The sequence below is a fragment of the Lampetra fluviatilis genome, chromosome 39, assembly GCF_964198595.1.
Source record: "Lampetra fluviatilis chromosome 39, kcLamFluv1.1, whole genome shotgun sequence".
In the NCBI taxonomy this organism is placed as follows: Eukaryota; Metazoa; Chordata; class Hyperoartia; order Petromyzontiformes; family Petromyzontidae; genus Lampetra; species Lampetra fluviatilis.
The window spans coordinates 11479356-11551444 of NC_136313.1; the positions used below are offsets into that span (position 1 = coordinate 11479356).

The 72089-nt window shown below is 46.0% G+C and overlaps 2 protein-coding genes and 1 non-coding gene across 15 annotated transcripts; 1 reads left to right on the plus strand and 2 right to left on the minus strand.

Annotated features, from left to right (window-relative positions):
- Positions 1–2447: 2447 nt before the first annotated feature.
- On the plus strand, positions 2448–32363 carry LOC144946001 (E3 SUMO-protein ligase PIAS2-like). 13 transcript variants are annotated; one of them, XM_078874727.1, is made up of 15 exons: positions 2448–2509; positions 15876–16016; positions 16679–16838; positions 17443–17601; positions 17978–18062; positions 18700–18841; positions 20818–20952; positions 21979–22084; positions 23795–23868; positions 24632–24792; positions 24921–25060; positions 25243–25480; positions 26432–26544; positions 28102–28139; positions 29699–32363. In XM_078874727.1, the coding sequence occupies exons 1-15, from the start codon at positions 2486–2488 to the stop codon at positions 29861–29863; spliced, it is 1881 nt and encodes a 626-aa protein (XP_078730853.1). In that variant the 5' UTR covers positions 2448–2485; the 3' UTR covers positions 29864–32363. The 13 variants fall into 13 exon arrangements, 12 of the variants coding, with proteins under 12 accessions (XP_078730853.1, XP_078730848.1, XP_078730850.1 ...); XM_078874722.1 differs by having other exon boundaries at positions 2468–2509; positions 15840–16016; XM_078874724.1 differs by having other exon boundaries at positions 2468–2509; positions 15840–16016; positions 17446–17601.
- On the minus strand, positions 32277–51491 carry EEF2 (eukaryotic translation elongation factor 2). Its single transcript, XM_078874721.1, has 16 exons — positions 51347–51491; positions 48103–48317; positions 47058–47239; positions 45626–45837; positions 44504–44682; positions 43846–43951; positions 42446–42559; positions 41106–41244; positions 39885–40080; positions 37346–37484; positions 36532–36651; positions 36226–36333; positions 35429–35782; positions 33948–34130; positions 32886–33018; positions 32277–32711 (listed from the first exon to the last, which is right to left on the minus strand). Exons 1-16 carry the CDS (start codon positions 51347–51349, stop codon positions 32518–32520), a joined length of 2577 nt encoding a protein of 858 aa, XP_078730847.1. The 5' UTR covers positions 51350–51491; the 3' UTR covers positions 32277–32517.
- Positions 42654–42719, minus strand: LOC144946090 (small nucleolar RNA SNORD37). Its single transcript, XR_013639781.1, has one exon. It is a non-coding gene; the product is annotated as a small nucleolar RNA SNORD37 (small nucleolar RNA).
- Positions 51492–72089: the final 20598 nt, after the last annotated feature.

The window sequence follows — 72089 nt, forward strand, 5'->3', positions numbered from 1 at the left end:
GGGGGCCCTAAGCAAAATTTGGTTGGAGGCCCCTTTGATGTATGATTGTTTTCACCCACTAGCTAGCAGTGACTCTAGAGGGCCCTCTGCTGGCCACGGGGCCCTTTGCAATTGCAAGGGTTGCTTAGTGGCTGGGCCGGCTCTGCTTGTAGGTATATTGGGCTTACGAAAAATGTCTTTGTTGTTATAACTACCTGCAAGAATTAGTTTTTTAAAAGTAATTAATTTATGTTGAAACACTGCGCAAAAATCTTTTTGTTTTTTTCGGTAAAGTCACGTGATCTGGACCGGTCTGTAAAAGATGTGGCTCCAGACATACAGTACCCTGGCGTCTACAAACTAAGTTGCCTCTGTGGTAGCAGTTACATTGGATAAACCAAACGACATGTCTCGGACCGCATCCGTGAACATAAAGCAGACTTGAAACACGGTAGGACAAACACCTCAGCCGTGGCAGATCACTTTTACAATTCAGTGGGCTCACATGATATTGACTTCTCCAAGACAGAGGTTCTCTGCAAGCCATCTGGCTACCATGAGAGATTCGTTCATGAGGCGATCCACATATACAAACACAGAGACAATTTCAACCGAGAAGATGGATTCTGGCTCAGCAATCATTGGAAGGATGTAATAAACCATTTCGGATCTTAACTGATTGTGTTCACGTTTACGGTGACTTTCAGACCGCGTTCCACTCACTGGCATTGACTATATATCTTGTATTCTCCGCAGGGAATGGATTCTTTGCTCCGCTGCAAATTTCCAATCACTACTCTCCCATTGACATATTTCGTTGCTTCCTCTTAGTATCTTTCACGCGACGGTCAATGGTACAGTGTATAGCGGATTGTATAATAATAAAAAGTATTAAATTGTAATGTTTAATACAATGTACAAAGTAATATATAGTATCGTAATTGTATAGTGAATATACAGTAGTGTGATATACATTAGGGTGGGTAGAATAATACATAGTGTAATATTACAATGTATAAGGTATAGGGTGGTGTATATAATTTAATGTTGGGTTTGTCTATGGTCGTATATAGTACGGTGTAGACTCGTGTGATGTAAGAGAATAAAGTTTAGCTGGAAGCATATTATATTTTTGCGACATAGAATTGTAATGTATTACTTACTGTTAGTAGCTCAGCTTATTGGAGAGTATATTTAGTATACTGATGATACTATGTAGTTTATACTTTAGTTGTTTACGTGGTGTTTTAGTTACTGCAGCTACATACTATTAACACTCCTTCCCTTTATTAATGTTACCCCTATCCCCTCCCTTTGATGCTGCTAATCCTGCATAATGCACGGGCATAATGACTTTAAACCCCCCGCCAAACCTCCAACGCATTTCACAAGGAGTACTAATCGCATATCTGCATTTTCCATAAATATGCTAAATTCCTCTTGATATGCAAATTATTTTGTCAAGGCCCCCTTCCCCCCTCCATCCCAGCTTAAATAGTCGCTCCAAGCCTGGAGTGTGTCATTCAGACTCTGTCTTCTCGACAGACCTGTTCTTCACCTGAGGACGGCTGCTTGCGTTGTGGCCGAAACGTCGTGAAAATTATTTTATTATGTTTTATTTTTATTATTTTATTATTTCCATTCTACGTGACTTTACCGAAAGAACCAAGAAGATGAATCCCTGCAGTCACGAAAGCTTTAAATCGAAACTGCACAAAAATGTTATGGACGGTCATTTTGGTGTCACCCCCTCTGATGGTGTCACCCGGTGTGGTCTGCCCCACCCCATCCCCCGCACCCCCCCCCCACCCCCCGCACCCCCCTAGTGATGCCACTGGTGAGTGGTAAAGGTCTGGTGAGATTGGTGAGGGGTCAGGTGATTTTGGTGAGCGGTAAGGGGCCGTCCATAAATGACGTCACGCACCTAGGGGGGGGGTCAGACATTTGTGACGATATGTGACGAAGTGGGGTTTGAGAAATCTGACGTCACATCAAATGCGCAACTTTAAATAAATATAGACAACACGTTCTACTGAATAAATGTTTTCTCCTACAACATCAGAGTGCAGCGCCACATTAAATACGCACTACAATGACAATAGTTTAAATCGATTTGAAGCATGTTTTATTTTGGGGGGGGGGGCAGAGCTTTGTGACGTTATATTTGAGGGGGGGTCTGACTTTTTGTGACGAAGGGGGGGGGTGTCAAAAATCGTCCAAAATCGCGTGACATCATTTATGGACGGCCCCTAAAGGTCTGGTGAGGGGTCAGGTGAGTTTGATGAGTGGAAAGGTCTGTTGAGATTGGTAAGGGGCGAGGCGTGTCTGGCGAGTGGTAAAGGTCAAGTGAGTTTGGTGATTGGTGAGAGTCGGGCTTAATTCCCCGCCCCTCACTCCAACGACGGAGGGAAAAACTCCCTTTGCTCTGGCAAGGCCGGTTGGCGGCGCGCGATTGGTGGAGGCGCGCGTCACGTGGTGCGAGATCGAGGGCGGAGGAGGGAAGAAGATGGCCGACACGGCGGAGCTCAAGGTACCGTCGGCGTCTCCTCGGCGCCGCGAAACCCCTCCTGGAGCCCCCCCCCCACCCCGGGCGTGTCGCGTTATCCTCGCGGACTCCTTGTCTTGTTTTCATCTCTCCGAGACGCGCGCGACAAAGAGAAAAAAAAGCAATGTTTGGCGGCTCTGTCGCTGTGAGGCAGCAGGTGTTGGCCGAGGCCTCGCTCTTGTCGCTGTGTGGAAGGAGCAGGCTGTGCCGGGCCGAGTAGGCCGCGAACCTGCGTTTTAATTTTTTTTTTAGCGCGGCGAAGAGTTAAAACTTGCCGATTTGTTAACTTGCTGAGGTGACAACACTGCGGGTGGTGGTGATGGCAAACGCGGTTCATGGTGGTGCTGTATAATCTGGGCCCTATTATAGCCCAGCCGGCCGTCCAACCGTGTCAGTGGGCTGTCGTCTTGTCCGATTAGTCCATGGGCCCAGACCAAAAAGAAAATCACTTATTGGTACCACCTGAGGTGGCAAAGTCTCGTAATTATTTTTGTAATCCTCCATGTGTTTGGACATATTCTGATAAGATAACCTTTGCGGAGTGGCAGCTTAGTTGTAGCTACCATGACTTTTATACCCGATGAGAGGCGTCCGGAACGATGAAATGGGCATTACTGAAAAACTACCTAGACCAGGGGTCCTCAAACTTTTTAAACAGGGGGCCAGTTCACTGTCCCTCAGACCGTTGGAGGGCCGGACTATAGTTAAAAAAAACTATGAACAAATTCCTATGCACACTGCATATATCTTATTTTGAAGTGAAGAAACAAAACGGGAACAAATACAATATTTAAAATGAAGAACAAGTAAAGTTAAATCAACAAACTTGCCAGTATTTCAATGGGAACTGTGGGCCTTCTTTTGGCTAATGAGATGGTCAATGTCCGGTTCCATATTTGTCACTGCTAGTCGTAACAAGTGATGCAAGTGTGCATCCGTTAGTCTAGATCTGGTTGGAGATTTCAAATGTTTCATTCTGGAAAAAGTCTGTTCATAGACATAAGTGCTGCCAAAGATGGTTGCCATTTTGAGTGCATGGTTCCTGAGATGAGGATATGTCTCAGAGGGGAGAGATGCATAGAAATTATGAAGGCTGCTTGACTTGAATGCGTCTTTCAGAGTCACAATTCTGCAGTTCAGCCAGTTCCATTTGGTAAATTGTATCCACATTTTCAATGTCAATAGAAAATGGGTTACGGAAAAGCTGTATGTCCTGTTCATGGAGATGAAGCTCTTTAAATCTAAATTGGAACTCCTTTTGCAAGTTTTCCAGTGAATCCACACATGTTTTGTTTGGGAATGCAACCAATGGTTTTTCCGCTAACAGATTTTGAGTTGTGGGGAGATGGCAGAAGTTTTCCTCCTTCACTTGTTTGATGAGGAGGCCTAATTTTACTTCAAATGCGTTGACATGTGATTGCATATCACAGATGAGCTTCCCCTTTCCTTGAAGTTGCACATTGAAACTGTTGAGTAGCTCTTACATCTGTCAGAAAGGCAAGGTGCCATTTCCATTCTGCATCATTGAGCTCTGGTACTTCTTTGTTTTTTGAAAGCAGAAAAGCTGTAATCTGTGGAAGTAAGTCATAGAAACGTTTCAAAACTCTCCCTCGACTCAGCCAACGGACTTCTGTGTGGTACAGAACATCTTCATAGTCAACATTTAGCTCAGACAGAACTTTCTGAAATTGTTTGTGGTTTAGTGCATGAGCTCTAATGAATTTAACACAAGATACCACAATTTTCATAACAGTCCCACTTCAGTGATTTACTACACAGCGCTTGTTGGTGGATGAGGCAGTGTATGGCTATTGGATGAGAATGGTTATGTTTGTCCATCTCTTGGTTAATGCGAGCAATTACTCCTTTCTTAGACCCCACCATGCTAGGAGCACCATCAGTTGTCACACTGGCTAGTTTAGCCCAGTTCAGCTCCAAACCATTCACAGTTTGGCAAACCTTTTCATAGATATTCTCTCCTGTAGTTGTTCCTTTGATGCTTTGCAGTGCAGCAAGCTCTTCTGTGACTTCGAAATAGTCATTCGTCCCACGAATAAAAATTAGAAGTTGTGCAGAATCACGAACATCATTGCTTTCGTCGAGTGCCAAGGAAAAATAGGAAAGTTTTTTTGTGGAGTTTTGCAAATGCTGATGCAAATTGTCTCCCATTTCTTCAATCCTCCGTGTAATTGTAGGTCCTGAAAGACTCACTGTACTAAATAAATCGGCCTTCTCTGGACACATCTCTTTGGCAACAGAAAGAAGGCATTCTTTAACAAATTCTCCCTCCACGAATGGTCTGCCAGTGCACGCTATTAGCTTGGCAACTTGAAAACTTGCTCGCAGTGATGAAATATTTAGCTGCTTCTGCTTCACAAAAGTATTTTGCTGAGTTAATGTATTTTTCAGTTTTAATATTTTATATTTTCTCACTTCTCCGACCAAACAATCATATTTATCTTTATGTTGAGTTTCATAGTGTCGACGTAAATTGTATTCTTTGAACACAGACACTATATTCTGGCATATCAGACACACAGCTCTTTCCTTGTACTGCATGAAAAAGTAATCATAAGTCCACTGTTCTTTGAATATCCTACACTCCGAGTCAATTTTTCTCTTTCTTGACATCATTGTTTCCTAGGGAGTAAAAATTGCTATTAGTAAAATACCAATATATATACAGTGCTACAAAAACAATATAACAACAATAACTTTGCCCACACAGAGACATACAGACTGCACTGCCCATCAATGCAGTCTGATTGGGGGAACTCCGCTTTTACCCCAGGCTCACACTAGTGCGGGTGCCATTAAAAAGTTAATTACACCTGCAGTTTTGTTCACAGATCGCAGTGCGATCTGCGAACTCGCATAGGAATCTGATCGTATGGGGGAGAAGACCCATGCGATCCGATTCCACTGCAGGAAAAAAGAAGGCACATGTGCCTTTTTTCTTCCGAATCTAATGCAAGTTCAGCCATACAAGCATATGGCTGAACTCGCACTGCTCAGAGATCGCAACAGTATGAACCGGGGCTTACACAACATACAACATATAACCTCATGCAACTGAATAGCAATCAGAATATAAATGCACTTACTGTCATTTAAATTGGGTTTCCTACTCCTCGGCTGTCTGTCACTGACCAGCACGGGAAAACAGCAGGCAGCCCCTCCAGAGATCACTCTGTTATTACCCCTCTATCATTTACTCAGCGATGCGTGTGCTGGGGATCTACATCCCCAGCACACAGGAATATCACTGGGAGTGGAGCCGAGGGGCAAGTGAGGGAGCTGAGGGAGGGAGAGCCAGTCAAGCGCAGCCAGGGGAGGGCTGGCAGCCTTAGGCCTGGGGGGCAAGTCCAGTCAATTGGCCCATTGAACCATTCACCAGCACAGCCCAATGAGTGCCCACCGCCGCAGCTCAATCAGTGCTCACCGCCGCAGCTCAATCAGTTCTCACCAGCGCAGTCAAATCAGTGCTCGCCACCGCAGCCCAATCAGTGCCCACCACCGCAGTCCAATGAGTGCTCACCAGCGCAGCCCAATTAGTGCTCACCAGCGCAGCCCAATTAGTGCTCACAAGCGCAGCCCAATTAGTGACCATGGGCCGGATAAATGTCCTTGTCGGGCCGCATGTGGCCTGCGAGCCGTAGTTTGAGGACCCCTGACCTAGACAAAAGCTAGTTCGGTCACAAACTGCTCTTTATTGGTTTAAATACACAAATGTAAAACACAGGATAATAAGAATACCATAGTGAGGTACTACTTGAATATTATAAACATTGACATTCGCATATACTTAGTCAATGATACATGTAATCCCATATATCTTTAGTGATGGGTATATGTGAAGAAGGTTACATTATTGTTATCAAGCTCTGTGTGTACAAGGGTAACCAAGTCCAGAATCACCACACTGCATCATGTATACTACGACTACTAGAATCACCACCCTGTGTCATTCATCAAACTGCTCGTCTATCTCGTCATCTGACTCCCCGAATTCAAAGTCAGATTCTGGTGTGGGTGGGGAGCGCATCCAGTAAATGGCCAGCTTGCTATCATCGTCTGTCCATCCATATTCAGTAGGGCTTGGAACCACAGGGTTAGCCTACAGACAGCACTTTCAGATTGCTGCCTGATAGTTGGCTCGTTGAACATGTATGAAGAGACAGTCTCTACATGGTGGCAGCTGGCTGGACTCGACTTCTCCCCTTTTGGTGCAGAATAGCTGGTAGCGCAGTTTGTTGACCTCACCAGTGCTGCTATGAGCAACATACATGTGTAAGGTGAACTGCTCAGTTTTATGGAACAGCTCATCACCTACATTCCATGACTGCCCCAGTCGACTAAAAGTCTCTTGGCAGGAAGTGTCTCACCATCTTCAGGGCATTCAGCTTTCCTCGACCGGCGAATGCATTGACAGTGTCGCAGCCTGTGAAGGCGTGTCAGCCAATTAGGCTGTCACAGATGCTGTCTCCAAGTGACATTGCCAGTTTTCTGATATCGACAAACCGTGCGCGGTTCTATGTCCCACACTTCTGGTAGATAGGACATGTGATGTCCTGGAAGCCAAGACAAAGCACCATGACATCGGTGTCATCAGCCATGATGATAACTGCCTTTGAGCCTACATTTGCTGCATGCAATGCACGCAGGAGCAGATGGGTGTCAGCATCTTCATGTGTGGAGTGCAGCTCTGTTACTTCCTCACACTCATCTTCTGTCAACTTGTAGCAGGTTTCCTCAGGTCATGTACAACACCTTGCCATGCAGCATCTCTTTGTATCGTGGGAGTTTGCACTCTTCCACTAGAAACTTAATGAGACTGGTCTTGTTGGAGGGACTGCACAGGAATTTTCTCTATTGCTGAACGTGGTGTCCCCCTGCAAGGTTCTTGTACTGGAGAGTGGTGTCTGCTCCCTGGTTCAGTCGTTCAGCATCTTTGATCGAAGTCTGTCAGTAGACATCAAAAACAACATCAATCCTCTCACTCTGTGCCCCCTCGTGGAGGACCTGGGTCAAGGCTGACTCTGCCGCCTGTGCAAAGGTTTTGTTGTTGCAATTCATTTTTTGGGCCAGGCTCATCCCAACAATGATGGAAGTAGATGGGGTTGGGATGTCTTCGGCAGGAGACACATTATTTTCAAGCTCTCTGGCAAGTGCAGCATTGTTTGTTTTTCGTAGGGACCCATCAGCATTTGCCATTGCCCATGGCAGTGGGCCCAGTGGGTGGGCAAGGACATCCTTCATATTCACCTTCCTGCTTTCAGCCACCAGGATCATGTGGCTTTGGCTATAACATCTTGAGCACCGACACTTTTCAGGGTCTGCAGCTCCCTTTTGAGAGACTGATTTTCTTTGGAAAGTTCCCTCATGGACAGGTTATCTGGATAGTGGAGTTTTCCTTTCCCACCAGGGAAGATGTGCAAGGCTCCAGCAAACGCATTCTCCAGCATTTGCCTTATGTCAGGCATGTCCAAACTCCGGCCCGCGGGCCAATCACGGCCCGCGGTCAGAGTTCATACAGCCCGCAGCTTCGGTCTTATAATGTGTTATTTATGGCTCGCTAGCTCTGTCAGAATAAATAAATCATTACACTTTAAAGATGTTATTCCTCTTTCTGCCACACGGTCGCAGCACCATTCTAATGCTCTCTGGCTGAATGCGCTGAATGTTAATCTTCAAGGGAAAGATGCAGTGGTGAGTCAGCTATATGCTCACAACAAGGCCTTTGGAACCAAACTGCAACTTTTCCAAAGACACTTGTCCCAAACAGAGCCCTGCACCGCGCACTTCCCAGCTTTAAAAGAGGTCATTGACAGTTTCTCACAGGACAACATCGGTGCGCAAATGAAGAGTTATGCAACAGCTATCGCATTTCTTTCTGTGTAATTTAACAAACGCTTTCGGGACTTTGCAGTTATTGAAAAGGACATGTTGCTTTTCTCTTCTCCCATCTCAGTGGACCCTGATGATGCTCCTCCACAGCTGCATCTGGAGCTCATTGAGCTGCAGTTTGACGATGAGTGCCGCGGGAAACACCAGCAGTGTTCTCTTGTTGACTTTTACCGGCAGCTGGACAAAAGCAGGTTTACAGAAATGCGGTCATTCGCTAAGAAAATGCTGATGTTATTCGGCTCTACATATTTGTGTGAGCAAACATTCTCAGTCATGAACTTAAATAAGAAACGATTTCGGTCAAGGATGAGTGACTCCAAATTGCGTGGCATTTTATGCATCTCAACCACTGCCCTCAAGCCTGACCTGGTCTCTTTACTGAAATCTAGATCTCAGTATCACCCTTCTCATTAGTGTCAGAAAGTTATCTGTTCCTTGATCAATCTGAAATTGAGTGTTTTTAACGGTAACATCTGTCACTATTAACAGTGAAAAGCCTAAAGCACACTAATGCACTTGGACTTATAGCACTTGTTTTTATTAAACTCTTGAATAAGATTTGGTTATAACTGTTGATGTTATGTATCTGTAGATGTGACACAAACTCTTGCTTTCTGAAAGATCTTGTAAAAGACAAAATTAACTTGTTTTAAAGTTTAATGATAACAGACCACTTTGCATTACTTATAACTCATGTTTAAAATGTTCATGAGGCAAATTCATTTAACTCATGGAAATTTAAGGTATTCTATACAGTTTGTTTAATGTTATCTGACTGAATGAAAGGCAGAATTGTGTATTTAGAGTTGTTCACGTCTGCCTGAGCGGCTTATATATGGTTTCATTGTCATTTGAAAAATAAAGGTAATTGTGACCATGATAATTGTTTTATAACGGTGTATTTTCACGTAACTTTTGTGGTAAAAATGTCGGAAGGAGCTATTGGCCCCCGGGCATCTGCACTTGATCAAATTTGGCCCTCTTTGCAAAAAGTTTGGACACCCCTGCCTTATGTGCTTCTTGGTTGATTCCTTGACTTGGACAATGCCTCGGGAGTTCATTGAAGCAACCAGTCTAGAAGTGAGATCAGTCATTGTCATCACTTGATTGCCAAACAGCTCCATCCTGATCAAGAGGAACAGCTATTGTATGACTGATTCACAGCAGCTTCGTACTGGGCTGCAGCATCATTATCTTCATTGCTGGCAACCTCTTCTTTGGAAACCCCTCTCTTTGGGGTACAGTCTATAGCATGACCTGTGGTAGTGCCCTTCAGCTGCTACAAGGTCTATACTCACAATGGCAAGGATTCTGCTGTCCGTTGTATTTGTGGATACACTGCTGATCTTTGCATCAGCTCTCAGTTCTCGACACTGTACCAGTACTTCTCTCGTATTCTTTCCCTTGGCATATTTGTTGGTTTTCTGACAAAATATGCACTCTGCGTCATAAGTTCTAGACATACTTGGGGCATGTCGAGCTGTTCTCTTCGATTATTTCTCTTCAGCAGAGCCACTGCCACTTTTGCTTTTCTTTTGCAAGGATGTCATCAAGAACTTTCTTCATAGTGAAGATACTGCGACACTTTCTGTGGTAGTAAATATCTGGAATCTGTCCCTCAGGAATGTCTTTTGCCAATTCCAAAACTGGTGCATGATTTCATATCTGAGCTGCCCTGAGCAGAGTTCTCCAGGAGTCAACACTTTGTGGTGACATCAGCTTATCTGTATCATCAGAACAGTGGAAGATGCCCTCCAACCATTGATAGTGGGTTGTTACCTGCTTGTTCAGTGGTGGCCATATTCAGTCAGTTTTCACCTGCACCATACTGTACAATCAGAAATCATTACTTTGATGCAAAAAATGAATTAATCTGTCAGTACTTTGGTTACACATTGACGGCAGCAGAGAGTTACAACCCAAAAGCAAAACTAACATTGATGAAGGGTAAAATTAATCTTAACTAATCTTTACTAAATTAAGGGGAGGTACTACAGGCGAATAGCCAAAAATAATTTCTGTCCTTTTATCAGAATGAGAAAAAATTGCCAGATGAATATACACAAAAACATAATTATTTTTTTGTATTGTGACTTTCCCCCCATTAATTTATGCATATTATGTGTAATCTCATTAAATATGCACAAATTTACATATTAGGTAAAAACACGATATTGACTTAGTAGATTAAGTCAGAACTTTTGTTTTTTTTTAACGTGATCAATAACTAATTGCTTGGTATCTACAGACGCTTTTGTCAAAATATTATTCTTTCAGTTAATTATGTTAAAATACACTTGACACGTGTAAAAAACAATATTTTCGCCAATTTTTTTAGATGATACCACATAAAATGAAAATGACAAAAGATATAAAAAATCCCTCTTAACATTTATAGCTATTCCAAGTAGGAAGTAGTATGTATAATTATGTGGCTTTACCTATTATGACACATGAGTTTTCAAACTCGGCATGCATTAAGTCATTTTAAGAAAATGAAAAATTCCAGTTCTGGCATTATGATGGTAGTCGCAATAAGATTTTAGAGTTATACTTGTGTTCTTCCGCTTTTTCCCATGACAGCAAAGTAAATAGCCATATATGACTAAGATAGATATCTGCTCCAGAGTACAAGCTTTTCAATGATATGCAATTCAACTAGGTTATTTCTTAAAATGCGGAGACAAATCGCGATGAAAGATGCTAAAAAACTATAAAAAAATTATAAAATATAAATAGTTAGTTTTTATGATTTTACAAAGATATTGGTAATAATTGTGTGCATGTTATCAAAGTTTACAATTTATAGAAGCAAAATATAAAAATATATAAAAATTTACAAACTAAACATTTTATATTTTTGCCTATAGTATGTGGCCTTAACTAATCATCTTAACAGATACATTAACAATACATTGAGGGTAAAGTTAGCAATTTAGATATCTTTACTGAACAGAAATAATACAGAACCACCAGTACTTGCCTCACCTGCCAGTAAATGATCACCATCTCAAACAAGCTGCTAGAAACAGAAGGAAAACAGATAGTGCCAATCTATTCCAGATTTAACTAAATCACTGAAATTGAAGAACAAGCGTGAATAAATGCAAGAATATGTATGAAATATATGCCTTGGGGCCAAACATCCATTTTGGAAATTATTGTCTTAATTAACAGCAGAGGTGTTGGAATGTTTTATTTGTAACGTCCGGGCAAATAGGCACGTGTTTGCGATAGGTGCAAAAACAGGTTTCCTGCGAGAAAATTTTTATAGCTGCTCATTTGGAAAGGTTATGTATTATTTTACTTCTGGTAGTGTAACAAATAAAATGGCACCATTGAAGTTTTGCCACCTTAGGTGGTACCGATATCTGGTCTGGCCCAAGGACTAAATGTCTAAGGGGAGAATTGAAACGGGATATATTTAAGCAACGAAACAGGAGGATTTCTCCACAAATCTGGCTGGCCGCCTGATGATGCTAGTTGTTATTACTGGCGAAACGTCATCCTCAGATTGTAAATGTGGATTTGCTCTCAAACACCGGTGTACTGTACTAGTAACGAATTGGCAGGTTCTGTTCACGTGACAAACCTTATTAATTGGCTGTGTCGGGTGGTGGCGGGTTTAACGACACATTTATATTTATGTGATCTAACCCAAAAATCCTATATTATGGAGGAAATTCGGTACATACTGCGCTCTTTTAAGACATCTAGTGCACGTCTTCCAGCTGTCAGTGCGTGTCTTAAAATGTATTATATGTTGATAAGGCATGGCTTTGAGATGCTTTATAAATGCAATTTATATTGTATGGTAGGTATATATTGTTTCTGTGCACTGGTGTTTGCACTGGTCATATGGAATCGTGCTCGGTGAGAACTCTTGAAATGTATGTGTGCTGTGTATGTGCACCTTTTATACGGTATCTATATCCTGTGTGTATGTACTGTTTATATGGTATGTGTGCTGTGTAAGTGTACTCTAATAATGTTGTTGCCTATCGATGTGCTGTGGATGTGGAGTTTTAAAATGGTGTGTACTGTACGGGAAAACCTTAACCAACGTGGTTTTATTTTTTTTACTTAACTTTCGTGACTGCACGAATTCATATTTTTTGGTTCTTTCGGTAAAGTCACGTAGATAGAAAAATAATAATAAAAAGAAAGTAAATAAAAAGAAAAAATATTAATAACCATTGCTACAGTCTACATTATAGACTGCCAGTACACTCACCAAGCTTAATAACCAGGCCAGTCTACATTATAGCCTGCCAGTACACTCAGATTAAGAACCAGGCTACAGTCTACATTAGTGTTTTTTTTCTATCTACGTGACTTTACCGAAATAACCAAAGAATATCAACGTGGTTTTATCAAACGCGTGTTTCGGCTCGGCAATGTTTGACGCTGATAAGATTCTCATCTGCGCACCGTCAGTTGTGAATTAATAGATTGTGAGTGATTTATTTACCGTTTATGGTTTTTGTGTGCTAATGTAACATATTCAACAAACCAATGCAGAAGATCCCTGGTTTTGATCTTTCACGAAGCTCATGGTCCACGCTAAACCGCATACGCACAAATCATGGCAGATATGGTTACCGATGCACAAATAGAAAATAAAAACTCTCCCGTGTAAGTGTACACTCTGGTCATCCAGATCAGACCATACAACATATAACGACGCAATGCCCAATCCACGCATACAAAGGAGTCATGACAGCAATGATACACTCTGCTGCACTTGACGCGATTATCTGGCTTGACCATTTGAATATTAAATGGTAGTTGTTGCATCTTCATCAGCAGCCACACGACAAAAGAAGATACTTGACACGCACATGGGCAACAACGCACATTATCAACACTGCCGCACGCATCGAGCCAGGCTGAGCTATCCGGACAGACGCCAAACTCGGGCGTTGATTGGTTTATCGAGATATGGACGAATGGGGAGTGAGGTTCGGGGATTCAGTATCAGGGGCGAGCGTCGGGCTGGCAATTCATTGTCGGGGGTAAACGTTGGGCTTTGAGTGTGCGGTGCGGGAAGAGGAAGGAGACGGGGGTTCAGTGTTGAGGTGATATTGCAAGTGTACACACAAGAAATGGATAGCGACTCGGCATACTTTATTACAATAATGGGGGAAAATCGTGGAGCGCGAGTAAAACAAAGAGGGAGGGGGTGATAATGTCGGACCCAGGTACGCAACCCTATTTCCCTAAAACGTTTTTGTTGAACGTGATTATGCCCAACACAGCATTTTCCAGGATCGTAACCCCCGCGTTTGTTGAGGTTTACCTATATCAGAATGTAGAGGCCGACCGAAACTGAATTTCTGGTTTCGGCCGAAAACGAAACCAGACCGAAAGCTAAAAATTGGCTTTCGGCTGAAACCGAAAGTTAAAAATTGACTTCCGGCTGAAACCGAAAGTTAAAAATAGACTTTAGGCCGAAACAGAAAGTAAACCGAAAGTTCACTTTTTGGCTTCGGCCGAAACAGAAACTATGCCGAAAGAAGCCATTTTCCAACTTTCAGCGCCGAAACCGAAACCGAATTTCGGTCAGCCTCTAATTGTCAGACTTCGAATCTCGGTATCAACACGCGTGTAGACTGAAGCAAACATAACACATAAGCCAAGGCGGACAGGCGGCTGGGAACAGACAACAGAGGCACTTTTTTGTCGTCCCGCCAAAGAGACTCTACCCACGGATGGAGATGCAGTCTGTTGACCGGTCGTATATACATTAGCAGACCATGGTTGCGGCTGTAACCTCGCTCCCAAGCTGCTGCTGCTGACGTGTGTTTGCAGCCTATCGCATAGGATTGCTTAGCGCCGACTGACTGGCCGATAGGCAGAGTGATAGACGTAGCACTAGCGTTATATTCTAAAAATAGATCTTCGGTTGACGAATCACGACCGAAAGTCAATATCAGATTCGGCCAAAACCAGACCGAAAGTTAAAAATTTACTTTCGGCCGAAACCGAAAGTATGCCGAAAGAGGCCATTTGCCAACTTTCGGAGCCGAAACCGAAACCTAATTTCGGTCGGCCTCTATCAGAATGAGAATCTTTATTTTAGACTGGAGGTGTATGTGTTGTGTAAATCTACAAACACTTTGCACTTCTATCGTTTTTTGTTGTTGTAACTTTCTGACATGCCCCTATTGGACATCTGTGAAAAAGAACTTAATAGCTCATCGGATTTCTCGAAGATAAATAAATATTCAGATTTTGAAACATTGTAGAATATTTATAATGTGCTATGTATGTACTTTTAAATGGCATCTTTGTGATGTTAGTGTACTATGGTGTAAGTACTGAGATATGTGTTGTACGCTGTATTTTCTGTATATAAGGTGTTGTGTTTGTGCGGTAGGTTCCACGTATGTGTTTCGTGTGTAGTGTGTGTACAGTACGTATACTTGTGTCGGTGGTGTATTTCTACATTGTACCCATACCACATACACAGGCCAAATGTGGAATTCGTAGAATGTTGTGAAAAATATGTTAGAATTTGGCGTTCGTGGCTGAGGGTCATCCAATTCATGTCTGATAAGTGTGTGAACAAATCGTGTATGTGCATGTTATGAAGAGCTGTTGAGTGTACTGTGCATGACATGTACTATGTATATGTGCTGTGTACGTGTAGTTTTGCATGCTGTGCATATGTTTACGTTTCTGTATATGTACTGCTGTGATGCATCTAAATGTATGACGGTCTGTTTAGATTATCTCTTTTGCAAGTGTGGACTATATATTTAGTGGTGTTGACACAGTTTCTATTTTGTTTAAATATTAAATGTGGCATCATTTTCACATATTGGATTTTGGCTACAATAGCACACAGGAACCTATTTTTAGTAATTGTCACAGACTATTTAACGTCCACTTTCTCGCAAAGTGGCTCAATTTGTTATGGTACTGCCCTACAAAAAAATACTACATTCTCAGTGTTGTACAGTAGGCTGATATCGTGTACATATATTCAATTGGTGCGAGACAAGAAGGTATTTAAGAATTAGGAAACATTTAAAGCTCAGTGTATTCTTGTACACACTAGTGACAAACTCATTGAATAAGAGTGGAGAGGAGGAGCAATAAGTTAATAGAATGGAAAGCAAAGGTTGGATCGTTTTATGGTTGGGGTTTAGGGAAATATAGACATTGGACATTTGAATTTACGCATCATTTTGCATGCACATCTAATGGCATACATGCACACACCTCAACACCACACCTGACACATACACTGACACACGGCCGTCGGGCACCTCTGCCCCGTCTGTCGCACCATACCTCGCATGCCCCCCCCCATGCCCCTTCCCCCCCATGCCCCCCCACACTCCCACCCACCGACCTCTCCTTCTCCTTCCGACACCACACGCCGGCGTATTGGGGCCGGCAGCACATGGTGATGAGCTTCAGGGTGTCGGAGCTGCAGGTTCTGCTGGGCTACATAGGGCGGAGCCGCACAGGGCGCAAGCACGAGCTCATGACGACTGCCCTCCAGGTGCTCAAGTCTGGCTGCAGCGCCGCTGTGCAGATCAAGATTCGGGAGCTCTACCAAGTAATCATTCGCAAGGCACGGCCGCACCTGCCCGATCACTGCCTTGCCTTGCACTCTCCCATTCGTAGCCAGTGTCCTGGTACCCGTGTTAGAAATAAGGCTTTTTCTGCACATTTCTAGCAAATTTATAAATAAAGTGAAAGTTATTTTCTCTATACTTAGAAAGGGTCTAAATAATATCTTAAGATGCAGTACAAGAGGGGACAAAGCATCTGATCAAGGATATAGTTTTACTTATGTTGTCCTTCCCCGCACCTCCGATTAGCTCGGTTGGCTACATGGTGCGAAAGAAGTTCATCATACATACAAGGCAGACCACTGAAGCAGGTTTTGATTGAGAGTCCTTATGAAAAATTAAACCACATGATGCTGCATATGAACATGTAAACCAGAGTATTTGTAAAGTGTCAGTCCCTCCCATATTGTCTTTTGTATACGTGTGCTCTTGAGACATTTGTTATTTTATGGGCATGATATAAATGTAAGTTGTTGTTTGTTTATGTATTGTGTTTATTTGGTAGATGGTGCCTGCCAAAGTAATCTGCCAACGTGTCTGTTTTGTGTCGCAATGTTAGTAATTGTTTTTGGGTGCGAGGTGGGGAGGGGGGGCACCTGTGTGCTGTTCAGAAGCTATGGAAGGGCTACGGACTGGGCTCATGTCCGTGTTTGGCACTCAGCAGCGCCGATACCCCGGCAAAGCGATGTCGCCGTCGGAGTTTGCTACGGTGGTAGACTCCTCACCGCCACCACGACCGCAGACGCTATCGTCGCCCACAGCGCTGCTCTACCACCATTCGGCAAGCTCCTCACAGCCGCCCGCTGCTAAAATTCCTCCCGGTAAGCTCGGATTGCTGGACACGACAACACTCGGTGCGGTGTTCGCAGTGGTGTATGCCTCCGCTCATGACAACTGCATGTGCTGTGTTACTCGGAAGTTTTTGTAATGTCAATGTGTAATAGGTGGATGTTTAAAAAAGGATTGGCTCTTGAAGCTATGATTGTTACATTGTATAGTCATTGTCAAATATGTTTTTATTCCACAAATCCAACTATGGCATGTAAGTTATGTTCATGTTTTTGGTTAGAACACGTTCCTTCGGAGTGGGCAGGTAGAAACTTGGTTGGACAGCGCATTCGTGCACGACAGAAAGCTCGCGGTCACGTGACGCACTTCAACCAATCCGGGAGCGTACATGTTTGGGAGGGGCTATGCACGACAGACAAATAATCCCTGGTGGGCAGTGTGGAACTTTTGTTCCTACCTGTAATATTTATCATGTGATATGTGGTTATGTGGGTTGATCGAAAGTATTCACATAATTGTTGGATGATCGTGTGAAAATGCAGCGTGAATCTTGACCGTTTCTGCATTGTATAGAAAAATCTGCGCTTGAGTACGTATGTTGATCCGCGTGCGTGTTTGTGTGCTTGTGTGTACTAGCAGCCTCGGGGCCCATCCCTCTGCTGTCGGTGCGTGCCAAGCAGGATGCTGACATGAGTCACCGATCACCCCCGCGCCTTCCTGCGCCGCCCGACGTGCGGCTTACCAAACTGCCCTTTTACGATGTACTCGACGAAATCATGAAACCGACTGGCCTGGGTAAGCCGTCTTCAATGCCCTCCAGTGTTAGTGGATGCAGCCTGCACAGCCACCTAAGAGTGTGCGTTGCTCTGCGCCATATGCAGTTTTAAACGTTTAGTGATTGTTTGCTTTCAGCGGTTGGATTGACTATGGCTGATGATGACCGTGATGGTTTGTGACTTTTTGCTGGACGTGAGGTATAGCAGTAGTTCAATAGCAGCATGATATCACTCTTCAGAGAGAGTTGCTGTCTTACTTGGTTAAAATATGTTGTGAAATGCTCTGCTCTAAATGGCAGCAGAGGGTGCAAATCTTGCTGTTGGTGTAATTGCTTGTACACAACACAATGTCACGTCTGTCAGAGCTTTAGTTTGATGCATATGTTTCCCCACAGTTGCCACCAGCACGCAGCGCATGCAAGAGGCGTACTTTGTGTTCCCTCTCACGCCACAACAAGTCTCTCAGATATCCTCATCCAGGTACGTGGAATTGGGCGTCGGCAAGGGATAGCGCTATGCCACCCCATGGAAACCGCTTTTTCAATTCAAAGGTTGCTGAAGAATGGTCTCGACCAATTGTCAATATCTCTGACAGTGGTGAGCGGTCATCAGGTTTAAAAATGATTGTAAATGTGGTGGCTTGGCTCTCCAACACACTGGCTAGTGCTGTACTAGTAACGAATTGGCATGTTCTGTTTACGTGACAAACCTTACTAATTGGCTGTCGGGTGGTGGCGGGTTTAATGACACATTTATATATTTACATGATCTAACCCAACAAAACCTCTATTATGGAGGTTTAAATACGCCTGCAGTTTGTAGGCAGCTATACAAACAGGTGAGTAATGAGTTCCGTCTAGGGTAAAGCGTTTTGTTTGACAGGGCCGGCAAGGACATACACTTCACGTGGAAAGACGGAGTGACAAAAGTAACATGAGTGGATCAACAGACAAATGTAATAACACGAGACTAGAGAATAGCATTGAGCATAGAAGTATCCATGGAAAAGGCAAAGCAAGGCAGCAGAGCAATAAAGAGAGGTAGATGGGATTATCAATGACGCAAAGGGCTTTGGTTTAGATTCACCGTCGATGGGCGCGTGTGCTTTGTGGGGCAGGGAGCTGCTGCCAGGTTCACGCTACGACTACTCGGTACAGCTGCAGCTGAGGTTCTGCCTCTCGGAGACGAGCTGCCCACAGGAGGACCACTTCCCCCTTAACGTGTGCGTCAAGGTCAACGGGAAGCCCTGCCCGCTGCCGGTAAGCGCTGCAGATCGCCGAACCCTTTCAGGTCAAAAGTGGTTTCCCGCTCGGTGAACATTAAAAGGTGTTTTTTTTATTTATTCTTGAGCCAGTGATGGAAATTCTGCATTTGTATGGAAGTGAGTAATTCCAATCGACACTGGTAATTGGCTTTCCCCCACTGGGTACTTGTGTAAAGGTGTTATTGGGCCAATATACGCCATTCCCCCATGCGATAGCCGGCAATACCAGCCTCATGCCAATAGGGGGTAACAGAGGGGGTAACAGAGGGGCTGAGCCCCAGTGCTGAGAGTCTATGCTTCATAGGGTCCAACGGTTACCCTATGGAACAGTATGTAAAAGGGGCAGACACCAGGAGGGGGGCTGGGGGATGACATCCTCGGATCCTTCTCGAAAGTTCGAGAAGGAAGGTGTGGCCGGGGCAGAGCGAGCCACGGCTCTGTATAAATGCCGGACCTCTGGACGGTCCCGTCAGTCGTCGTCCAGCTGAAGACAGGAAGCCTGAAGACTGAAGAACCCGAGGGCAGAGCCGTACCCCTGGCAAGGGTCGGCTCCAGCTTGTATACCAGTGAAGACTCAAGCTTCACTCACGGAGGACTTGTATATTAGCCAGTGAGAGGCGTAGTAGTCTGGAGAGTAACCTCCATAGTGTATTGGGTGTGAGGGGCTGTTACCTCTCCTGTGTTAAGTGATAATTGTTAAATAAAAACTGTGTTGCCTCAGAGAAGCCTTCTTCTAGTTATTCAACCCACTACACTTGCACTCAAATATCCTCTTTTTATAAACAGGGTGCATTTTAATAATAGGGTTTTTCCCCTTTTTTCTGGCAACAAAACTTAAACCTTTTTACAAGTGTAATAAAGGTCGTTGAGGCGACTTTTGGAATCCGGTCTTTTATTCACTTTGCATTACAGCTTTCCTTCACGCTGCTGATAGGCAGCGTGAGAGGGATAGAGAGAGAGACGCACCGCCACGTAGCAACCCGGAGCCCCGCTCACGCGTGGCCCCCTCCTCCGTTCGTTCCCGTTCTGACCACGTGTCGTTCGTCTCCACCCCTATTTAATACCCGGGTCACGTGGTATGTTTCCACCAATCCTGGTTAGCCTCCATGGAATATTCCAGACTCCCTCGTAGGCTCCTGGGACCACGCCCCTGACTCATCTCCCCATTGGCTGTGGCCAAAGCCAGCAGAACCAATCCTCTACTTACAGCTGTCACCTTTCCATTACGTCAGGGCCACGCCCCTAGGCTTCCCCCCATTGGCTATGACGAGTTGTGATACGTCAGTGAGCCGGATATATCCTCACATTACACAAGGATTAATGTCTGCATTAACCGCAATACTTGCAGTCAAAATGCAAACAAAAAACACACTGATAATATATGCATTATCCTTGAAACTGATTGGTCCACACCAAGGGACGGCTTTCTTTTGAGCCACGACCCAATTGGTGCTCGACCAGAGGACGCCAAAAGGTGTACAGCTGAAAGACAATGCACTATCAAAGTAATGAACGCTTGTGTTGCGATCAAAACGTCGTAGTTTTTTGTTATTTTCTTTGAACCTATCTTACGTGACTTTACGGAAAGGCCCAAATAATATTAATTCCTGCAGTCACGAAAGCTTTAAGTCAAGATTTAATAAGAATCACTGTTCATCAAAGACTTGTTACACATTTACAAATGTAATTGTTACACACTTACAAATGTACGTTCTGGGTAAATGCAATTATCCAAGTCGTCGTTTTCCACCAATTGGTCCATTTCTTGCACTGAAAGTATACAAAATAAGTAGTCTCCTCCACGATATGAATCTAGTCCGAAGCCTTCGTAACCCAGTGATGAGTACCAGCAGTGGATGGTTCCCCTTGCTAAAGGGACGTAATGTCTTATGCAGTAGCTTTGTGTTTGGCTTTGGGTGTGCGTTGTGGTGTTCTATGCTTGCCAATATATCCGTGACTGTGCCACCTCAGGGCTGCTTGCCACCCCAGAAGAACGGCGTGGAGCCCAAGAGGCCAAGCCGCGCGGTCAACATGACGTCGCTCGTGCGGCTCACACCCTCCGTGCCCAACCACATCACCGTGTCCTGGTCTACGGACTTCGGCAGGGTTGGTGCCTGGCACACACCGCACAGTCCACGTCACGGCACTTGCAAATAACCTTTTACAGCCGGTTCATGCCCACCAACCCGCTCTGACGAGAGCGTGATGAAGTATGGTCAAGTGGGGAGGCATTTTATCCAGCATTGGATTGACAAAAGGGCTGTACACTGTTGTTCATGAGTGCAAATTTACATGTAACCTTGTAACATTTTCGTGATTACCATTTTTTTGGGAACTTTTTCAATGGATACACATGCTGGCGCATTGATTTGGCATGAAAACAGAATCATGTATTTACCCTTAAGTTGTAGGGGACTTTCCAGAACAGTAACACAAATGTATAAGCACGCGTGAATTTACCCAACCTCAGTCTAACTCTCCTATTTGCTGCTAGGAGTCAGGCTCAACAAAACATTGTAACCAGTCAGTTTAACACGTAGGCTTTCACGACCAATATTCATAATACAGGTTTTTTGGGTTAGATAGCGTAAATATATAAATGTGTCGTTAAACCCGCCACCACCCGACAGCCAATTAGTAAGGTTTGTCACGTAAACAGAACATGCCAATTCGTTACTAGTACAGCACACCGGTGTGTTGGAGAGCAAAGCCACAACATTGGTGGTGGCGGGTTTAACGACGCATTTATATATATCCGCGATCTAACCCAAAAAAGCCTGTATTATGGATTGTAACTGCTATTAACCACACGCCCAAATTCTGAAAAATAATCTGCAAATGATCATTAGGAATACATGTGACAACAGCACCCTCGACTGGCAAACTTGGTGGGACCCTCCTGAAAAAGTAGTCTTGAGAGTCGGCAAGACTTTCCTGGGTAAACAACCGTAAATCATTTTTTTTTACATTTACGTACCCAGTGTGGTCGTTTAGCTATTTATAGTAATGAGACATTTAATAAGCTGGGGAAACATTTGCAGGAGCTGCTCCCACTGCGGACGTACGACCAATTTCTCCTCGCGCATTCTCTTTACGCCCCTCCTCCTCTTCTTGTCCTTGCACTACCAACAGAGCTACTCGCTGGCCGTGCACCTGGTGAAGCAGCTGTCGTCGGCCGTGTTGCTCAACCGGCTCAAGGCGAAGGGCATCCGCAACTCGGACCACTCGCGCGCCCTCAGTGAGTGCAGCGTCCCGCATACAGAAGTGTGCACTTGCCTTGCCGGCACTATGAGAAAAAAACAAAAGGATGACTCGACAGTTCGATTCGTCATTTTCTTGGGGTATGAGATACATATTTAAAGCTTCGTTTGTAAAACAAAAGACACGTTAAGTAAATGGGTTAAATGGGTTCTCGAATGTTGTAGCCCTGTCGTCACCAGCATTGATTGCACAAAATATCCATCGTTGTACTGGGTTGTCCAATATGTGTTTGAAGCTTTGATTGTGAAACGAGACTGATCAAGCGTTCAGATGTTCCCTCATTGTGTCACTATAGTGACTTTTTTACAGAACCAAGTTTATACAACAGTGAGTGAGTGTTCCTGGAAGTCGTTTGGAAGTATTATTTTTTTATTAACAAAGCTTGAGAATCGTGTTTGCCAAAAATAAAGTTATTTTTTGCTCATTGAGCATTAATGGGGGTGCGTATTGCCCATTTATAGCCATAAGCCAGTGGTGGAAAACCACATTCCTATGGTGAGGGCTAGTCTATCCATAGAACAACCACTGTTATCTATTTTATTTACCACTAGCTTAAAAACATTTTTCAAAACTACTCTTAAAAATCTAACAGCAGTGTGTACTCACTGTGGTGGTACCTGCTATGATTACAGCAGTGCATACTGTGGTGGTACCTGCTATGATTACAGCAGTGCATACTGTGGTGGTACCTGCTTTCACTGCAGCAGTGCATACTGTGGTAGTTCCTGCTATGATTACAGCAGTGCATACCGACTGTGGTGGTACCTGCTATCACTACAGTAGTACATGCTGACTCTGTAGCAGTATTTATCGACTCTATAGCAGAGCCTCTGGCCTCGCCTAGATTGTCCAGCCGGCCGAGGTGGCACCTTGGCAGGCTGGGGCTGGGCTGCTACCCCTGACCCCCCCCAGCCACTATCTCCCCGGCCACTTTGCAGTAATACGGCCTATATTGGTAGCATCTACCGACTGTATAGTAGTAACTGCACGCATCTGGGTGGGGGGGACATCACACAGTGAAGAATTTACCTGAGCGTTTAGTGTATTTTTATAGCATTTTTTACGCGAAAGAAAATGTCCCCCTCACTCCCACCGAAGGCATGCGACTTGGCATGGGCTGTCCCCCCCACCAAAGGCGCGTGAGTTGGTATGGTCGTGCACGAGTCATGAATAAATAAATAAAAGCGCACAAAAATGGCAGTACATCGCTAATTAAACTAATTAAAAGTTGACGGATGTGAAAAAGGAATAGCGCTTGCTCACGGCAGGGCTTACGGCGTGGTTCCTGGCTATTTTTATTTTCCGTAAACCCCACCGTTGGAGAGCCAAATCCTTCGCAAGCGCGCGAACTCACAAACCCACAAACGCCGCCACAAACCCACACACAATTTTTTTTTACTTTTTCTATAAAGATAAGGGATGAAGGGCTGAGTCAACCCCCAACCAGGATTCGAACTGGAAAACTGATCGTGAGCGGCTCACTTTTGCTGTTGAGTCACCTGGCCGTGCAAGGCAGTGTGCATATATCATGGGGTTATTTTTTTCAGATGAGAGAGACATTAGATTTTTTGTTTGAACCTCGTTATGGTCGCATAGTTGTTTTTTATCGACTGCCGCACAGTGTGGATGCGCAACGGTGCCCAAGTACTGGCCTGAGATTACGGTGGGTTCTCCTTGTCTTTTGCAGTCAAGGAGAAGCTGACTGCTGATCCCGACAGCGAGATTGCCACCACCAGCCTTAGGGTGTCCCTGCTGTGTCCGGTGAGTGGTCCCCATGCATCAGACCTGGGGTGAATTACACTTGTAATTGTATACACTTTTGCACCTCCGATTAGCACGGGTGGCTACGTAAGGTGCTAAAGACGTTCAATACGCATAACTTGTAATGATTTTTAATCACAATGCAATTGTAATTATACTTATGTAACAATGCTCCTACGATTGTAATTATAATTTATCCCATATGTTGCGCACACATGCCGTAGCAGCGGTTCGCAGTTTTGCTTAATGTTGGTTTCAGTGTGACCCCACGTAGTTTGCGTGTGTGCATGCGTGCAAATGTGTGCCTGCATTTGTATGTGTGCCTGCATTTGTGTGCACTTGCCTGTATGTGTATGCCTACGTGTGTGCACGTGTATTCGCATCTGTGCGAGTGTGTACATGTTGCGTCTGGGTCCACGTACGTGCATGTCTGCACATATGGCATGTGTAGGGTGGAATGATCGCACAGGGGTTAACCCAATGCGCTACGAACCCGGAGTGTAATCGTATGGTTGTCTGAAATACAGATAGCCCTGCTTAAGTTACACCTCTTCATCCACTTTTACAATTGTAATGCATGCGAGTCAATTAATCCATAACATTCTAGGTTTGGTCTTTTAATTTCAAGTGATTGGCATTTCATGTGGCCTCCAAATGCAACTACCATGGCAGAAGTACTGATGACATTAGCACCATGTAATCGTGGCAAATTACAGCTTTTATTATGAATGTGTGTATGTGTGCTCCTGCTGTACAACCTCAGCTCGGCAAGATGAGGCTGAGCCTGCCATGCCGGGCGCTCACCTGCACGCACCTGCAGTGCTTCGACGCCGCATTGTACCTGCAGATGAATGAGAAGAAACCCACGTGGGTTTGCCCCGTATGCGACAAGAAGGCACCATACGACGGGCTAATCATCGACGGGTGAGCTTCCTGCCGTGTGCTCTCACACGCTCCAACCCCCCCCCCCCCCGCGGATATGTTAAGTTGTTTACAGCTTCTGCTCATTTCCTTTGATGCGCGGAGAAATGACCCACCATGCCCGCCCGCAGGCTGTTTGTGGAGATTCTCAACTCTTGCACGGACGCAGATGAGATCCAATTTCGGCAGGATGGGCTGTGGAGTCCAATGAAGCCCAAGAAGGAGAGCAAGGAGCGAACAGTGGCGACCATGCACCGCTCCAATGCTGATAGTGAGTGGCCACACACCTCGCCACGGTTGTACAGGCCCACACATGCCTCTTGTCCGTTGCTCGCACGAGTTCTGGACATCGGTGATGAGCAACAATAAATCCGAACGTGGACGTTCTGGTCTTTCAACAGCGTTACCGTGCCGCGAGGCCGAGTAATTTAACCCCAACGTTCACCTCTGCAGGCATGGGTGGCTACGGCAGCTCGGGTTACTCTGCATTGGCGGCATCGCAACCAAGCCGCGTGGGCAGCAAGCGTGCCGAGGTCATCGACCTCACAGTGGGAAGCTCCGACGACTCGTCAGACGCCAGCGAGCGAGACGACGATGACGACGACGATGACGACTCATCTCCCTCACCTCCACCGCCGCCGCCTACAAAAAAGTTCTGCACGAGCGCCATCATGGAGCTGCCCGGGAAAGGGTTAGTGGTGCCTGTCCTGGACCACGACGAACTCTCGCAGGATTGGTAGCCGCTCGTTCTCAATCTAAGGGCGGCACTGCTAAATTGTTGGGCCTAGCGTGGGGAGGTTCACAAAGTGTTCGACATGAATTGTTTATAGCAGCTACGACGTTTTATTGCAGTGCGTTTTTAAGCGCGGGGGTTGTTTTCGTTATTTGAACCAGGGAGGTCACGGGAAGCGCTGCACTTGATCGCAATGTGTTAGGGAAGAAGCAAGAATGTTTCCTCTTGTCCTGTCTGAATTACCCTATATATAAAGGGTCAATGTTATCGACATTTTATTGCTTAACTGTAAATTGGGTAAATCATTAACATTTGAATGTCTGCAGTTATGGCTTACTCTTGTGCTTGTGTCCTCCATAATTTTAATTTATTTTCTATTAAAGCCACCGTTTTCTGTTCGTACTTACTCGAGTAATGTTGAGTGTTGCTCGATTGAGAGTCCTGCCTTAACGTGTTGTATGCATTTTGTTGTTTACATGTTGTCATCTCATGGCCCCTTTGAAGATATGCAGGGGGGTGACACTGCCATATGGGGAGTGCTGTTATTTGATACCATTACAATAAAGTTATTTTTTTATAGTTTTGTGAGACGCAAATGCATTATTTACAAGACTTGTTCACGCCTACGCATGCACAAAGCAGCCACTCTCACTGTCGCTTTCTTTCCCTGTGTTTGAAGTGTGCGATGCCAACCGAAAGATAATTTTACATCGATTATGGCTTGTGTTGCATGGACTGCTCTATCCTAACCACTTCTAACGCAAACACATTGCTTCACTAACGCTTAGAAGAGAGTGCCCAACGGCGTATTTAAGAAGTTGAGTCGAGTTCACGAGATGCGTCCCAAGTTTGCGACGCGCTGCGGGTGTTGGCTTGCGTGCTCTAATCGTGGTGCACTGTGTGTTTAAGGGTGCTGAACCTGCACCGCTCCAGCGTGTCCCCCATGGTGTCGAGTTACCTGCCCACGTCACTGGCGGACTTCACCTCCTACTCCATGTCCACCATGCCCCCAGACATGCCCAGTGAGTACCTGTGCCCACCTTAACTGGAAAAGGCACCTGCTCACGACATGTGCGGGGTTCACGCACACGCGTGCACAATGTCATTGACGTTTTCCTTGTCATAGGGTTTAGGGCTTTTTGAGCTAATCGTGACGCAGTTTTGATCAAATGAATCTCGTTCTTTGGTCACCGCCTTAATTTTACTGGAGATGCGGAAAATGTAGACAGCCGCACCAAGTGGTTCACCAGCACTGGAGTTTGAGGAGCCCTGCTCTTTGAATATCAACGCTTTGCTGTAATCTATTGGGCCTCTAGCTTCCTTGCCAGTATTACAGCCCCTGCCGGTTCGGTGTGACTGGTTCCAACTCTCGATCCAAATTAAAGTAAACATAGAATAAATAAAAACGAATGGCTTTCTTACATGAGCTGAATCGCAATCTGCATTATTAATCACCTAGCAAGCGGTAATGTGCAAAGCAGCGGTTAGGTTATGGTTAGGTTCGGATAGGGTTAGTTTAGCGTTAGGTTAGGGGCTAGGACTGTTAGGGCTAGGTTAGAGTTAGGTTAGGGTTGGGTAAGGGTTAGATTGTTTAGGTTATGTTAGAGCTAGGTTATGTTTGGGTTACGATTAGGTTAGCGTTAGGTTTGGGTTACCTTAGGGCTAGGTTATGTTTAGGTAAGCGTCAGATTAGAGTTAGGTTAGGGTTAGATTATGGCTAAGTTTGGGTTAAAACTAGATTGTAAGCTTTCGCGACTGCAGGAATTACTCTTTGGTTCTTTCGGGAAAGTCACGTAGAAAATCAAATCAAATCATAGAATGCGACGTTTCGGTTGCAACAAGCAACCATCATCAGGTAAGAATGCATGATAAAACACAGACACTTTACTTCTAATTTAGCAATCATTGGGAGAACGTTAATCAACCAGGCTATGCGTTAACTGTGTTTTAGCCGACTCTCTGCGTTGCATTACTTTACAATCTAATTTTGCTAAATTTGTTGTCAAACGTCCTATTTCTCACTCAGTGTGTCTGAGTGTTGTCTCTTTCTACATGTGGGTCTGCCTATGCTGTTTCGGTGTCTTTCGTTTGTGGGTCTGCCTGTGCTGTTTCCGTGTCTGTGTTTTATCACATTTTACTTCTAATTTAGCAATCTTTAGAAGAACATTAATCAACCAGGCTATGCGTTAACGGTGTTAACCGACCCTCTGTGTTGCATTGCATTACACTTCTTAATTTTACTAACTTTGCTTTCTCAAACTTCATATTTTCTTGCTCTAAACCATTCTCTCCTCCGGCCACTGTGGTCCGAAATTCCACTGCTCCCTGTCCCCTCGTTTGTCAGCTGGTCCTGCCTCCCCAGTCCTCTCTCTGCCCCGGCCCCTCCCTCCCCTCTCTATTTAAGGCCTCTGCAGATTCGTTGTCCTTCTGTTCGTCTTGGTGTGTCTCTCTCTGCATGTCTGCCTATGCTGTTCCCGTGTCTAGGTGACACTTCTACATCACATCGTTGGCTGTAAATGCTGTTATGGCAATACGCACGGGTGCTGGGTGCTCTTTAACTTTATGCCTGTCTTTTACAGCCCTGGATTTGTACTCCATCTTGCAGACGGATAGTCAGGTAAGTGGCATTCACCTACATTTCTGTATTCACCAGTGTACTCCACAATCTACTTACTGTGCCATGTTACTGTATTGAACATTGCACCTAATTATACAGGTCTCCCAATATTAGCACCTCAAGTCTTTTTTTGCCACAAGTGCTGCAGACAAATCTGACATCTTTCCCTTTGTTTTTGATTGCATAAAAACATGCGTTTTTTATCGACATTCGGTGCCAGGCAGATGTATGTTTAATCTATGTAACTGTTATTATTTGGTTCTTTTGGTTAAGTCACGTCTAAAGATAAAATAATAAATTAAATTAAATAATAGAATACGACGTTTAGATTGCAACACAAGCAATCATCATCAGGTATAATGAAATAGCGACATAAAATCTAACCAGAAAACTATAGACAGACATATTAGCAGACAGATATCACCAAGATACATAGCGAGAGCAACACAGATAACAGAGAGGGGTGATCGTCTCTGTGGGGTGGCCTTAAATAGACAGAGGGGGGGCGGAGGCAGAGAGAGGGAGGGGGGTTAGAGAAAAAATTAGCATATCAATGAGTGGTCAACAGACGTGGTGCTGCAAGTACGATGACACGGCAAGCAAGGCTGAAAATCAGGACACACTAAAATTAAATAACCTAGTAAAATATCGAAATGTAATGTAATACAACACAGAGGGTCGGTCAACACACAATTAACGCATAGCCTGGTTGATTACTTATTTCAAAGATTGCTAAGTTAGAATTTAAGTGTGAACATTCTAAAGAGGACACAGGCAGAGAAAACAAGTCGCCAGAGAGAGAGAAAAAAGATAAGCTTTAAACTTCCCCGTAGAAGTGGTTCAATCTTAATTTTAGAACTTTCGTGACTGCAGGAAATATTATTTGGTTCTTTCGGGTAAGTCACGTCTAAAGATAAAATAATAAATTAAATTAAATAATAGAATACGCTATGTATCTTGGTGATATCTGTCTGCTAATATGTCTGTCTATAGTTTTCTGGTTAGATTTTGTCGCTATTTTATTATACCTGATGATGATTGCTTGTGTTGCAATCGAAACGTCGTATTCTATTATTTAATTTAATATTTTATCTTTAGACGTGACTTAACTGAAAGAACCAAAGAATAATTCCTGCAGTCACGAAAGTTCTAAAATTAAGATCTATGTAACTGCTTTCATTATTCCACTTTTTCTGACCAGTTTGGGCTGGGTGCCTGTGAAAGAGCTTCATAGCTTATATACAATGTCTGTTCATTCATCTTGAAGTTTTGGACCCAGCAAAATTTGCAGATATTTTATATTGGCAAATGTAACACCTCCAGGATTAATGCACAGCCTTTAACCACCACCAGTGGTGCAATTGCAGCAGAGCTCAGGCTAGAGGGACTTTGGCAAAGGGGAAGTCAAGGCACCCCACGTCATTCAATGCGCCAACCACGAGGCCACTGTCACCGTACCTGCTCTTGTAATAATCCACCAGCTGGTTTGTTCACACATGCTTGCAGCACGACTTGGAACCTTGTAGATTTGTTGCACATCATTACCGTCTTGTCCCCAGTTCGGCAGCGGAGTGTACCTGGACAATCCGTCGTCAAATGCAGCTGCGCTCACCACATCCACCATGACGTCCACCACCTCCAGCCGCTTGCAGGAGCCACACCCTCCCAGTACTGCTGCCACGGTGGCTGCCAGGGCCTATCCAGACGTCATCTCACTCGACTGACTCCCGATGAAGCAGGGGAGAGGCTGTGCCAGTCAACTGTGCTTATAATGCAGCAGCCTCCAAGGACCTTGGTTGATTTTCGAGAAGTTTCAAATTGGACACACTCGCTTCGCCAACACTTCGGTTTAAGTTATCTAACAAGTCCTGGGCATGTGGGGTGTCAAGACCACCAATGTACACCAATAAAATGTTTTTTGGGCTAGATTGCATAAATAATCTATAGCACACTTTTCATCAAGGATCTCAAAGCAATGAGACAGCAGCACACTCAGCATATTAAATGCATTTTAAGAATAATTTACTAAAACGAAAAGTTTAAGAAATGTATAGCTTTTAAGGCACATTTAAAAATGTCCACTGATCCTGATATTTAATTTAGCCTTCCATAGCCTGGGGGCTACATGGGAAAAAAAGCTGTGTCACCCAGACCAAAACCTCAACCTGGGAATGCAGAGATCGCCATATCCAGATCTTAATGACCGCTGAGGGGACATGGGTGCAGCATGTCAATGATGTAGGCTGGGGCAAGATGGTTCACTGCTTTGTCAGTATTTTAAACTATTGTGAAACTGGAATCCAGTGCAGGGAAGCCAAAACTGGTGTTTTGGGTTAACACCTGAGGTCACATTCTGAACATGCTACGAATTGATCAGCACCTTGTTAGCCACACCAGGGAGTAAGACATTAAAATAGTCTGAGATGACAGCATGGACCACCTTTTCTGCATGGGAGGCAGAGAGAAGGGATAGCATAGATTTTGAAGATGGAAAAATGAAGTGATCTTTTTAATGAGCCTTGAAGCACATGGGATCAGATGACCCCTAATTTGTAATTGCCTTTGTGTTGCTCAACCCACCACCACAGCTAATTAGCAAGGCTTGTGTAAGCAAAGCATGCCAATTCCTTACAAGTTAAGCACACCAGTGTGTTGAAGAGCAAACCAACATTTACAATTCAAGACTGGTTATAATTACCAGCAAAACTCTAATTGTGAATTTGCTGAACTAGAAACTAATTGGCATGTTTTGTTTACATGATAAACCTTACTATTTGGCTGTGTTGATCTATATGTATGCCATCTAACACAAAAAAACCGTATTGGGTCAGGAAAGCCAAGGAATAACTGCACCAACACTCAGGTTGTAAAAATATTACAATATCTTCCCCCACAAGTTAATCGCACAGCTCTGACTACTTGCAAGTGTCAAATCGTTTAAAATTGACAGCAATACAACCACTGAAAGGTATTTATTTCACAGAACAAGGCTTGACCTGAAGTACCTGCACACACATGGGCTTATCCTGCAAGTGGTGCCGAAACCTTAGGCTGCAGAATGCCAAAAGCAGATCTCTCCATGGATTTTGGGATGCCAAATCAGCTTAATATTGTAAAAAAATAATGTACAGTTTGTAGTTGATAAAATGTAATTTTTAGCCACGTGTAGCCACATTGGTAATCCTCACAGGATGCGTGTATGTCAGTCTCTTGCACATTTGGTATTGGAAATTCTTGTAGACATGTTGTCAGTTGCTCATTAAAAGTGACAACGGACCATTTATATTGTACATGTTCTCCCACTGTTGTACATGCCACACTGCAGCTCCCAGTTAGCATCAAGTGACCAAAAGAATGAGCAATTTATAAAGCCTTTGGTCCATTGCAGACATGCATTTACTGGTAGGAACCTCCGGTTACACCAGCCCACGGGATTATTGTGTCCGTCATGCAGGGAGGGGCTAGGTGGAGAGGGTAGGGTGGGGGCTCACCCTCAGGTCAGGCATATTTGCAGAATACACCACACCACCGTTGACCCTGGCCATTGACTGAGCAACCCAACGTTCCTACCAGCTCCCTCCGCAGGAATGTGTTTAACCTGTCAAGACCTGTATACACATTCCACTTTCCATTTCCAACTGTACCTTTATCCTTCCATGTCATGCAGTGGTTAGTGAATATTTTTCGCAGTGCTATGGCATAACTTTCCAATTGCTTTTGGCAGAGCAGTAGCCTTGCCACATTCACCAGATTAAACTATTGTCCAGATGGCACTGCCCAGAAAGGATTGTCCTTCAAAACACAATTGGGCATGGCTACCAACTAGGACACATGACTATGTATCAATACAAATTATGCAAAGCTTTATCCTACCAAGCCCAAACAAATGTATTAAAGACTTTCAATCAGCTCAAATTCTAAACATATAGTATTACTGTGATTTGAAGATTTTTATGGAAACCTTGTAATCTTGAAATGTTACACAATTGAGCCAAAAAAATGTACCTTCTCCAACTATACGAATTTGACCAGGTTGAATAATACCAGTTTCACATTTCCAAAGAAACTGGAAAACTCCTTTGACCCCACAATTGGCCTTCACAGCGATAACAGATCAATTCAACCCAGGACACATACTTGCACTACAACTTTATTTTAAGCATTTTCAAGGTTACATTCCGGTTGCTTAATTTGAGAGAGGATTTATGATCTTCATGGTAGTGCGACATTTGTTAGCCCCCTCCAGATGGTCACAAGTCCTCAGGCAGTCCACTTAATTAGGTATTATCAAATACGGGTGTTAAACAGTGCTTTGGCAAATGGAGGCGTGGGTGGCGCTCGTGGAAAAGTGGTCGTTGGTGATGGCAGCGGCACCGCTCTACAGCTTGTCCAGGTAGTTGTCCAGCGCCGGAATGCCCTCTTTGAGCCCCTTGCGTTTGCGCGTCTCCACCACCACCTGGGCAGGACGGGAGGTGGGGTCGGAGGGGTCGCCGGGCAGGATCTGCCAGTGGTCAAACACGCACTGCGGGAAGGCCTGGCCGCCCGTGTTGGAGCGCAGGTCGGCCGTGAATCCTAAAAGTGTGCGCACGGATTGCAGACAGGGAGAACACGGGGCTCAACGGTCATTCACACTCCAAGACAGCAATGTACTGTAATTCTTGCCCATCCCCTTACCAACCACAATGCCGAATGTCACTTGCACAAGATCGGGCTTAGAGAACCCCAGGCTTGCCAGTTTGTGCTTACCGAAGGACTCGTTGACGGGAAGGTAAGCCTTGACGACGAACATGGGCGTGCCAGCCACCTGCGACTCCTCAAAGACGTGGCCACGTTTCCTGTTGAGCACGCCGTAGATGCCGCCCACCACGGCCTCCGGGCACTGCAAGCCACAACACCGTACTCGGTTAGGCACTACCCTTGATTCAGATATTTCATAAGAACACCTAGAGGATGTATTGAAGAAAAAGCAATAATTATACAAAGTAATTTTTTTTTTATGTTACAAATCAAGAGCTTTGGGTTTAATCGAAGTTGTCTGCCCTGCTTCAAGGTGCCACCACTGCCATTGTTCCTTGCAGATTTTGTAAGGCTTTCCGGTTCATATAATATAATTATTTTTTCTCAAACGAGCAATGTGATGGTACTATGAAAATCTATTTGTGGGCCTGAGTCAGTGGTGTAAATTCCACATTCCTATGGGAAGGACCAGGCTCAATTGCTGACAAGACAAAGTATCTTATCAACCACAGAGATGATGCACCAAGTCAAGTCATTACAGGGCTCTACCATGGAGGAAATTATGAGAGCGCATAGCAGCAACCACCCTCTGCCAAACTCCCAAACTGAGCTCTCGATCCTTAAATCTCAACAGTAATAGTAGATTTGACATGGCTAAAAGGCCTCCTACACCCACGAGGTTATCTAGCAAAAAAAACTAGTGGGCATTGCAGCCCTGTGACAAGTTATTTTAATGTCCCAAGCTGGTGGAAGGAAGGCCTTAAGTGTATGGCCAAGTCTGACCCGACGATGCATCTCCCCCCCCCACTTCAGAGATGAGTGCATCGAGAGGGTTTTCATGTTAATTCTATAGCCTCTCTCCCTACCACCCTGCCCATCCACTAAAATTGCCAACTCCTTTTTGCCAGTTTAAATTAAAACTCTTCCATGGAAGCGAGGCAGTTGTTGGGCTCAGCAGTCAAGGAATACAAGGCAGCACAAACCTAATTTGTGATTAAACTAATTTCTCAAGTGCAGCTAGTCGATGCTTTTTTTGTGCAATCATTCGCAACCGGACAGCGTTCCGCGCACCTGAATCTCGACCAGGTAGATGGGCTCCATGAGGCGGGGCGCAGCCGTCAGCATGCTCGCATACATGACGCGTCGCGCCGTCGGGATAATCTGCCCGCCGCCGCGGTGGATGGCGTCTGCATGCAGCGTCACGTCGTGGATGTCGAAGCGCACTCCACGCATGTTCTCGTCGCACAGCACACCCTACCGCCGGGGGAGGGGAGCACCAGGTGGAGGGAGAATCGTTAACTTTCTCAAAGATAAAACTTAAAATGCCAACATGGACATGACCTTTGGTTACATGATTTTTTAAAATAAAAAATACTTAAATCTAAGCATTTTTGGTGGATCATTACATAGTTCAGTACCTAAACAGGGGATGATCAGCAACCCATTGCACATCGAAACTGCACAACCACCAGTGTGAAACGTAAATGTATATTATTGATATATTACCTTGTCTATTACACTATGTATTCTTAGTTTATCATAGTTTAAACTTGTACAGAGAAAGTCATCATACAGTATGCGGGGGAAAAAATATTAAGAGTACACATGAACGAAACTATAGCCAGTTAGACACGAATGCTTGGGCACTAACTGGTGCCTGAATAGTTCAACATGGAACATACAAAAATGGGGCTTAATGGTTAAGTCTGTACATCTCAAATACGCTATGGGGAGGTACAGTACATAAAATGGGATTGGACATCAATAAGTTTAGTAGGTTATAGCACAAATCCATAAAATAGGAGTGCGTAAATCAAGGTCTGACTAATTCGATTTTCTTAAAAATATAATTTGAATGGCCTCAACTGCTCTTTAGTATTTCATTGATCAACTGAGATTCTAAACGCACAATGTGCATACATGGGGCAAAACCACAGCAACTGCTGCTCTTAAGCGGTCGCTTTAAATATTCCACTTTCAGAATATTGATTTATCAATAAGAAAAAATTATTTCTGTGTAATTCTGCATGCAATGGATTTTTTTGGTTACACAACTAACAACTAATAAAGATTCCAGACAATTGAGGGTGAGAGATTAATCAATGGAATCTTGCCCTAAATTGTGCCCATTAAACACAAATATGTGTGAATGACGAGACAGCCGTCACACACCCGATACAAACGGCTGAGGGGCAGCATATCATTGACGTTGCGTATGCAAGTAGTTAATTTCACGGCCAACATTTCACCCAAGGCGTGAAAACGACTGGAGCGCAGGGTCCCATCCACTGAAACCAAGCCATTTTTATTTTATTACGCAAGACCCAGCAAGCTCGACAGCTTTTTCATAAGCGACCAGGCCATAAATGATAGCTCAACGAAGTGTAATGTGGAAATGTATAGCAGCCAAATACTCTAAATGCACATTCCTAAATGTGGAGGGAAAAAACGGAGAACATGAAAACTCCAAATATATAGATGTCGGGATCAAACCCACAACCTCCTGTATACCAGGCTAGGTAGTTAACATCGCCACCGTCACGCCCACCCACCTCCTTCATGGCCCACTGGAAGCCGGCGACCACACTGTCCTTGATCTCATTGAGGTATTGCACTCCCTTTGTGACGTCCACGAGCATGTTGGGGCCTGTGCCATCGGGGCCGAAGCACCAGATCTTACGCGCCTCCGTCACGTCCCACTCGTACTTATCGACCAGGTAGCGGGCGCGCAACTTCAGATCTTGCCGCGCCGCCACATCACCCTTGTCGATGTCCTCGGCCAGGCCGTCGGACATGGGGCGTGCCTTCATGTACAGGCGGTTGTGCTTGTTGGGCGACTTGGACAGGCAGACCTGGTCCGACTCGTTCTCCACCGTCTCGCGATAAGAGACCACTGGGTCCGATTTCTGTGTGAGAAAGCAACGCGTAAATCGGTTTATTGTGAAAGAGGGTTTATTGCTTTTGATTGAACCAGGACGCCTAATGACTTATGACCTAAACGCCCAGAACACTCTTGGTCTCGTCACATCTCGATAGACGAGCAGGATAGAGATGGCTAGTGCTTGGGTGAGTGACCACCATGCTCAAACAGCCGCTGTGGTTCTACTGTTAGAAGGTAGTGTGGGGAAACCGTCTTACCTCAATGCTTTTGTCTATGGCTCCCCATATTCACAAACTCGTACTGACCAGCGTGGTGAAATATGGTCAAATAACCACCAAGACTGCATGGCATGTGAACCTCATCCGGCAGCAGACTGACAAAAGGGTCGTGCATTTAGATGCAGCAAGGAGGCCGTAACAGATGCATGAATGAGCTGGTTTCTGGCAGTTGCAATCTTGCACCCCTCACCTTGATGGGGATACAGGCGTGGTCTTCCTCCAAATCCTTCAGGCAGATCTCTAAGTGCAGCTCTCCAGCACCAGCAATGATGTGCTCACCGGACTCCTCAATGATACACTGGAAAGGCACAATGAAACAAACGTTGTAAAGGATTGTTAATGGGCTGGCACATGGACAGCAGTGTCGGCTCTGCGCTCGGTCCTAAGAGCCACCCAAACCACCTCCATAGAGTGTTCATGACAACAGAGGGGACAACCGAGGGAAAGACAAGCATCAGGATTCATACAAGAACCCCACCACCACGAGGTGACACACCTGCACCATGGGGTCAGACTTGGCCAGACGCTTCAGGCCTTCCACCAGCTTGGGCAGGTCTGCGGGGTTCTTGGCCTCTACGGCCACGCGGACCACAGGGCTCACGCTGAACTTCATCACCTGTAGGCACAAACAAAGGGGCACACAGTTGGGTTTACGTGAAGCTTGCCAAAGTTTACCTACTCTTTCCAACACCAGTGGATAAATATGGAATTGCAATCATAACGTAATTGTAATTTCAGCAAACAATGCTGTAGTAATTGTAATTATAAAAAAAACAATGGAGAGGTGTGGTGGCATCAACAATCCTGGTTGCGATGACATCCTAACATGGTACACTGGTTTTCCTTTGACCAACTTGCCCTATTCAATGTGGAATTTCCACCAATAGCGCAGTACTGTAAAGAGTATACGAGCATCCAAACACCTGATGACGGAGACTTGTGTTTGCCTCCGAAACGTCGTGATTTATTATTTTATTTCTACCATAACTTTTATTAATTTTAATTTTATTTTTTACCTACGTGACTTTACCGAAAAAGCCTAAGAGTATGAATCCAAATACCTATTTGAGCACAAAAAACGTATTGTTTTAAACTATAGGGGAAATCCTCCTTCACGATATTCATCATAGCATTCACATCTGCATTTACAGCTTGGGCTATCCATGGATGCCCCCATCTTGCCTCGTTAAGTGCGTGATGAACCTTGTCCAGACTTCGCAATTGGTGATAGAGGCCACTATACCCGGTCTTCGCCAGAGTGGCTTGGGGACAATGAAGCAAAGGCAGAAGGGTGGTGGGGGGGGTCTCACCCTCAGATTGTGGGCGTGCTCGTAAGTGCTGATTGTGCCAGTCTTAATAAGGAACTGGTCCACACCAACGAGGCCGACGATGTTGCCGCAGGGCACCTCCTCGATGGGCTCAACGTAGCGGCCCATCATCAGGATGGTCCTGCGCAAGGTGGGATCCACGTTATGGTTAACAAGCAGGGACTTCCATTACACAACATGAACAAAAGTGAACATCGTTTTTTTAGCTCATTGACACTTATTTTATTGCACCTAATTGTGCAAATAGCAGTGCTGGGAGACAATATTGGTCAGTGTGGAACCCATAGAGATCATTGTACTACACTGTGGAGGAATCACCCAAAATATCACAACTACTTTTGAAGTTATTCAATAGACTTTATCTACACTTGAAAATATGGTGCAATCATGTGATGTAATAACCACTATTGTTCAAAGAATAATCACTATTTACTGTGAACCAACAACCATCATAAACTGTTTCTTTGAGACAGTTTAATACAGGGTGCAAGAGCACTTAATTTATCATCGAATTTTTCCCAAGCCACTGGTCAACTGGAGTAAGAGGCATGTGACAAATAGCGAGTGAGGGAAAAAGTATTTGATCCCCTGCTGATTTTGTACGTTTGCCCACTGAGAAAGAAATGATCAGTCTATAATTTTAATGGTAGGTTTATTTGAACAGTGAGAGACAGAATAACAAGAAAATCCATAAAAACGCATGTCAAAAATGTTAAATTGATTTGCATTTTAATGAAGGGAAATAAGTATTTGACCCCCTCTCAATCAGAAAGATTTCTGGCTCCCAGGTGTCTTTTATACAGGTAACGAGCTGAGATTATGAGCACTCTCTTAAAGGGAGTGCTCCTAATCTCAGCTTGTTACCTGTATAAAAGACACCTGTTCACAGAAGCAATCAATCAATCAGATTCCAAACTCTCCACCATGGCCAAGACCAAAGAGCTCTCCAAGGATGTCAGGGACAAGATTGTAGAGCTAACACAATATGCTGGAATGGGCTACAAGACCATCGCCAAGCAGCTTGGTGAGAAGGTGACAACAGTTGGTGCGATTATTCGCAAATGGAAGAAACACAAAAGAACTGTCAATCTCCCTCGGCCTGGGGCTCCATGCAAGATCTCACCTCGTGGAGTTGCAATGATCATGAGAACGGTGAGGAATCAGCCCAGAACTACACGGGAGGATCTTGTCAATGATCTCAAGGGAGCTGGGACCATAGTCACCAAGAAAACAGTTGGTAACACACTACGCCGTGAAGGACTGAAATCCTGCAGCGCCCGCAAGGTCCCCCCTGCTCAAGAAAGCACATATACATGCCCGTCTGAAGTTTGCCAATTAACATTTGAATGATTCAGAGGACAACTGGGTGAAAGTGTTGTGGTCAGATGAGACCAAAATAGAGCTCTTTGGCATCAACTCAAATCGCCGTGTTTGAAGGAGGAGGAATGCAGCCTAATACCCCAAGAACACCATCCCCACCGTCAAACATGGAGGTGGAAACATTATGCTTTGGGGGTGTTTTTCTGCTAAGGGGACAGGACAACTTCACCGCATCAAAGGGATGATGGACAGGGCCATGTACCATCAAATCTGGGGTGAGAACCTCCTTCCCTCAGCCAGGGCATTGAAAATGGGTCGTGGGTGGGTATTCCAGCATGACAATGACCCAAAACACACGGCCAAGGCAACAAAGGAGTGGCTCAAGAAAAAACACATTAAGGTCCTCGAGTGGCCTAGCCAGTCTCCAGACCTTAATCCCATAGAAAATCTGTGGAGGGAGCTGAAGGTTCCAGTTGCCAAACGTCAGCCTCGAAACCTTAATGACTTGGAGAAGATCTGCAAAGAGCGGGACAAAATCCCTCCTGAGATGTGTGCAAACCTGGTAGCCAACTACAAGAAACGTCTGACCTATGATTGCCAACAAAGGTTTTGCCACCAAGTACTAAGTCATGTTTTGCAGAGGGGTCAAATACTTATTTCCCTCATTAAAATGCAAATCAATTTATAACATTTTTGACATGCGTTTTTCTGTATTTTTGTTGTTATTCTGTCTCTCACCTGTTCAAATAAACCTACCATTAAAATTAATGACTGATCATTTCTTTGTCAGTGGGCAAACGTACAAAATCAGCAGGGGATCAAATACTTTTTCCCCTCACTGTACCAGCTCATGAGATGAGAAATATAAAATCGATGTGGTGTGTCAGGTCTGAAATATTTCTTGGGTTAGACTCAGACAGACCTGGCTGAAATGAAGTCCTCGCAACACAAACTGTCTGGGCATCCAAACTTGTTTAAGAGCTCTCCGATCACGATAACATCCGAGGCGTCTGAAACTTAATCATATAGGTTTACTTGAGGATTAATTATTAAGTGTTGTCGCAGACAGCACCAAAAACACCAACCGAGGAGTTCAAATGTTGCCAGCTGAAGCAGCTCAAAAGCTAGAGGAACTTCAAAGCTCACTTACATGAACGATAGGAGCTCAATGAAAGTGTCATGTGATAAGCGCACCACCCACCTCTGGATGGGCTTGATGAACAGGTCCTCCTTCTTGCCGGGGGTGTAGTTGGGCCCCATGATGCGGACCTTTTGTCCGGTAGACACGACGCCCGAGAAGACGCGGCCGAAGGCGTAGAAGCGGCCCTTGTCGGTGGTGGGTACCATTTTGGAGATGTACATCATCAGTGGTGCCTTGGGGTCACAGTTCTTTATGCCTGGGACCAGTCAAGACACGGTACCCAAATTTACATCAGGATGCCTAGCCACCCAAGCCACATTTTTGTTAATTATCAGACCATATTGTTTCCCACGCCAGATGTAAAACCTATCAAAATAAATCTACCCCATTTATAACACAGCCGTCCGTCTCATTTGCTGTTCTTCATCATTGCTTAGACACGTCACCGCAAACCAATCATTCGCGGGGGATATACGTTCCTGTTGGATCTAAATATTAAATCCGCGAAAATATGAATACTTAAAAGCTTGAGGAAACTAGGGTTAGGGGGCATAAACAATAATTATATTGAAACAAACTGTATGGATATTAATATGTATATAGTCATTGTATTTAGCTTACCTGTAATTATGATTAACATAAACATATTTAAAAGTGCAAATCTAATTTAATATTATACAGTAGGTAATTAAAAAAAATTGTCAAGGAAAGCACCCGCGTGTAAACAGTGGCAGCCAGAGGCAGGCTGAGAGGGAGTCGCGTGGGCTTCTACACCGCTCCAATGGCTCACTACTTCTTGATCGGCTAAGTAGCGCACCTACGGCCGGAAACATTTAAAATCCAACCCCACGAATTTTAAATAGCACAAGAATGTGTGATGAATACGCTAAAATCGTGATTATAAAATCAACGCAATCCAAGTGCCAGCCTACTTCTCTCATCACCTCTCCAGCTTGACTGGCATGGTGCAGCACAACATCCCCTCTCCAAATCCCAAACCCCACCCCCCCACGTGTTGATAATATGGAGTTCATTATCCATCAATTATACATTGTAGACCTGCAAGTCCTTTGTTAACGCATCTCTGAAACTTGGATTGCCAACAGCAACTTACTTTGGCACAGGTGTAGTCTACAGATGGTTAAACTATTGGTAAAAACTTCCGTTTCACTCAAGACATTTCACGCATCCGGCTACTAAATTTTCATCAGGAGCTTTTAATGCAATCACTTGAACACAACGGAGGTAAAGTCAAAGAGCGCAGCATGCATTCAAGCGTACCCATGGCAGCCTCGTCATCACCAGGTCCCTCGTAGAGCAGCTCGCAGCGGTAGCGCTGAGCCGTGACGGGCGACGGCAGGTGGATGGTGATCATCTGCAGCAGGGCGTCCCCAGCAGGCAGCCAGCGGCGCATCACAGCCTGACGAACGTACACATGCGGAAAATGCACAATTAGCGTTGTTAGTGTGCTTTATGACGAGTGCTACATTGTGGGGAAGCAAAATGTGTTTGTCCTATAGATAAACTTGCTATGGCCAAAGGAATGTGGAATTTTCACCACTGGCTCAGGGCTATACACATTATTTGAGGACTACCTCAATGCAAAAGAGCTAATAAATAACTTATGACCATTCATGACCACACACCAAAAATAATAATTATCGTTTTGTGCAAACATCCAAGTGTTTCACAACAACCAAACAATGTGTCTGATGAAGCAGACCACGGAGTTATTGACGCCTGCCACTCATCACATTTGAATGTGCTGTGGGCTTTAACGTTCGCCGTAGCAATATCATAACTTTTTTTTACTAATACAGTCATACCTTGGTATACGACGCTTTGGAATACGTCGAATTTGGTATACGTCGTGTTTTGACGAGAAAAAAATGTCTTGGGATACGACGCACTTGCTAGAACTTGTATGGGTCGGGATGAGTCACCGCGTACAGTACCCATGTACACAATACTGTTATGGCTCTAACAAGCGTAACGGTATTGTGTGGAATGACCAGACAATGTCACAATTCTGGAACATTCTTAGAAGGCAAAAACAAACTTCAATGGACAGGTTTTTAGTAAAACTCAAACCTGGTGAGCATCAACCAGGTCCAAGTCAAGAAAAAAGACAGAAAAGAGAAAAACCCCCCAGAATTTCAGCTTCCTGAAGTTAATGGAAGGGGACTCTCCTTCCAAAAAATAACATCTCCTCCTCACCACCATCCTCGTAGGCTATCAACTCCTCTTCGCAAGGTAGTGATCTAAAATATTATTTTTATTTCTATTTATTTTTATTTATTTATGTATTTATTTTAATGTATGTATGCATATTGGTATTAAGTAGTGCCTACATTATTTTATACAACCCCATTAATGTATAATATGCCATATAAAATATCATTTCTTATACTCTGGAACGGATTATTTTCTTTCCCTTTATTTCTTATGGGAACAATTTGTTTGGTATACGTCATTTTCGGTATAAATTAACGACGTATACTGAGGTACCACTGTACCATGAATTTTGGGATTGATAAGCCCATTCCAAAAAATTATGTAAAGTGGACAATAAACCAACAACCTGAATAACGGTGGCATGAGACAGCAAGCTCAAGCCTCACCTTGAGCAGGGGCTTTCCCTCCTTTTCCTTGTCCTCTGTGTCCAGCTTTATGTCCAGTTTCTCAACCAGCTTGGCCGTCTCTTCCTTCTTGAAGTTCATGATGGCGTCGAACACCTGTGCAAAGCGGAGAGAAAACAAGCGAGTTGCATAAAACCAGTCTTGTCCAATGGCGATGTAGCTCCCACCCATCATAGCAGGGAGCGCAGTCAATCAGAACAAAGGTCCTCATCAATGAAGATCAGGTCAAAGTGAAGAATTTTATTTTGTCATCATCAAGACTGCGCACCTGCCAGCACGACACATTACTGGTCTGCAGCTAAATACTGCCATGCAAATGGGCACATTAGTCCCTCAATTACTGCAGTTTAAAACCAATTTAACAATGGAGAGTTAAACATTTTATATCTACCAAAATATTGCCCGAGTGGTCTGCCAATCAAATGTGTCCATTGTGTGAAAATATTAGCATCAGCAAAGGAAACTAAATTGTTTGCGAACAAATGCCTCTACAATTTGACGAACCATTACGATTTCGGGTCATGGTCTTGTTTCAAGAATTGATTTTTTGTTTGGATGCATCGCTCCAGAAGCCTAAATGTAACATTCAAGAATATACTTTCACACACCAGTGAATGCAATTCATATAGTGGTTGTAGAAGCCACACAAAGCAATTACAAAAATAAATTGTAAATGTATTTTTAAAACTATGGTTTCGATGCATGCCCCATAAGCAAAGGAATCAAATTGATTTGATGAACAATTGGGATGCCTTACTCTTTGGTTCTTTCAGTAAAGTCACGAAAAAATAAATTAAAGAATAAAATACAACGTTTTGCTTTCCACCGTGCTTTTTATGGGTCCATTCTCTCCTTCGGCCGCTATGGGCAGGAATTCCACACAACTCCCCCTCTGTCTGTGCGAGTCTCTCTGCTTGTTGTCTCTCAAATTTTGCAATCTTTGGAAGAACGTAATCAACCATGTGGGATGTTGACTGTTTTGTTGGCAGACTGTTGTATTGCATAATATTTCCAAGTTTACTGTTTGTTTTCTCATTCATTTATACCCGATGGTTGCTTGTGTTGCAATCGAAACGTGGTATTCTATTATTATTTTATTTATTTCTATGTAACTTTACCGAAAGAACCAAAGAATAATTCCTGCAGTCACGAAAGCTTCGAATCTAGTTTGGAAATGCCTTTTTTATACATAACAGATCATGGGGAGATAATTTAACAGAATCAATGGGTTTTGATAGCCCGTGTGAAGGCGATTTCCAAGCCACTCATGATTAAGCATGCTTCTTCACGTTTCTGCTTAAGATGGTGATGAACGGCCGTTTGGGGTATGTAACGTCAAGCAAGATGTGCGCAAGGGGAACCCAGCTTGGGGCAAGAAGCACCTTGAAGATGGGGTCCAGTACAAGTTGGCAAAAGGTGCGCGGAAGCTTCTCTCCAGCAGCGTTGGTGGCAGACTTGCTGAACTTCATGGTTGCGGGATCGAAATACCTGTTGCAGACCCACAAGTTATGCAAGCAGTGCTGTACGACCGACTCTCGAAAAACACCCCAAGCCAGTTATTTATTGTCCCCCCCATCAACCAATTCCACCAACTCAGATTGCCCATGTACAGTGGTTATGCAAACAATTATCTTGAATAAAAATAACCTCTTCGCACCCGAAGTCTAACATATCCTTTTTAAGGCACAACACAAGGTCTCATCTCGGGCTGTCTTTCCTCAGCAGTCCAACACAATTTGGAAACTGCACAATAAACCGTTTTAAAAATGCAATTGCTGCAGTGATGTCAGAACATTGTCACGAGTCACTTGGCTGAAAGTCACTTAAGTATTTCTCATTACTTAGGCTCAAACTCACCTAGAACTGGCGAGTCAAACAGCCTAGGTATACATCTACAATGGGTCAGTTTTTCAAGTTGAGGTTTCCTCAACTTTATAGCCTCCAAGCACTCGCCATGTGACCAGGCACTAAAAGGCAAAACTTAACTCATGCAGGCAGCTAACATCACCAAGAGTGTGAAAAACACTGTTTGGCGCTCACCTTTCGCCCCACAGCTTCTTCATCATATCCTCCACCTTCTTGCAGCGCTCAGTCGCGCTGATGTTCTTGTCACCCTTGGCGGCAAACTTAGAAACGTACATCTCAGCGAACTGCTTTAGGGTGAAGGCCCAGCCGTGAAGGCCGGAACCAAAACCCACTGTGCCTGCCACTGGGTCCACCTGCAAAAATGGCGGACAATAGCGTTAGTTACCCGTGATGGCCATATTAAGCCGCCGAGTATGTCAAGGTAAACGGTGCCAATCTCCTGCTCACAACACGTACTGCAATGCTGCGGAAACAAGGGCTGAATATTGCTGTACAGCTTGAATCTTTGCTCTAAAATGTCTGTTTTATGATCCTTTGATCCTGTCAGGTTCACAAAAGCCCTTTTGGCCTCAACAGTCCAAACAAAACAGGCAGGTGGGTGGATTCAGACCAAGCCCTTCCCACAACCTGTATTGTACCGTGCGCAAAAAGCTTATATAGGAAACCACCAGTTAAGAACTGCAATGAGCACTTTCCTCTAGAATCGGGGGGGGGGGGGGGGGGGGAGTCAAGTCACAGATTGGACTGCACCAGCAGGTGCAAGCTATAACTCTCATCTTGTCTCCCAGCTGTGCCAAGTTTGCCATATCGGGGTCTCATCATGCACTAGTAAGTACAATGTTTATCTTATAAAAAATGCTGCACCATTGACAGTATTTATAAATCATGTTTATCTGTATTATTGTTCCAATAACCCAATGAACCACTAATTTGTTGGTCGTAGGTGATAAATTACTGTTGGGAACATCTCCATTGGGCCTATGCTAGGACCCCGTTATAGCAGGGGTCCCCCCAACATCCGGGCCGCAGACCGGAATCAGTCCGTGGCCTGAGTAAAAAACAAACGTCGCTGGAGAGCTTCTTTGAAAAGGGTGAAAGACCCAATAATGAACCCCCCTCACGGTCCGTGAAAAAATTGTCTTCCAGGAAACCGGTCCCTGGTGCCAAAAAGGTTGTGGACCGCTGCCGTATAGCACCGATTCACCTAGCGCTGCCGTTCTCCAGGTATGCATCTCCCGCGCTAAATGGGGTATGCCTGTACCACATTGCACATGCGCAGATGACAGATGCACATACCATGATGTTTCCCATGGGTCCGTTCTCATCCTCGCCATAGGTGGAGATGATGACGTTGACATTCTCAACGATGCGCTGGAAGGTCTGGAAGAGTGGCTCGGGCTCAAGCTGCAGCTCGAGGAGCGCACGGTCCATTTTGTTCATCATGAGCACGGGCTTGATGCGCTCGCCGATAGCCTGGCGTAGCACCGTCTCAGTCTGCACGCACACACCTGCGCAGAGAGCACACGTATCAACGTTACACCGCTCGTGCCGGTCATTCAAAGTCTCCGAAGGGACATCAAAGCCTGTATTCTTAACCACAGCTAGGCTCTGGCTCAAGCGAGCCGGGCTTAAAACCATGCTTAACTTGAGCAGTGTTGCTCAGGCATCTTCACAAGAAACCAAGCGGTTTGAGCCTGAGACTGTGTTACGATGCCAAACCAGAGCAAACCTGTCTCAGAATAAGGCCCTAATTAGAGTAAAAGTGGTTCACGTAAAGGATGTTCAAACAGTACTTAATAAAAAATCTCAATTACCAAAGCACATGCTTGGGGTAAATGAGGGACTTAAGGTCAACGTCAATGCAACCTCTTTAGGTACCATATTTTCCTGCATATAACCCACGGGGTATACCAGTTTTTACAAAAATAAGACCCTGCGAGGTGTATGGAGGTGCGGGCTATCCAAAAAATATTTTACACATGTGACTCGTAAAAAAAATTCATGGTAGGACTATCCACTATTCAACACTTACCTTTGACTAAACCACTGCTGAATAAACCACTCACACTAAAATTGCACATGTTATCACGTTTTAAATTAATTGTTTGTACAATTAAACGTCAATGTTTGAATTGCGCGCACTGTTTACCGGCGACGGGAAAGCTGGGGGGAGAGAGGTGGGGGTTGGGGCTGCTGGGGGGAGGGAGAGGTGGGGGTTGGGGCAGCTGTGGGGAGAGGTGGGGGTTGGGGCAGCTGGGGGGGGGAGAGGTGGGGACGAGGCGACAGAGTGACCGTAGTTCTGCTATAATCTGCTCAGTGCGCAATCTACCAGTGCTAAAACTGTACTTACTTATCTACCAGTTGTGTTACTTATTTATTGGATATTTACTTTTGTTACTTATTTACTGTTTAAAGTTCACTCGTTTCCGGTTAGTTTGTTTTCTTTGTGCACGTTATGATTTTAATGTTAACAAATGATAGTGGAATGTATTACAAATGTATACTTCGTATTAATGATGGAATTAAGCTGCGGTAACGACGTTAAATATATGAATGCATGCGGGGTATATGGAGGTGCGGGCTGTCCGATTTTTTTTTTACACAAAACGCTATTTTTGCAGGGTATATGCATCTGCGGGTTATATGCGTATGCGGGCTATTTTATAAAGTTAAATGCTCGCCCTCAATTTAAAAGCACGGCGGCGGCGAGAAACCCGACAGGACTCACCGGAGACACAGTCGACGACGACCAGCGCACCGTCGGTGACACGCAGGGCAGCCGTGACCTCGGACGAGAAGTCCACGTGGCCGGGAGAGTCGATGAGATTGATGAGGAAGCCGTTACCGTCCTTGCACTGCTTGATGAAGGCCAGATCGTTCTCCTGCAGCTCGTAGTACAGGGAGATGGCCCTGTTGGATGCGCACGGTGTTAAGGGTCAGCGTCTATCGGGCGACAGCTTTGGTGCATCCCCAATGCAAATTTATAAGAATCCAATTCGGCAAGTTCAGAGCTTGCCATTCCTTACAATCAAAATTATTATTTGTATACAAAGAAAATTTGCTCTACTTATTTAAATTAATGGATGTGTACACTTGAAAATGTTATCAAAGGTTGTAAAAGATACAAGCAGCAGTAAAGAGACAAACCCATAACTATGGCTTAAAGTTTCTGGCAATGTTTGTAAAACAAAATAAGAATCAAACGTTCCAATAATAAATATACAGCAATGGTAAACACCGGAAGTATACCACACTACACATTTGGTAACAAATACCTCGACGCAAACAGTCATTAACGCAATATTCAGCCAATGACTGCCTAACCCTGAAACACCCCTTTAAGACTTGTGCTCTTAAGACTCCTAGTTTAACATTTCTCCAAAATTTTAATAAGCCAATAGAATACAAAATAAATTGTATGAGTAGACATTTGACTTTATTTCTATGGTTTAAGTTACCCAGGGCTTAAGCATCAGCAGTGGTTATTGCAGTGTTATGAACCTGGAGACCCAAGTTCGATTCTAGGCCTTGGCTAACAAACTAGCGAATGATATACAAACCGGTAGTGGACCAACCTCCCCCTTGATGGATGAATCCACAATATGCATGAAGTACAATAAAATAACCTCAATGACAGCCAACTGGGGGGGGGGGAGAGGCCTTAATCTAGCCCTGGATTGACGAAATGGCTTTGAACGAATGGTCCACCTGGCGACATGTGAAAAATGCTGTGACGTGCAATGTGATGAATGGTCAGCAAGTGTGGCACTCACGTAGATTTGATGGTGATGCAGCGTTCCTGCTCGTCCTTGCGGGTGTCCGTGAAGCGTGTCTCTCCAGCACGCGACCCGGCAATGATGCCGGCCTTGCACACGAGCGAGTCGGTCAGCGTCGACTTACCGTGATCCACGTGCGCAATCACCGACATGTTGCGGATGTTGGACTTTTTGTCCATGATCGCACGGATCTGGTCTACTGTGAAGTTCACCTGCAGGAAGGCATGGGATGCATGGGACAAGAGGTTAAAACAAAGCAGAAATGGGAGAAAAGGATCAGCAATCACATCAACTGTGTTGCACATGCCATGTGTTGACATAAAAACCCTTCAGAAATGGTTTCAGTCAGTAGGGCAAGGTCCTCAGAGATGACACCACCAAACCACTTCTGGAATCACTTCAGACTTCTCTTGCACACCACTCTGCTCAAGTGTTTGTCCTTGCACAAGTCATCCAATACATTTACAGAATTAAGCCTTCTGATGTTAGTTGTGCTTCACGCCCATTTCAAACTTGCGCTTGAAGTCTCTTCGCGCGCCGACCCCTTGGTTGCGGCTCTGCGATCTGCCATGAACATGCTAATCTCTTTAACATGCTAGTATTCACCACCTAGCAGTCCTTTGATTGGTGGAAACCCAACCACCGTCGGGTTGGCTGCGCATCACTTACATTATCATTGGCTGCTGACATTGGGCTACGCCCATTTCAAACCATTGTAAACAGTTTGCCTTGGAAGCTAACCCCCCTTTTCCTGAAGACGACTGCTGGTGTTGCAATCGAAACGTCGTATTTTTTTTTCTTTTTTGGCTATTTTCTTTGAACCCATCCACGTGACTTTACCGAAAGACCCAAGAATATGAATTCCTGCAGTCACGAAAGCTGTAAGTCAAGATTCCGTGTAATATATGACATTCTCTAATTCAAAATATAAGGATGGCCTTTAACAAACATTTGAAGAGGCACTCAACTCTGAAGTTGGCAACGCCTGCTGCGTCCTGACTACATTTATCTGCCCAACTACAAGGTAAATTAGTGGTTTCGCAAGCACCACGGCCAGCAGCATTAAGAATGTCGTCACCTCCACTCCGTACGCACATCACCTCAGTTGCTTTTAACGCACGCAGCCCAACGTCGCCATCAACGACAGCATTGCCAAGTGAGGTAACAAATGCAGCCTTAGGTATGATAAACCGGGTTCTAAAACACCAACCCTGAACCTTAACCAAAACTTAAATTCAAATGACTAACCCTACACGACTCAGGTGGTGGACGGAGTCTGTTTAGATAAGCAGCTATAGCTCAAGAAACAGGAATGAAAGAACCGCCAATGGGTAAGTGCAACCGAAGATAGACGTGTTGGGATGAAAATCTGTTCTATGATTGGATAGAAATCTGTGGGGCACTTAAGGAATTCAGAGGGTTTTATTGGGTGGATAAATTAGCTTATAGACTCCTCTGCAAGTTTTATAAGTATATGCTAATGTATTACCTGCCAGTCACCTGACATTTCTCAAGCACGTCAATGACGCAGTCAGTGCACCGTCATTGGGCTCAATAGGTCAGTGGGACTCACGCTTGGTTATATTGACATCAATCTTAAGATGCATTTTAACTGTGCTCAGTTAGTTAAATATAGGATGCACGTTTACATAAACCTCAGTAGTCACCTGATAAAGGGAGTGCATTGAATCGGATGACTTCTCAATGGGTTGCTCTTGTTTAAAGAGACTTCAACCACAAATATAATTCTTCAATAGGCTCACTGGTTTAATATTATCCATTATAAATTGACGTTTTGACTGGTTAAGCTTGGCCGTGCAATGTATTCTATGATTCATGTATTCATTGACAAAGACTACGGTACATGTTGGTTGACCATATTTCACCAAATTGCTTACGACGGGTTAAATAACGTCACTTCAAATCTCAATGGGTTTGATTCTAAAATCAAGCCTCTCACCTGTTGAAATTACGCGAATACACATCTCAATGTCTCAACACCTCTTAAATACGCTGTGCTGTTAATAAACAAAACGTCAAAGGGAGGCGCAGTGGTGGCTTGACAAGTACGAGGGCTTTTATTTTATAGACGCAAAGAACCAGTGGCCTAAGGGGCTTTTATTTTGGAATAACGTCAGATCCGGCGTGGAGGGGGGCTGAGGGGTGAGCAAGAGAACATCGCGCGCATGCGCACTGCGGCTACGTGAGGGGGGAGGGGTTGGGGAACGGTACCTCCCGCAGACACGCTGTGCGCATGCGCGGCCGGATGCGGGGACGTCATCACAAACGCCGGCTCATTGTTTTCTCTGCTCGCGTGTTCAATTTATTGTTCTTTAAATATGTTAATCTTTCAGTGATTAAGTCCACGCGTCCATGTAATTAACCCACTTTAAGCAATGCGAATATAAACTAGCCTGACTGCTGACGAGACCTACAAAGTCTAACGCTAGTCTACCGCTTAAAACATATGGCTGGTCATAAGGTCTGGACTAAAACATGATTTTCATGTGTGTGGAGGAATCAAAGTACTGCTAGTGTATGTTAGGACAAGCCGTTGCTTTCAATGGGACGCTTTCACCCGTTGTGTAACAACGCAGTCCAAATATGCGCACGCCCAGATAGGCAGGAGTCAATTGTGCAACTGCGTACAACTCTGCTCGAACACAAGCCGCCATCTTATTACCGGCAGCTCGGGACTAAACGAATCGCCGTAATTACAAAAAAACACATCAAGCCACAAAGACGCAAGGAAAACGAGTCGCTCACGTATTACACGTGTTTAGACGTAAAAATACCCAAATATTCGCGCAGAAATGAAGATCACTTCTATTATCTCCCGACAGTGTCATTATAACACTTAATTGAAATTAAAGTCTCACGAGGCCATGGCCCGAACGCCGGGCGCCATTCATGCCACGTCCGCACAGCTGCTACGTTACTAACCACGGCCAAATAACGCATTACTATAATCACCGACACCATAATCGGTCACTTAACCCGCATTCGTTAAAAAATATAACAGCGGTTCGAGTAGCATGAGCTGCCACCTGTGCGCCACACATTGCGCGCATAGCAGGCAAGGGGTGAGCGGGGCCTGCCAACACGGGCCGTGACGCCCGTCGTAACAAATCGCGAAAAAAAATCTCTAAAATATCCGCACAATCCCAAAAATAATCGAAGTAGTAGATAGCCGGGATGCGTGCCGTGGTAAACGCGGGTCGGGCGAGGCCCGATGGCTCACCATGGTTGCGGATTTTCACGGACGGAGCCGCGCGATGCAAGAGCGGCGCCTCCCGCAGCCAGGAGGGACTTGAAAAGAGAGCGATGGCGGCACGGGAGCTGACGTCATACATCGGTGACGTCACCGCCTCGTGACGCATGCGCTCTCGATACGCCCACCCATGATTTGCTTTTGTAAGATGACGTCATCACGTCACGACGTACAATGAACGCCTTTGTGCCGTGACGTCACGACGGCGTACGTGCCTCGCAGTTAGCCCTCGTGACATCACGACGCAATTGTTCTGGAAGTGGCAGAGAATTGATCCGTAACTCTGCTGTGCGAATGGACACGTTCCCATTGAAATATATGCGAGTGGAGTTTCTAGACTGGCGCGCTCGGAACACTTGAGTTTACAGTATTTGTTTTATTCGTTACGTAACGTGGCATCGTGAATATTAATTTATGCGCGTGTGACGTCATCGGCTATAATTTTCCGTTTACTTCTTTTGATCTGACTCTTGTACCATTTTATTGTTTTGTTGTTGTTGTTGACGTAACTTGCTGACCCACCCCGACTGGCCAAATGTTAAACAGAGCTTCATAGCTCATAGGATTCCTCCGATATAAATATTCTGAATCTGTCACAACGCTGTGACGTCACACAATTACACAAATCTTAGGGTACGTCATCGCTATGATATTGGCGAAGGTCAACGTCATCTTGGCCGGTCCTATATCGATTATTACAATCATAACATTATCCTGGAAAAATCCGATGAGCTATAAAGCTTGTTTTCAAAGATGTCCAGCAGGGACGGGTCAGAAAGTTACAAAAACAATCAATACAAAAAAACATCGGAGTGCAAAGTATAGGAAATTAAAGCAAATCACTAAAAAGAAATACGTCAAATATATAAAAGTATATGTTTCATTTAGCTACATATATATTGTCATTGCTTGGTAGTTATTCTATTAAGGTATTGTGAACCCTACACTACATTATTACCAACCATAGATTATGCCATGAAGAAGAGCCATTTCCTGAAACGTCGCCTGTTAAATGCTTTTATTTTATTTTCAGGACACGCACTTATTAATCACAGATTTTGGATAAGTACCCTGCAATGTGACGAGAGATTGAAAGTAAATGGCAGCAAGTGGCTCTGCGTGCAAGAAGTTCAACGGTGGTGAGAGGGGGGTAACGAAATTATGGGAATGTAATGATGATGACATCATCGCAGTTAATGCTACTGTGATGTAAGCAGTGTTGGGAATATCGATGTGGCGTAATTTATGTCAATGTTACAGATGTTTGATGTGATTGATGTTGACGTCATTCAGGTTTCGTTATCATTTTGCTGATGGGGGTGTAAATAAGAGTGAAGGATGAGCGTGTAATTGAGAGTGAATGATGAGCATGATGATTATGCATAATTAAAAGGGGGGGGGGGGAGTAGAAATGAGAGGAGAATGTAATGAAGGTGCAGGCGTTTGAGTAATAAGGGCCGTTGTTTTTTAAGGAGGGCAGTAAACGTGCAACGTTTGGATAACACCCCCTCTACATCCTGACAACAAAGGCACGAGGGACGACACTCAAGCAGTGCACTGTAGACTACTAAAGAAATTAGCAGATTAGGTCGAAACAAATAAAAACGTCAATTAATCGATGTTTTATTATATAAATCTATGTGTGCTTTAAGACGTTAAAAAAACGGTTGGGCACGTGCGGTGCGGAAAAAAAGTTCAACATATGTGTACACACATCTCGCGATCCTGCGATCTAACAACAGCACCGTAGTGTAGGTTATTACACTGCAGCTTCAATTCTCATTAAAATAACAATGCTTCCCATTCCATAAAAAATCTAGCAAGGAGTCTCGAGCTAAGGGAACTGTTTTGTTATAGGAGGGGATTGTCCAATTCATATTTATGGCAAATCCCAGCCCTATTATTATTACTCTTTGGTTCTTTCGGTAAAGTCACGTAGAAAGAAAAAATGAATTAAATAATAGCATACGACGTTTCGATTGCAACACAAGCAATCATCATCAGGTACAAGTGAAAGAGAAAACAAACCTAGTAAACTTAGAAATATAGACACACATAGGCACACAGAGAAACAACACCTCTGTGTCGTGGCCTTAAATAGAGAGGGGGCAGAGAGAGAGGGGGGGGTAGAGAAATTAGCATGTCAATTAGAGATTTGGAGCTTTCGTGACTGCAGGAAATAATAGAGCTACAGCACGAGGACACAGAGAGAGAGAGACAACACACTTAATCAAACAAACTTAGTCAAATTTGGAAATGTAATGCAATGCAACACAGGGAGTCGGTCAACACACAATTAACGCACAGATGTGTCTGTCTCGTCTCTCTCAAAATTTCACACTTAACTTCTAATTTAGCAATCTTTGGAAGAACGTAATCAACCAGGTTATGTGTTGTGTGTTGACCGACTCTCTGTGTTGCATTGCATTACATTTCCAAATTTTACTAAGTTTGTTTGATTAAGTGTGTTTTCTCTCTCTCTCTCTGTGTCCTCGTGTTGTTGCTCTATTATACTGGTAGGAACCACCTGGTTCCACCAGCCCACAGGGGATTATTGTGTCCGTCCGTCCGTCGTGCATCCAAAAATGGGAGGGGTAGGGCTGGGTGGAGAGGGGAGGGTGGGGAGGGGCTGGGTGGGGAGGGGCTAGGTGGGGAGGGTGGGGAGGGGCTGGATGGGGATGGTGGGGCTGGGTGGAGGGTGGGAGGGGTGGGGCTGGGTGGGGAGGGGCTGGTCACCCCGTGGTGTCCTTATAAAACTCAACGTTTAACCTACTCACGCCGGCTTGTGCCTGCCCTCACAGTCGGCCATATTTGCGGAATACACCACGCCGCCGTTGACCCTGGCCATTGACCGAGCAACCCAAAGTTCCTACCAGCTCCCTCCGCAGGAATGTGTTCCTGACATGCTAATTTCTCTACCCCCCCCTCTCTCTATATTTAAGGCCTCGACATAGAGGTGTTGTTTCTCTGTGTGCCTATGTGTGTGTCTCTCTCTGCTTATGTGTCTATGTGTCTCCGTGTCTGTGTTTTGCCTCTCTCTCAAATTTAGCAATCTTTGGAATAACGTAATCAACCAGGTAGGGTGTTGACTTATGTTAGCCGACTCTCTGTGTTGTATTGCATTACATTTCTAAATTTACTAGGTTTATTTTCTCTTTAATTTGTACCTGATGATGATTGCTTGTGTTTTTATTTAAAACAATTTAATTGAATTTTTTATTTTATCTTTCTACTTGACTTTACCGAAATAACCAAAGAGTAATTCTGCAGTCACGAAAGTGCCAAATCAAGTTTGAATCACCTATACGGGGAGGATTTAAGTTTGTTTTCTCTCTCTCTCTGTCTCTGTGTTGTCTCTCCCTGCCCGTGTGTCTGTCTTTGTGTCTCCGTATCTGTGTTTTGTCTCTCTCTCAAATTTCACACTTAACTTCTAATTTAGCAATTTTTGGAAGAACGTAATCAACCAGGCCATGTGTCAATTGTGTTGACCGACTCTCTGTGTTGCATTACATTACATTTCCAAATTTCACTAAGTTGGTTTGATTTAGTGTGTTTCTCTCTCTGTCTCCCCTCGTTTTGTCGCTCTTATTTCCTGCAGTTATGCAAGTTTGAACCACCTCTAAGGGGAGGTTTTAAGTTTGTTTTCTCTCTCTCTGTGTCTCTGTGTTGTCTGCTCCCTGCCCGTGTGTCTGTCTTTGTGTCTCCGTGTCTGTGTCTTGTCTCTCTTTCAAATTTCACACTTTACGTTCTTCCAAGGATTGCTAAATTAGAAGTTAAGTGTGAAATGTGTATTGTGTGGGGGTCGCTGGCCCCCGAGATCCCTCCCTCGAGAATGCTAATGGCCGGGCTAACATCATTACTCGCCCCCCCGCTGCTAGGCGAACCGCTGCTGGGTTCCTCACCCATGGGGTGGGAGCCGTCGCTCGAGGATTCCCCTCCACGGCGGGTCCGCGTAGTAGGCATGGTTAGTTACCGAGTAGTATTACGTCCCCTTCACACTACCACGATACCTCCCTTTCCTAATCGCGCACCTGTATCCTACACGTAGCAAACGTACGCCCACACCCATACACAGCTCCACACGCGACACCCTCTCTTGCGCCGCTCTGCGCAGCGCTCCCACGTGGCGAACCACTGTGTACGCAGCACCACTTGCGTTCACACTTGTCAACGAGATCACACGAGGCCACGATCAGCTATTAATGATTTATTTTCGGCTACCTGGGAATTGATGTTAAATCAGTATGAATCGACGAGGCTGGCCTATTCTACTACCCCTGGACCTATTCCCTATTTATCGGCTTATGATACTAATTCACCTTCTTACTCACAGTTCTAAGTATCCGGTGTCCCGTGGATTCTCCTCGCTGCTCGTCTGGGCACGTCGCACGGACGTCCGGAGGGCAGAGCTGGGAGCCGCCTTGATCGCTGGCTTCTTGGAGTGAGATCCCCTCTATCTCCCGGACTCAGGCCTCTGCCTCCCCGAGCACTCTTCGCTCCCTCCCCCGTTCATGTGCGGCGCATATGCTAATCAATCCGTTTTTCATGCATGGTGCCTTGGTTATGCGAATTATACGGTGGCGTCCATCACAAAGGCCTGCCGTGGGAAGTTATGCGCGGAGCCTTCGCGTGCCTCTACCACTTGCCCTATCAATTGTGCATTATGCGCCCGAGTCGCCTCTTTTGTCGTGTAAATTATGCAGCGGCGTCCATCACAAAGGCTTGCCGTGGGAATTTATGCACGGACCTCCGGAAACCTCCGCTTATTCGTAATTCCAGCCTTTACTCTTTAACTTCCCTAATTTCCATAATAATGCTGCCTACGCGCTCAAGCGTAATTATCCTAACCATCAGCGACTACATGCAAGAGCCCCTGCGGTCATGCTAATCATGCCGTCCCGTCCCTCCCCTGCCTGCCTCGTCGATACGTGCGTGGGTGTGGGGGGTGCGTTTCAACCGCAGTGGCCGAGTGGCCCCTCGCCGCGACCTTGCAATCTTAATGCCGGTCGCAGCGCCGCGAAGTAGCATCGGGGGAGGTCGTCCAATTCCCTGGTCACCGGAAACCGTGAAAGTTATCCCGATAAGGGCTTCTCGGATTAAAACCGGTCGGCCAGGTGACTTCCCCTCGGAGCTCTATGGGGGGGGGGGAAATGCGTGCGGGTGTGTTTATGTGAGGTGAGGTGGGGGGACGCGGGGGTCGGCTCCGTCACTTGGTGGTGGCGATGTCGGGGATGGGGCGCCCGCCGAGCGGCTTCGTGGCGGCGGCATCACAATTGCATTATATTTCTAAGTTTACTAGGTTTTGTTTTCTCTTTCATTTGTACCTGATGATTGCTTGTGTTGCAATCGAAACGTCGTATGCTATTATTTAATTTATTATTTTCTCTTTCTACGTGACTTTACCGAAAGAACCAAAGAGTAATTCCTGCAGTCACGAAAGCGCCAAATCAAGTTTTAGGTATGTTCTGTTTACGTGACAAACCTTACTATTTGGCTGTGTAGTTGGCAGGTTTAATGACGTATTTATATTTACACGATGTAACCCAAAATAACTGTATTATAGACAAGCAATATTGTGTCACATTGCATGCATACAAACCATATGGATTCGAGTTGTGCCTTCCTGCTGTTTGTGAGCACACCTTTGTGTGTTGTAAAATCTGAGGTACATTTTCCTCGCCACAGTCCGGCTCAGGCTTGGCTCAAGTGAACCAAGATAAGTAACTTGAGCTGCCTCTCACCAAGGTGCCAGTCATGCCCAATATTCCCACGAGCTGAACCTGAGCCAAGCCATGGTTCTACGAGCGAGTAAGCAGCTCCGGCCTGAGCCTAGCCGTGTTGCCAGTTACGGTTTCTGGCAACAATTTGCCCTGAAATTGCTTCAAGACAGTGTTCTTCATTGCAAGGCCCGCTAGCCATTGGCGGCCCCTGGTGGCCTTTAGTGCGGCCTCTGACGTGCGGGCCTCCGACAATACACAACATGTGAAAACGCCCTTTGCAGGCGGTGTGGCGGCCCTCACACTGAGGTCCTATCGGCGAATGTGACCCGCCACTGAAAATTAGCGAAGAACACTGCTTCAGTGGATGTGCTGGGATTTTTGGATGTGCTGGTTTTTCTGGGCTTGCAGTGGCGTCGTCTGAGCAGCAGATGACGACTCGAGGTTCTGCTCTGGCTCCGGTTGTGCATAACCAAACCTCACAACAAACTCGCCAAACTAATACTTGCCAACCCCACGGGTTTAAGCAGTAGGGCTATAGATTTTTACACCATTTAATCACACATTAATTTTCAAAGCAAAAAATGATTGCCCCCCCCCCCCATGAATTTCATTAAGCGGGTTTGATTATATTATCTTTGTAGAGTCGGCATGCTCTACGACAGGCATGTCCAAAGTCCGGCCGCGGGCCATGATTGGCCCGCGGTCAGATTTCATACGGCCCGCAGCTTCGGTCTTATGTGTTATTTATGGCTCGCTAGCTCTGTCAGAATAAATAAATCATAACACTTTAAAGATGTAATTCCTCCTTTCTCCACATGATGGCAGCACCATTCTAATGCTATCGGGCTCTGCATCCGTGCCGCGAACATATCGTCAGATATTCAGAGACAACTGGGGGACAGGGGAGTGGCTTTTGATTATTTCTCATTAGCCTGCGATGAAAGCACCGATGCATCTGACACTGCACAACTACTTATTTTTTTAAGAGGAGTTGATGACAACATGAACGTGACAGAGGAGCTGCTTGACCTCAAAAGCCTTAAAGGGCAAACCAGAGGAACAGATTTATTCGTTTCTGTTTGTGAAGCTGTTGATGATATGGAGTAAAGTTTCTGGGATCATTACCGATGGTGCGCCTGCCATGGCTGGTGAGTGAAGTGGATTGTCCACACTGATCTGCAATAAAGTCAGCGAAGAAGCAGGTAACGCTATTAAACTTCACTTTATCATTCACCAGCAGGCTCTCTGCACCAAACATCTCAAATTTGACGATGTTATGAAACCAGTGGCAAAGGCAATCAATTATGTTCGCTCTAAAGCTCTATACCACCGACAGTTTTAGCCTTTCTTGCGTGACATCCAGGCTGAATACGGTGACGTAATATATCACAACGATGTGCGGTGGCTAATTCGGGGGTCCGCACTGCAGCGATTTTTCTCTCTCAAAGAGGAAATTGCCCATTTTTTGGGTGAGAAGGGACAACTAATTGAAGAAGTCCGATCCTGTATGACTGGCAAATCTGGCTTTTTTGGTTGACATAACGAAGCATCTGAATGCGCTAAATGTTAATCTTCAAGGAAAAGATGCAATGGTGAGCCAGCTATACGCTCACATCAAGGTCTTTGGAACCAAACTGCAACTTTTCCAAAGACACTTGTCCAAAACAGAGCCCTGCACCGCGCACTTCTTAGCTTTGAAAGAGGTCATTGACAGTTTCCCACAGGACAACATCGGTGCGCAAATGAAGAGTTATGCAACAGCTATCGCATCTCTTTCTGTGGAATTTAAAAAAACGCTTTCGAGACTTTGCAGTTATTGAAAAGGACATGTTGTCTTCTTGGTTCTTTCGGTAAAGTCACGTAGAAGGGAAGTAATAAAATAATAAAAATAAAACATAAAATAATTCTCACGACGTTTCGGCCACAACTCAAGCAGCCGTCCTCAGGTGAAACAGACCTGGTTTCACCTGAGGACGGCTGCTTGCGTTGTGGCCTAAACGTCGTGAGAACTATTTTGTTATGTTTTATTCTTATTATTTTATTACTTCCCTTCTACGTGACTTTACCGAAAGAACCAAGAAGATGAATCCCTGCAGTCACGAAAGCTTTAAATCGAAAGGACATGTTGCTTTTCTCTTCTCCCTTCTCCGTGGACCCTAACGATGCTCCTCCACAGCTGCAGCTCATTGAGCTGCAGTGTGACGATTAGTTATCTTGTTGACTTTTACTGGCAGCTGGACAAAAGCAGGTTTCCAGAAATGCGGTCATTCGCTAAGAAAATGATGAGCTTATTCAGCTCCACATATTTGTCTGAGCAAACATTCTCAGTCATGAACTTAAACAAGAACCGTTTGAGGTCAAGGATGAGTGACTCCCACTTGCATGGCATTTTACGCATCTCAACCACTGCCCTCAAGCCAGACCTGGTCTCTTTACTGAAATCTAGATCTCAGTATCACCCTTCTCATTAGTGTCAGCAAGTTATCTGTCTATGTTCAAACGTACATACATACGTATTAATTCAACTTCGCAAAATGCCCACAATAACAATGTCGTCTATCGCTGCTTCCGCCAGTCGGGTCACGTTTGTTCAAATAAATTTTGATTTTGACCTAAAACAAGAGGACCACGGTGCATTTCTCCAGGAACTGCTGATGGGTTTTTTTTTTTGTTTCACACTCACAAAGACCTGTGTGCGCATTTCTACACAATATTTGTGTCTTGTTTGAAAGTCAGGGGGCGGGTGGGCGGCAAAACTCTCGACAGAGAGAATTCTCAACCAGCGCAGCACGGCCTACAAAAAACACCCTTGGGTGAGGAGCGCCTGCGAAAAACGCAAACGTTAAATAACGCAGCGATGCCGTGATGCAGCGACTCCTGTAAACAAGCCTCAGGCAACGGCACGACAGATGGAGCTCAGGGTAGTAATCAGCCTACGCTGTACTGTCACTCACAGTAAACTCTACACGTTCGTCAAAAACACTGTGGCCTCAAAAGGAAAATGACAATATGCGACGTTTGGAGCAATAGCCCTTCTTCACGTGGAATGAACAAGGACCACAGGCGACGTTTCGGGAAATGGACCTTGTTCATAGTGTAGGGGTGTCAGGGAAGGATTCTTACCAATAGGAGGGTTAGTGGGACGGTGACAGGAGGGGGAGGGGTAATCGAGGAGATATAAGAGGAGAACTGACGGGAAGAGGGGAGCTTTGGCGGGAACGAGATTGAGACGGCTGGGGACAATAGCACAAGAAGAAGGGCCATTGCCAAAAGCGTCGCCTGTTATACATATTTTCATTTTAAGGTAAGTGTTGTTGACAAGCGTGTTGAGTGTTGTTGTTATTTGTGCACCACTGTCAACGCAACAGCATCACCGAATAACAATGTTTAATTTGCAGACTCAGTAGAGTCACTGGGTTCGAGACGTTCTTGTGCTTGCAAACATCGCAGCTAAATGTAAACGTGTAGCTGAATTGAGTTCCGTTACTCTCGTCTGCCTCTTTCACAAATTGCTGGCCGTGATAAAAACGTTATTTTTGGATCTTTTGTTTAAAAAAACACACACAAATAAAAGTTTATTCATTACACAAGACCGGGCATCATTACGACTGGCAATGGGCCACTTGGTAAAACACTGGCCGCAACTCTACCCACCATAGTTCACACAACTACTCACCATCGTTCACACCGCTCAACTCACCATCAGTCACACCACTCTACTCATCATCGTTCACACAACTCTCAAGATCCTATTGACATTGCGGATAAACGAGAAATAAGGTCAAAGCTGCAAAGACCGGCAAAGTTATTCACGAGAGATTAAGAAAAAACATTGAAAAAAATCACACTTTGGGATGCAAGTTATCAAAATATTTGGCCACTCTCTCCAACTTCACTCTTTAAAAAAACAAACACAATTGTATTCAAAATCATGTATTTTGTTGCGACCTCTCTTACCTTGCAGATCAGCTCTCTCCATCAAGACACGCACGGAACATGGGTAACTCGCTGAAACGTTTCATGCTCCTGGTTTTAAGTCCTGTGGTTCTGCGGAGAGTGAGCTTTGACCGGTAGGGAAGAGACAGGGAGCCTTCGGGAAGCTCAGAATCCTGAAAACTCCCCAATACCCCTCTGCTCCCCCCAACGCTCCCCCAACACACCGCCGCCCACTGCTTGAGTCGCCTTCCCAATCTAGAGTCTTCTTCGTGGCGTGTGTTCTTCGCGGGCGCATGCGTGCAGCTTGACTGGAGGGGGTCCAGCAGGCTCAGCTGAACATCTGCGAAAGCCTGGAGGCGAGGAAGCCACGAGGGCGCGACTTGGCGCGGCCATCAGCGAAGCAGTCGAGCACCGACTGGCGGCAGTATGAGTAGAAGAGCTCCTCGGCGCTGCGCAGCACAGCTGCCAGGTCCAACGTGCCCAGCAGGCTGCTCACATGCCACGCCACGGTACATCGTCAGCATTATCGACGTTTGCTTGGTTAAGCTATACAACTATATATATTTCGATTTAAAGCTTTCGTGACTGCAGGGATTCATCTTCTTGGTTCTTTCGGTAAAGTCACGTAGAAGGGAAATAATAAAAAAATAAAAATAAAACAATAAAATACAATTCTCACGACGTTTCGGCCACAACGCAAGCAGCCGTCCTCAGGTGACGCTGTCTTTCCGACAGCCCTGTTCTTCACCTGAGGACGGCTGCTTGCGTTGTGGTCGAAACGTCGTGAGAATTGTATTTTATTATGTTTTATTTTTATTTCATTATTTCCCTTCTACGTAACTATATATATTTTAAAAAAATACCACGTATGGCCCGCTAAGCTGTGTATTTCTTTTTCAGAAACGACCTGGCTATCACAAATGATAGCTCAACGACGTGGCTTATCGTGTGGAAATTTAAAGCAGCCAAATACTCTAAACGTATGTTTATAAATGTGGGGGGGGGGGGAACTGGAGGACCTGGAGAATAACCCACACGACCACGGGGAGAGACACACACTTCAAATATACAGGGGTCAGGATCGGGATCAAACCCACGACCTGTATATCTCACCACCTTAGTTTAACCAGGCTCACCGAAATGACAAATAGCAATCAGGGCAAAAAACAACTGCGTCACACACACGCGTCACAAACGGCGTGTAAAATCGAAAATATTGCACAAACGCGAATCGATGTTAAATAGTAAATTCCCTGCAGCGTCACGTCGGCTATAGCGGATTGTTCTAGACTGAAAATCGTATAATTACGGTTAAGTTTCACCGTGTCCATCATCATCGTCATCACCACTTCATATCCATACTGCGCCTGCCATACGGTTCAGCTCAGACACCCCCGGTGGCAGCTGTCCCTGTGCAGCACAAATTGAATGCGGCATCCGGCCTGCAAGCGGCCGTTAGTCTGCCAGTAGGGAGCAATTTTGCTTCGTGGATTTCCCACTTTAGTCATTTGTGAGTAATCTATAAAATTTGTATCATGACGCCAGCACACATGGCCTACTTATCTTTTCTAATATTATCATGGGATATCTGACGGATAACTGAAGCAGATGGCATGTAGTAGTCGTAATAATAATACAAACGCAGTATTAACCAGGGCGGCCGCTGGCCTTCAACCACAAACCTCTGCATCAAGTGGCGAACGCACGACCGCTCAGCTCTATCACCGTACAGAAACTTGTACGTCCATAACAACGCGGCACACACAACATACAGGCACACAGCATACACACATAGCATACAGATGTAGGACTTGAGAAACACGCGTCACGCGTTGGGTTGAGAGGCGTGCACGCGGCGGACAGTGATGGCAAACGGGGACACAGGGCGCAGAGCGACTTACTGTTGTTGTTGTACCAATTAAGGTGGCATGGTAGTTAAGGGGGGCCTGCAGGTGGCTGGGGGTAATCGAGGACGCAGACTGGTGATTGGACGAGAGGTATGGGTGTCTGAAATTGGCGCCACGGTGTCTACAACAACAACACCACGTGGGACTGGGGGCGAGTAGCGAAGCGGGGGATGGTCCAATTAATTAAGGAGAATTGGTTCAGGGATAAAGGCGGAGAGCGTGGGGAGAAACGGGAGTTGGTGCCTGGGACGAGTAATGAACGGATGGAGAGACAGAACAGCGGACAAAGAGAGTATAGTATAAGGTAGCAGTGGACAAAGAGAGTATAGTATAAGGTAGCAGTGGACAAAGAGAATACAGAGTATGGTAGCAGTGGATAGAGAGAATATAGATAGAGTAGCAGTGGACGGAGCGAGTACAGCGTAGGATAGCAGCGGAGTAACGGACCTTGGTGGAGAGAGCTACGACAGAGTGGGACGGCAGAGAGAACAAAGAGCGACCGAGCTGGAGAGAGAGAGAGAGCAGAGAGGAGGGTCGCTGGAGGAGAGGAGCAGAAGGAGGGGGAGTTGTGAGTTGAAGAGTACGGAGGGACATCGAGTGATGCCGACGGAGATGTGAAACTATACGAGTTAATAAAGAACCGAGAAAGTCAAAGAAGCTGTCGCGTCAGTACGAGTCCTACAACTGGTGTCAGAAGTGATCAAAAGGACCACGCCGACATGTCGAAGAAAGCAACGAAAAAGAAAAACTTACCGGCGGGCTCGTCGGCCGACAGCAAAGACGTGGATGTGATACCCCTGTCAGGGTTGGAGGCTCCCGCTCCCCCTGCAGACGCGGCTGATGGGGCGCCGCCGTGGGAAGAGGGCGACCCGAACGACGAAGATGAACCAAGCCCGCCTCACGTATGGAGAGCTGCAATGGCTGAGTGGGAGGCCAAGATGGCGGCACTCGTGAAGGAGTTTGAACATTTTATGCAGACGATACGGACGCCGCCGACAGGATCGGATCAGCTGCCGCACGAGCTCGTCACATCTGTGGAGGCCGGCGACGCGGCTGTATCTCCCAATGCGCCAGGAGCAGAGCTGGACGCCGAGGAGGAGCCGGAGTCGCTGACTTCGAGCACACGACGCGATTGCACGTGGAACGCTTTGAGGTTAAAGTCGGCGACTGGACGGCGTTTACACGACGGTTTCGGACAGCATACGAGTCGCTCGTGGGGACGGAAGTTGAAGCGCTACAAGCTCTACCAACGGCCTTGGACGACGATGCGCTGGCGACGTTCTATGGCCTCCCTGGACATTTACGAACCACGATCGGTCGCCAAGCACAAGTTTCAGTTGAGACGGTGGGCGGAGACGGAATCTTCCCTCGCGTATCGCAGTGCGCTGTTGACCCTCGGCCAAGCGGCTTACCCGGCGATGGATCAGGCGGCCCTTGATTCCTTGGCCCAGGAGAAGCTGTTGCTGATGGCGAAGGAGCTACGAGTCGTCCTCTCACTTCCCAGCAACAGCAACGATGACGGGTCGTCTTTGCAGATTGCCAGGAACATCCAGGCCAACCTGGATCTTCGTGACGAGCCAGCGGCGGTGACACCACAGCCTCTGGTGGTGTGCGCCGGCGCGGCCGGGGGCCTGTCGGAGTTGGAGCCGGGGTCGCTGACAGCAGCAGCCGCACGTCCGCTTGTGGGCCCGCCTCGCCGCCCCGGGACGTTCGGACGTGGTGGCCCGCTGACGTGTTACGAGTGCGGACGTCGAGGACACTTCGCACGGGACTGCTGGAGATGGAAAGGCGTCTTCCCGCGGTCATCAGGAGGCTACAACCGCGGATTCTTCCCATCTCAGGACTATCAGGCGAGTCGAGACACATGCAATACACGGCCGTATCCTACACCTCACCCATCCGCGACATCACACACTGTTGATCCCCCTTCGTATGACTCATATGGGAATGCTGTATGGGGTGCGTTGGCTCATCGTGTTTTGGGAGCTGCACCGGGTTCATCGGATGTGATGGCGCTTGTTCAAGGGGTACAGTTTCGAGTTATCGTCGATACGGGGGCTTCTGCGACCCTCATTTCCTTGCAAACTTTCCGATTATTGCCAACCTTGCCCCATGCTTTGGAACCAGTGGATGGCCCGTGTATAGCGGCAAATGAGGGCAGTTTGGGAATTTTGGGTCGAGTGCTTGCAACGATTCAAGTTAGGGAGGTGTGTGTAATGGGATACATTTTGGTTTCGACTGTTCTGGCCGTGCCATGTTTGTTGGGCACAGATTTTTTGCAAAAGATGCCAATTAAGATTTCGATTGAGAAGGGACGATGGAATTGCCATCGGGGAAGTGCCTTAAGTTTTTGGAACTCCATCTAAATTTGCTCGCGTTAACGCTGTGGTTCAGGCGGTGGTTAGCCGCACGGTGCACGTTCCGCCTGCGACACAGATGCTTGTGCCGTTACGCTTGAAAAAAGGACTGTCAGTGGGTAACTTGGAGGAAGGCATTTTGTTGACACCGTCGAATGCCGTGGCACGAACGCCCTCCCTGGTTGGTGCTTTTACGATGGTGACGGCGACGTGCAAACCATTCATTCTGATTGTAAATACGGGGCACGAGTAGTCGTTATTCAAGAAGGGACTACGTTGGCGCACGCGTCGGTCGCGCGGAACTCGGAAGGGGATGCGTGCTTGGCAGCTCGGGAGGGAGATACGCTGCCACTGGATGAGGAGGAACCGGGCTGGTTTCGGGATTTGTACGATTGCAATGATGATTTGACACCCGAGCAGCGGTCGCGTCTTCGTGGGTTGCTTTGGGAATTCAGGGACCTTTTTAGCTCGGAAGTTTGATGTTGGTCGCACGTCCCTGTTGTGGCATCACATTGATACTAGGGATGCACCCCCAATTCGCTTAAATTCTCACCGTGTGAGCCCGCTGGAGAAGGATTGCATTTGGAAAACGGTGGACGAAATGTTGCAACAAAATATCGTCTCTCCTTCTTCCAGCCCGTGGGGGGCTCCGATTGTATCGGTTGATAACCGAGATGGTTCTCTGCGATTTTGTGTAGATTACCAGAAATTGAATAAGATTTCGGTGGCGGATGCATACCCGCTCCCGCGCATTGATGACTCATTGGACACCTTGTCCGGTGCGAATTTTTTTTCCACTCTTTTGTCGGGCTTTTGGCAATTGCCTTTGGACGAGGAATCTAAACCAAAGACGGCCTTCCGCACGCAACAGGAGTTGTTGCAATTTAACGTACTTCCGATGGGGCTGCACTCCTCGCCAGCCACCTTTCAACGATTGATGGAACTCGTATTGTCCGGATTGCAGTGGGAGTCATGTTTGATATACCTTGACGACGTCATTGTGTTCAGTAAAGATTTTGAAGGGCACTTGCAGTGACTACGGGCTGTGTTTGGCCGGGTTCGGGACACCAATTTGAAATTTAAACCCCAGAAATGCCAATTGTTAAGAACATCTGTCAAATACTTGGGTCATGTGGTCAGTGAGGCGGGGGTCGCCACTGACCCGGAGAAAACCAGTTGTGTACGTGCGTGGCCAGTGCCCAAGACAGTATCGGAAGTGCGTAGCTTCGTGGGATTTGCGTCATATTACCGTCGATTTGTTAAAGATTTTGCCACAATTGCGAGGCCGCTGCATACGCTGACTGCTCACGGCAAGAAGTTTCTATGGGGTGACGAGGAACAGCGTTCATTTGAGACGCTCTGGGACGCTTTGGCAGATGCACCGCCGCTCGGATATCCAAATTTTGCGGAAATGTTTATTTTGGACACCGATGCCAGTAACACGGGCATCGGCGCTGTGTTGTCTCAGATGATTGATGGAGTTGAAAGGGTCGTTGCGTACGGCAGCCGTGTGCTGTCCCCGGCAGAGCAAAGATATTGTGAAACACGCAGGGAATTGTTGGCGATTGTACACTTTGTGCAGTTGTATCGCACGTACTTGTACGGAAGGGAATTTTTGGTCCGCACTGACCACGCGGCGCTGCAGTACTCCTTGCGGATCGATCAACCCTCGGGTCAGATGGCCCGGTGGCTTGAGGTCCTGCAGCGATACTCCTTCACGGTCCAGTACAGGAAAGAGACAGGTCATGTTAACGCGGACGCTCTGTCCCGATTGCCTCAGTCGTCGGGCTTGTGTAGATGTTCCGAGGGATCGCTGCGCTGCGGGCCACCGCTGCAGGGCATTCCGGCCATGGCCGCTGCAGCCGATTCGGACCGGGTTGACGAAGCACTGGCTACGGAGCCCGGGTTGCTGGGATTGTCACGAGATTGTTGGGCGCGCTTGCAAGCAAACGATCCTTCGCTTACCAGAATGAGACTTCAGGCCTCCGGTTCCAAACAGTCGGATGATCGGGCCTTTCTTCGGCTCATAGACGACCTCCTAGTGAGGTGGGATGTCGTCTTACAGAAGTTTAGTATTGTTGTGCCACTATATTTGAGGAGAAAACTTATTCGCGACGCGCACAAGCGATTGATGCACTTGGGTGAGAAAAAAACCGTGTTGACTTTGAGTAACGATTTCTATTGGCCGGGATTGCAAAACGATGTTCATTTGTATGTTAAGGCCTGTCACGTGTGCGCAGAGCGGAAGGCGCCGGCGCAGCAATATCGAGTAACCTTTGCAGTCGATACGGGTTTTGCGGGTAAACGAGATTGTAGCCCTTGATATTCTGGGACCGTTCCCCGTTACCCCGCGGGTCACAAATATATATTTGCTTGTGGGGGTCGAGTACCTCACTCGGTGGCCTATAGCATGGCCGCTAGCGGACCAATCGGCAGGATCGATCGTGGAGGCCTTCCTGCAGGGTTACGTTTTTGACAAAGGTGCCCCGGAGCACCTGCTTACTGACCAGGGTAAAAAAATGTATTCCCGCCTATTGAAGGAAGTGTGTGATGCATTGGGTACAAGGAAGATTCAGACATCCCCATACCACCCGCAAACCGATGGGATGGTTGAGCGTCTTCATCGAACACTGACGTCTATGTTGTGCCAACAGGTTAATTCGGCTCAGACAGATTGGGATCTACATGTTCCGGCGGCCTTGGCCGCTTATAGATTAGTCTCACATGCCTCGACAGGGTATTCACCCTTCCATTTGATGTATGGTTGTGAACCGGAAGCCCCGGCCCTGGTCAAGCTGGGTGTAAAAACTAAAGGGAAGTCTTCTTGGTTCTTTCGGTAAAGTCACATAGAAGGGAAATAATAAAATAATAAATAAAACATAATAAAATACAATTATCACAACGTTTCGGCCACAATGCAAGCAGCCGTCCTCAGGTGAAGAACAGGTCTGTCGGAAAGACAGCGTCTGAATGAACACCACCAAGCTTGGCAGCGTATATTTAAGCTGGGTTAGGGGAGGAAGAGCGCCTTGACAAAGGAAATTGCATATCAACAGAGGAATTTAGCATATTTATGGAAAATGCACATATGGGATTAGTCACTACTTGTGGAATGCGTAGGAGGGGGGGGGGGTCTCAAAAGTCATATCATGCCCATGCATTATGCAGGATGAGCAGCAACAAAGGGAGGAGGTAGGGTTAGCAGTAATAAAGGGAAGGTGGGGGACAAGGCCTGGTTACATTGTCCGATGGTGCCGGTAGGCACATCACCAAAATTCCATCGGCCCTGGCAGGGTCCCGTTGAGATTGTGGAAGTTCGCCGGGATCAGAGTGTGAGGATGCAATACGGTCGCCGATTGTGGCATGTTCACCCGTCGCGCTTGAAGAGGTATGTGGTACCTTATGATGCGTCATCTCCCATCCCGGAACGGCCTGTATTGGATATGTCTGACGAGCGTTCTGTGCGGCGACGGGAGAACGCACCTCAACAGTTTACCCCCTGTGTGTCTGCAGGATCACCATTTCTGAGTCAGGGGTGACCCCGGGACGCATGCGACCGCGTTGGTGTCTCGTCAGAAAATGGCCGGTGCAACGAAGCGGGGCGCACGTTTCGGGCAGGACGCTGCCCCGCACCCACGGAAAGATGTTCCCTGCCCCCTGTTCACCCGAGCCAGGATGACGGACCAGCTGCGGGAACCCGCTCCAGAAGAGTGACTTTTTCATAAACATTGCGTAACATGGACGTTGGTTGCTGTATTCGGGGGTGGGATCATGTACATTGTGTTGGGTTGTTGTGTATTGCCGCGTGACGCGTTGTGTTTAGCCGGGACGGCTAACTCTTTAAAAATGCGGGGGGGGGGGGGGGTGATGTAGGACTTGAGAAACACGCGTCACGCGTTAGGTTGAGAGGCGTGCACACGGCGGACAGTGATGGCAAACGGGGACACAGGGCGCGGAGCGACTTACTGTTGTTGTTGTACCAATTAAGGTGGCATGGTAGTTAAGGGGGGCCTGCAGGTGGCCGGGGGTAATCGAGGATGCAGGCTGGTGATTGGACGAGAGGTATGGGTGTCTGAAATTGGCGATGCGGTGTCTACAACAACAACACCACGTGAGACTGGGGGATGGGGAAGCGGGGGATGGTCCAATTAATTAAGGGGAATTGGTTCAGGGATAAAGGCGGAGAGCGTGGGGAGAAACGGGAGTTGGTGCCTGGGACGAGTAATGAATGGATGGCGAGTCGGAGCAGCGGACAAAGAGAGTATAGTATAAGGTAGCAGTGGACAAAGAGAATACAGAGTATGGTAGCAGTGGATAGAGAGAATACAGATAGAGTAGCAGTGGACGGAGCGAGTACATAGTAGGATAGCAGCGGAGTAACGGGCCTTGGTGGAGAGAGCTACGACAGAGTGGGACGGCAGAAAGAACAAAGAGCGACCGAGCTGGAGAGAGAGAGAGCAGAGAGGAGGGTCGCTGGAGGAGAGGAGCAGAAGGAGGGGGAGTTGTGAGTTGAAGAGTACGGAGGGACATTGAGTGATGCCGACGGAGGAGATGTTAAACTATACGAGTTAATAAAGAACCGAGAAAGACAAAGAAGCTGTCGCGTCAGTACGAGTCCTACACATACACAGCATACAGGCACACAGTATACACACAGCATGCATGCATAAATACACACAGCATACACAAAGCATACATACATAGCAACAACAACAACCGCCATTCGCCATTCAGTAGCAGTGACGTCACCACGACGCTTGTGCCAGGCTATGTGCATGTTGAGGCCACGTGCAGTGTCGAACGCCCGCTGGCACGAGGTCACGGGGCAGACTCAGGTGCCACGGGTCGACTGACTGAGATGAGTGGCTGATGCTCCACCTGTGCCCCCTACTGTGCCAACTTTCTGTGTTTAAATAGCCACCCGGCACTCCGCTTGTTGTGAGCGTCACTCCTCTGCTCTCCTTTGTTGTTGGAGGGCGACTGCCTCCAACTGCCCACTAGCATCCTTCACGAGCCTCCTCCACAGAGGTCGATCTTGACACCGCTGATACCAGTCATCGGCAAGTCCACTCAGCTCCACATCATCCTGTACCACATCACTCCATCTCTTCTCTAGCCCATGCCGCGCCCATTAAGCCCCCTCGATCCGGACAAATAAAAGCTGTTTAGGCATGCGGTGGCTGGGCATGCAGGCTACATGCCAGAGGAGCTCACCGATGGGACTTTGTCCAGATCTTTCAAGGATTTGTGAGCTCACACAATCCAGCCTGGTTAAACCCAGGATGGATGGTAGGCAGGCCAGCCTAAATCTTTCTAACCGGCGAAGATGTTCCATTAAGGGGGTCCACGTTTCGCAAGCGTAGAGAAGGGAGGGAGTGACTGTGGCTGAGAAGACCTGAAGCTTCGTGCAGAGCGACAGACTAAGCAGCTTCCACACAGTGTTACGCAACCGATGAAAAGATAATGCCGCTCGACTGATTCGGAGTGAGACCTCTGCTGTCAAACCGGAGCCAGTCATGAGCACACTGCCCAGGTATGGGAAACTCTCCACTCTCTCCACAACTGCCCCATCACCGAATTGGGAGTTGTGGAGATGGAGTGTCTGATTGTACAAAATACCCAGGCAGGTGCCTAGTTTTGGTGGGGCTGACGGCAAGGCCCCACCTCTTAGTGGCAAGCTCCAGGTTAAGCAGCATCGCCTCCAACTCCCCCTCTGAGTGAGCAGCAATTACCAGATCATCGGCATACGTAACATGGTTGAGCAATAGGAAGCCATCCCTTGACTGCACCTGGGCATCGATCAGCCTCCCATTGTATCTGTACCAGATGGAAATTCCTCCGGTACAGCTTCACGAACTACGTGGTCGAAATATATGTTAAATAATGTGGGAGCCAGAGGACATCTGTCGCACCCCAAGGTGTACAGGGAATGACTCCGACTCCTGGCCACGGAGTGTTACCTGGGCCCGATCACCATCATGAAGGTCCTTAATGATCGTGAGCAGAGGGTCAGGGACTCCGAAAGCACGAAGAACAACCCAGAGCCCAGGCCTACTGATGGTATCATAGGCCTTGACCAGGTCAATAAAGCAGAGATGTAGGTCTTGTTGGAATTCCCTACACCTCTGCTATAGCAGACGGACAGAAAATATGGCATCTGTGCAGGACCACCCTTTCCTGAAACCACATTGGGGCTCCGCAAGCCTCTCCTCAGCGTGCCTAGCAAGGCGATGTTGAATAATCCTTGCCAGGATCTTTCCCGGCACACTGAGGAGTGAGATGCCCCTGTAGTTGTTGCAGTCTGTGCAGTCCTCCTTCTTAAAGAGGGACCCGTCCAGTGGTCCAGACTGCTGTTATGATGTCATGTAGGGCAGTCTGTGCACAAACGCCACCCTCGCTCAGCATTTCGCTTGGGAGATCATCTCTGCCCGGTGCCTTTCCTGTTCTTACTCTGGATCGCCTTTAGTACTTCCTCAACAGAAGGCACCTCAGCCAGCCACTCACAGGGGGTGACTTCTTCCAATATTTGAGGCACTGCAGCCTCAGCAGGGTCATGCCCACTTTGTCCCAAGTTGTATTTCAGGCTGTGGGATTTCCCCTCCACCAGGACCTCACAGAAATGCTCAGCAAATCTGCAAACTTGTTTCTGGGGGTCGGAGATTGGATCACCATTCTTTCCCCAAATTATGGTAATAGGTATGGCGCTGCAGGTTACTTTTTGATGGAGTTAAAGCGCCATTTGTGATCGCGGACCATTGAGGCAGACTCCATCTCCTCAGCAACCCGCGACCAC

Excerpts from the sequence above, each read along its gene's own strand:
- LOC144946001 (XM_078874722.1), top strand. The coding sequence starts at position 2,486 with ATGGCCGACACGGCGGAGCTCAAG. Across the intron at positions 2,510-15,839 it reads CCGACACGGCGGAGCTCAAG|CACATGGTGATGAGCTTCAG; the intron begins GTACCGTCGGCG and ends TGGGGCCGGCAG. Across the intron at positions 16,017-16,678 it reads ACCAAGTAATCATTCGCAAG|CAGCGCCGATACCCCGGCAA; the intron begins GCACGGCCGCAC and ends TTTGGCACTCAG.
- EEF2 (XM_078874721.1), bottom strand. Across the intron at positions 44,683-45,625 it reads GACCCATGGGAAACATCATG|GTGGACCCAGTGGCAGGCAC; the intron begins GTATGTGCATCT and ends CCATTTTTGCAG. Across the intron at positions 33,019-33,947 it reads TCTACCTGGTCGAGATTCAG|TGCCCGGAGGCCGTGGTGGG; the intron begins GTGCGCGGAACG and ends TGTGGCTTGCAG.